The sequence below is a fragment of the Henckelia pumila genome, chromosome 4 (assembly GCF_033568475.1).
Source record: "Henckelia pumila isolate YLH828 chromosome 4, ASM3356847v2, whole genome shotgun sequence".
NCBI lineage: Eukaryota > Viridiplantae > Streptophyta > Magnoliopsida > Lamiales > Gesneriaceae > Henckelia > Henckelia pumila.
In genome coordinates, this window is record NC_133123.1 from 78703337 (window position 1) to 78768886 (window position 65550).

At 36.2% G+C, this 65550-nt stretch overlaps 1 protein-coding gene across 3 annotated transcripts; it reads right to left on the reverse strand.

The window, feature by feature from the left end:
• Positions 1–22304: 22304 nt before the first annotated feature.
• On the reverse strand, positions 22305–44392 carry LOC140860237 (protein ANTI-SILENCING 1-like). Of its 3 annotated transcripts, none has more exons than XM_073263149.1 (14): positions 44242–44392; positions 43370–43750; positions 35742–35910; positions 34610–35617; positions 34446–34507; positions 25435–25461; positions 24767–24859; positions 24147–24225; positions 23807–23897; positions 23308–23416; positions 23050–23166; positions 22853–22932; positions 22671–22752; positions 22305–22525 (listed from the first exon to the last, which is right to left on the reverse strand). In XM_073263149.1, the coding sequence occupies exons 2-12, from the start codon at positions 43718–43720 to the stop codon at positions 22882–22884; spliced, it is 2157 nt and encodes a 718-aa protein (XP_073119250.1). In that variant the 5' UTR covers positions 43721–43750; positions 44242–44392; the 3' UTR covers positions 22305–22525; positions 22671–22752; positions 22853–22881. The 3 variants fall into 3 exon arrangements, with proteins under 3 accessions (XP_073119250.1, XP_073119247.1, XP_073119249.1); XM_073263146.1 differs by having other exon boundaries at positions 22305–22530; XM_073263148.1 differs by having other exon boundaries at positions 22305–22581.
• Between the last annotated feature and the right edge of the window lie 21158 nt (positions 44393–65550).

A 65550-nucleotide genomic window follows, 5' to 3' on the forward strand; every position in this document is an offset into this window, starting at 1 on the left:
TTCTAGGTATGAACTGGATGACAGTTAGAAGAGTTTCGGTTGACTTTCAGAAGAGGACAGTATCACTGAATTCTAAGAACGGATACCCAATTATTTTTTTTATGCAGTTCAGAGCAACAGTACCCTGCACGCCATCTCTCGTGTACGTGCGAGGAAGTTATTACTTAGAAGTTGAAAGGGGTTTCTTTACTAATTCTACTGAGAACGTAGAAATTGTATGCGACTTTTCAGACGACTTTCAGGAGAATGTTGTCAGAATTCCCCAGTTCGAGAGGTTGAGTTCAGCATGGAGTTTCTGCCAGGCACTGTACCATTTCTAAGACACCGTAGCGACTTGCTCCTACTGAGATGAAAGAGCCGAGGGAGCAGATTCAGGAGCTATTGGAGAAGAGCTTCATTCTCCCTAGTTTTTTTTTTCCTTGAGGAACGCCAGTGTTATTTATGAAGAAGAAGGATGTCAGCATGAGACTATGTATTGACTACCGGGAGCTTAACTGGGTTACAGTTAAGAACAAGTATCCACTGCCGAGGATAGAGGAATTATTTGATCAGTTGCAGGGAGCCTCGGTATTCTCCAAGATCGATCTATGATCTGGATACCGTCAGTTGAAGATCAGAGATTCTGACGTGTCCAAAACTGTTTTCCGGACACGTGATGGGCATTATGAGTTTTTGGTGATGCCATATCTAGACAAGTTCATCATTGTGTTTATTGATGAGATCTTGATCTACTCTAGGAGCATGGAGGAGCATAGACAGCACTTGCAGACAACTTTGCACATCCTGATGGAGCATCCACTGTATGCGAATTTCAGCAAGTGTGAATTTTGGCTCGAGCAGGTGGCATTTCTTGGGCATATTGTTTCTAAGGACGGAATAACAGTGGATCCACCTAAGGTTGAGATAGTTGTCAGAGATTCGCAGTTTCTTGGGTCTAGCAGGATACTACAGGAAGTTTATTAAGGGATTTTCATCTATTGCAGTACCCTTGATATCCTTGACCAAGAAGAATGTGAAGTTTGTGTAGAGTTCTGATTGCCAGAGGAGTTTTGATCAGCTTAAGGAGGCACTCGCTTCTGCGTAAGTGTAGGATCCAGTAGCACACGAGGAGTTAGTGGTGTACACAGATGCGTCTAAGATGGGCTTAGGCGCCGTACTTATGCAGTGTGACATAGTGATAGCTTATGCGTCGAGATAGCTAAAGATACACGGGCAGAATTATCCGACGCATGATCTGGAACTAAGCATTCGTTCATATCACATATGCTATTAGGCGAGTATGCATTGTACCTGAGGTTTCTAATACATGTTATAATGTTACCATACCTTCTGGAGAGGTTCTCTCTACCACATGTGTAAGGCCCGGGATTAATTAAAATTAATCCGAATTTATTTAATTTTAATCCGAGTATATTTAATTTGGGAATATTTAGAGTTTTGATTTAAATTCTAATATTCTTAAATTATTTAGGATTGAAATTGAATTAAAATAAGGGCCGAGGACTAAATTGCAATTATTGAAGAGTTGAGGGACTAAAGTGAAATTTTATTGAAAGTTATCAGATTTTATTAGCTTACTCAGCTTATGCAATGTGTAAGCATGATTTTGTTCAGAAAACTTTCGAAACCAAGAGCAGAGTTTCGTTCTTCTTCAATTCCTTTGAAAGTTTGATTTTCGATTTGCCGTAACTTTTGAACCGGTTGTCCGATTTCAATTCCGAAAAGTGTTCTGGAATTCTTACGACAAGGGCTTAGATTTGGTGTAAGATTTTATATCTTTTAGCATGGTTTGAATTTCGAAAATTGACAGATATCAGATATTGAGTTTTCGGTTATGTTTTGAGTTGTGTATTGCGTCTAGTTTCGACACCGGATCAAAGTTGAATGCTTGAAGGGATTGATTATGATTTGTAGCATGTATCTTGACAAGTATAGCTGCTGATATGTTGTTGTATGGCTGAGTTTTATAAGATATATGCTGATATATGAGTTGAGTTACAAGTTTCGAAGTCGGGGATTACGTCGGTTACCGATTTGGAATCGCTACGTCGTTTAATCGAGTTTTGGAACTGTTTTGATAGCCGAATTCTGAGTTGAAGTTGTTATTGAGATGTTATCAATGTTATAGTATTTTTATTGTTCAGTTTCAGTCAAGTTTGGAAGGCCAACAACACAAGACGCCGACTTTGAACGAACGAAGAAAGAGTTGAGGTTTGAAATGCGATTGATTGATGAATTCTTGATGGTTTTGACTCTTTTCTGAAATGATATATTGGTATGAAGTTTGATATATGTATTTTGATTGTATCTCGCAGATTTGAAGAGTTCATAATCGAATTAAACGAAGGTATAATGAAGACATCGTGAAGTAGGGACTTTGAAACTCAAAAACGATTATCTTTGAGTTGGCCCGCAAAAATCACATACTTGTTTATGTTTTGATTTGATTGTGGTGTTGTCGATTCATCTCAGGTAGTGGATCTTTAAATTTGAGTTGATATGATGTTATATTGAATTGATTCTATGCCAAGGTTGCTGTTAACCTTATTTGCGAGTCGGTTACGAACTCGTTAGATGGATATCCATGTCAAGATCATTTATGAATCTTGATGGCTTCGAAGTTATGTGAATTAATTCGTATTTAAAGCGTTTGAGTACTCTATTTGTTGAGTCGAGTTTGAAATAGAGTTAATATGATTTATTTAACGCTTTCGATATGTTGGTTATACTGAGAATTATATCTCACCGGAGTTTATCCGGCTGTTGTCTTGTTTTGTATGTGTGCATGACAACAGAGAGGGCAGGAGCTGATCATCGACGTCATTGACAGCTGGGAGAGAGTCTAGCACGTGAGGGCTTGGGTTGTAGATGAGGTCTTGAACTTTAGAAGCATGAAACTTTGGTTTAGTTGGTTTTGGAATACATGTATCAAACTTGAGATAGTTTGTGTCGTTGTCGTTTATCGTTTCTTTAGTGACTTGTACGATGTAATAAATACATGTATAGATACTTGAGACCTTGTTTATATTAATATGCATGATTTGGATCTTTTATATCATGTTTTAGACTTGAGTTTGATGAATTGGAAGGAGTTGAAGGGATCAAATTTGCGGACAAAGAACAGGGCAATTTTCTGCTCCAGGAGGCGCCCCCGCGGTAATTTTTGATGGCTCGCGCGCAGCCTGGAGATTAGCCTACTGTTTTGGAAAAAAACAGGGGCGCCCCCGCGGTAGTTTTTGGCGGCGGGGACGCACCCCTTTTTGAAAAAAAAAAAATTTTTTTTTTTTTAGATCCTTTCTTTCCTTATTAGTTTAATGATGCTTATTCATTAAATGTCCTTAAGATTTGAGATTAGCAACCCGAGGCCCCACAACAGTTGGTATCAGAGAGTTAAGTTTCTCGGACTAAGAATAGATGAGTGGGGATGAGTGGGGTAGATCGAGTCTTTTACTCTGATTTAAGTATTCTTGAAGCATATTTCTTATTTGACTTGATTTACAACTTTAAGAATTGCATGCTATCCGTTATCTGATATTATTGGAAGCATGTAATAATACGACTGAATCAGATTCGATCTTTTGAGAAGGCATTGAGGAACTGAAACAGAAATGTGTTATGATATGATGAACTGTACACTAATCTGTTTGATTATCAGATATGCCTCCCCGACCAGCACCGAGAGTTAGGCAGACATTGGCTACGAATCAGCCTGAACAGACAAATGCTGCACAGGTCCCAGTGACAGTGTCTGAACATGGACAGGGTAGTACGTCTACTGATGAGTTCAGTGATGCTAATCCAATGGAGAAACTTTTGAAACGATTCCAGTCATTCAAACCACCGAAGTTGCAAGGAACAGAGAATGCTATAGAGTGTGAGAACTGGGTGGAAGATATTGAGCAGTTATTTGAGTCCATTGATTATACAGATGATCGTCGTGTGAGACTGATAATTCATCAACTGCATGGCCTTGCCAAGAGTTGGTGGATAGCGACGAAGAGAGCACTGGAAAACCAAGGTACTGTTATTACCTGGTCTGTATTTCGAACTGCTTTCTATCAGCGTTTCTTTCCTGTGTCTTATCGCAAGGACAAAGGAGCAGAATTTGCAAGTTTGCAGCAGGGACAGTTGAATATTGAAGAATATGTCGCTAAATTCTAGCTTGTTGAAGTTTGCACCACATATCGCTGTTAGTGACAAAGCTCAAGCCGATCAATTTATCAATGGCTTGAATCCTGATGTGTTTACCCTTGTGAATTTGGGAAGACCGAATACCTTTGCTGATACTCTGAATCGAGCAAAGGGTGCAGAAGCAGGAATACTGAAACAACGAGGAGCACAGTTTGTGCCACAGCCAGTGAGACAACCACAGGGACAGCCACAGATTCCACAGCCGCCTCGATTTGAAGCTGGAGGTAGTAGCAGTGGAAAGAAAAATTTCTTCAAGGGTAAGAGCAAACAGTTCAAGAGATCAGGTGGTGGTAGCTCTTCTAGTTCTAGTGGATCCCGACAGTCTAGAGCTGGACAGAAGTCTGATGTATATTGCACCAAATGTGGAGGTCGCCATACCGATGAACAATGTTGAGGGGTATTTGGCAGCTGCCACATTTGCAACAAGATGGGACACTTTGCGAGAGTGTGTCCACAACGAGGATCTGAGGGTGCATAGGGTACTGGAGCATCGAGACCGGTGGGTCAAGCTACATCTTCTGTTCACTCTTTTCAACCGAAGCCTGCAGCACCAAGTAGAGGAGGAGGCCAGACGGTGAATCAACCTCCAAGGCAACAAGCAAGGGTGTTTGCATTGACTGAGGAGCAAGCTCAAGCGGCACCAGATGATGTGATTGCAGGTAACTGTTCTCTTTATGGTTATCCTGCTTATGTCTTATTTCATACTGGTGCGTCGCATACTTTTATATCTAAGCAGTTTGTTGCATTGCATTCATTACCTGTTGAGCCCTTAGCTACTGTTGTATCTATTTCATCACCTCTGGGTCGAGGTATTGTATCAGTGACGTCTGTACGAAATTGTATATTACAGTGTGAGGGGCATGAGATTGAGCTTGATTGTATTGTACTCGGTTTGTCTGATTTTGATTGCATAATCGGTATTGATATGCTAACCAAGTACAGAGCTACAGTAGACTGTTTTCAGAATATTGTGAAGTTCAGACCTGATATGACTGATGAATGGAAATTTTATGGTAAGGGATCACGAGCTAGAATTCCTTTGATATCTGTTCTTTCTATGACTGACTTGTTACAGAAAGGGGCAGAAGGATTCCTTATTTATGCAGTCGATATATTGAAGACTAGTCCGAAATTGACTGATATACCGGTGGTGAGTGAGTTTGCAGATGTATTCCCTGATGAGATTCCAGGATTGCCACCATACAGAGAGGTAGATTTCAGTATTGAATTGATGCCAGGTACACAACCGATATCAAAAACACCGTACCGAATGGCACCAATTGAATTGAAAGAACTGAAAGACCAACTCGAAGATTTGTTGGCCAAGGGTTATATCAGACCGAGCGTCTCTCCTTGGGGTGCTCCGGTATTGTTTGCTAGAAAGAAGGACGGATCAATGAGACTATGTATTGACTACAGGCAATTGAACAAAGCAACGGTAAAGAATCGCTATCCTTTACCTCGTATCGATAATTTATTTGATCAATTGCAGGGATCGTCAGTATATTCGAAGATTGATTTGCGATCCGGATATCATCAACTGAGGGTTAGAGACGAATATATTCCTAAGACTGCATTTAGAACCAGGTATGGCCATTATGAATTCATAGTCATGCCTTTTGGTCTAACGAATGCACCAGCAGTTTTTATGGGATTGATGAATAGGGTATTTCAAAGATATCTAGATGATTTCGTGATCATATTTATCGATGATATCTTGATTTATTCTAAGAATATGTGTGAACATGCTGATCATCTCCGAATTGTATTGAGAACATTACGGGAAGAAAAATTATATGCCAAGTTATCCAAATGTGAGTTTTGGTTGCAACGAGTCGTGTTTCTTGGCCATATAATTTCAGGAGATGGTATATCAGTGGATCCAAGCAAACTAGAAGCTGTGATCAGTTGGCAAAGACCGACGTCTGTGCCAGAAATTCGAAGTTTTATGGGCTTAGCTGGTTATTATCGTCGATTCATTCGAGATTTTTCATCTATAGCGAAGCCTATTACACAGCTTACACAGAAGAATGCACCATTTGTTTGGTATGAGGCATGTGAAAGGAGTTTTGTTGAACTGAAGAAGAGATTGACTACTGCGCCAGTGTTGACAATCCCTACAGGTACTGGTGATTTTGTTGTTTATTATGATGCTTCTCACCAGGGTTTGGGATGTATTTTAATGCAGAAAGGACATGTTGTTGCTTATGCTTCTCGACAACTGAAACCACATGAGGTTAGGTATCCGATTCATGATCTTGAATTGGCTGCTATCGTTTTTGCATTGAAGATCTGGAGACATTATTTATACGGCGAGAAGTTTGAAATCTTTTCTGATCGTAAAAGTCTGAAGTATTTATTTTCACAGTCTGAATTGAATATGAGACAACGACGATGGCTTGATTTATTGAAGGATTTTGATTGTGAAATCAAATACTATCCGGGAAAATCTAACGCAGCAGCAGATGCTCTGAGTAGAAAAGTATGTGCTCTATCTTTATCTACTGTCGGTGTATCTACTTTGATTGAGAATTGTTGTGTTTCTGGATATGTATTTGAGACAGATAGAAGGCCTATGAGAGTTTATGCAATCAGTGCTGAGCCAGAGTTGTTGATTCGTATCAAAGAAGCACAGAAAGCTGATCAGAATGTACAGAAATCGATTGAAATGATCAGATCAGGACATCAGCCTGAGTACAAGCTTAGTGACGATAATATCTTGTATGTGAATAACCGAATAGTTGTTCCCAATATTGCAGACTTGAGACAGAATATTATGAAAGAAGCCCATTGTAGTCGCTTTAGTGTTCACCCTGGAGGCAGAAAGATGTACAACGACTTGAAGAGTCAGTACTGGTGGAAACAAATGAAGTCTGATGTGACTGAATTTGTATCCAAATGTTTGAATTGCCAACAGGTGAAGGCTGAAAGAAAGAAACTGGGTGGCTTATTACAGAGTTTATCAATTCCTGAATGGAATTGGGATCACATTTTCATGGACTTTGTAACGAAGTTGCCACGATCATCTCGAGGATGCGATGTTGTTTGGGTGATCATTGACAGATTGACGAAATCTGCGTGCTTTATTCCTTATCGAATGACTTATCGTCATGATCAAATGGCGGATCTTTATATTCGAGAAGTGGTAAGACTTCATGGTATGCCAAAGTCGATTGTATCTGACCGAGATCCGAGGTTTACTTCGCACTTTTGGCATAGCCTACAGGAAGCTCTAGGTACGCGTTTACATTTGAGTACTACTTACCATCCTCAAACCAATGGTCAATCTGAACGAACAATTCAGACGCTTGAGGATATGCTTAGAGCTGTAGTACTTGATTTTGGTGTTACATGGCAAAATTCTATACCACTCATGGAATTTTCTTATAACAACAGTTATCAGACGAGTATAGAGATGGCACCATTCGAAGCGTTATATGGAAAGAAGTGTCGATCACCTTTGTATTGGGATGATGTTTCTGAGGTACCTGAGTTAGGGCCAGATATGATCAGACAGATGACTGAAAAGGTGAAACTGATACAGCAGAGAATGAGAACAGCACAGCACAGACAGACCAGATATGCGAATGTACGACGACGGCCGTTATCTTTTGATCAGGGAGATAGAGTGTTTCTGAAGATTTCACCGTTCAGAGGCACCGTTCGATTTGGTAAACGAGGGAAATTATCTCCGAGGTATATTGGGCCGTATGAGATTCTCGAGAAGATAGGCAATCTAGCTTATCGACTCGCTCTTCCTATGTCTTTATCTGGAATACATGATGTCTTTCATGTATCGATGTTGAGGAAGTACATATCTGATGCATCTCATGTGATTCACTCCGATGAAGCTAAATTGGATGACACTCTTAGTTATTTCGAGAAACCTATTCAGATTCTTGATAGAAAGACGAAGCAACTCCGAATGAAGACCATTCCATTGGTGAAGATTCAATGGAGTAGACACGGAGTTGAAGAAGCGACTTGGGAAGTCGAAGAAGATATGAAGCAACGATTTCCTTATCTATTCCACTGATGTGAGTTCTTATTCAGTTTTCAGTTATTCTTTATTCTTATGAGCATGCGGACTGCATATCTATACTGTTTATGAATTCGAGGACGAACTCATGTCTTAGTGGGGGAGAAATGTAAGGCCCGGGATTAATTAAGATTAATCCGAATTTATTTAATTTTAATCCGAGTATATTTAATTTGGGAATATTTATAGTTTTGATTTAAATTCTAATATTCTTAAATTATTTAGGATTGAAATTGAATTAAAATAAGGGTCGAGGACTAAATTGCAATTATTGAAGAGTTGAGGGACTAAAGTGCAATTTTATTGAAAGTTATCAGATTTTATTAGCTTACTCAGCTTATGCAACGTGTAAGCATGATTTTGTTCAGAAAACTTTCGAAACCAAGAGCAGAGTTTCGTTCTTCTTCAATTCCTTTGAAAGTTTGATTTTTGATTTGCCGTAACTTTTGAACTGGTTGTCCGATTTCAATTCCGAAAAGTGTTCTGGAATCCTTACGACAAGGGCTTCGATTTGGTGTAATATTTTATATCTTTTAGCATGGTTTGTATTTCGAAAATTGACAGATATCAGATATTGAGTTTTCGGTTATGTTTTGAGTTGTGTATTGCGTCTAGTTTCGACACCGGATCAAAGTTGAATGCTTGAAGGGATTGATTATGATTTGTAGCATGTATCTTGACAAGTATAGCTGCTGATATGTTGTTGTATGGCTGAGTTTTATAAGATATATGCTGATATATGAGTTGAGTTACAAGTTTCGAAGTCGGGGATTACGTCGGTTACCGATTTGGAATCGCTACGTCGTTTAATCGAGTTTTGGAACTGTTTTGATAGCGAATTCTGAGTTGAAGTTGTTATTGAGATGTTATCAATGTTATAGTATTTTTATTGTTCAGTTTCAGTCAAGTTTGGAAGGCCAACAACACGAGACGCCGACTTTGAACGAACGAAGAAAGAGTTGAGGTTTGAAATGCGATTGATTGATGAATTCTTGATGGTTTTGACTCGTTTCTGAAATGATAGATTGGTATGAAGTTTGATATATGTATTTTGATTATATCTCGCAGATTTGAAGAGTTCAGAATCGAATTAAACGAAGGTATAATGACGACATCGCGAAGTAGGGACTTTGAAACTCAAAAACGATTATCTTTGAGTTGGCCCGCAAAAATCACATACTTGTTTATGTTTTGATTTGATTGTGGTGTTGTCGATCCATATCAGGTAGTGGATCTTTAAATTTGAGTTGATATGATGTTATATTGAATTGATTCTATGCCAAGGTTGCTGTTAACCTTATTTGCGAGTCGGTTACGAACTCGTTAGATGGATATCCATGTCAAGATCATTTATGAATCTTGATGGCTTCGAAGTTATGTGAATCAATTCGTATTTAAAGCGTTTGAGTACTCTATTTGTTGAGTTGAGTTTGAAATAGAGTTAATATGATTTATTTAACGCTTTCGATATGTTGGTTATACTGAGAATTATATCTCACCGGAGTTTATCCGGTTGTTGTCTTGTTTTGTATGTGTGCATGACAACAAAGAGGGCAGGAGCTGATCATCGACGTCATTGACAGCTGGGAGAGAGTCTAGCACGTGAGGGCTCGGGTTGTAGATGAGGTCTTGAACTTTAGAAGCATGAAACTTTGGTTTAGTTGGTTTTGGAATACATGTATCAAACTTGAGATAGTTTGTGTCGTTGTCGTTTATCGTTTCTTTAGTGACTTGTACGATGTAATAAATACATGTATAGATACTTGAGACCTTGTTTATATTAATATGCATGATTTGGATCTTTTATATCATGTTTTAGACTTGAGTTTGATGAATTGGAAGGAGTTGAAGGGATCAAATTTGCGGACAAAGAACAGGGAAATTTTCTGCTCCAGGAGGCGCCCCTGCGGTAATTTTTGACGGCTCGCGCGCAGCCTGGAGATTAGCCTACTGTTTTGGAAAAAAACAGGGGCGCCCCCGCGGTAGTTTTTGGCGGCGGGGGCGCACCCCTTTTTGAAAAAAAAAAAAAAAATTTTTTTTTTTTAGATCCTTTCTTTCCTTATTAGTTTAATGATGCTTATTCATTAAATGCCCTTAAGATTTGAGATTAGCAACCCGAGGCCCCACAACATGTGTGCGCAGTGGAGTGTAGTTAGAGATACAAGAGCAAACAATGAGAGTTGATATAGTTGTACTGTCGGAGTCAGGATTTTGATTATTTATCATATGAGGACTATAATTTTTACTAAGTGGCAGAGCCAAGTACGAGTTCTAATGCCATATGAAGAATCCAGTCGTAGTAAATAACAAGTATTTAATGACTAGAATCGATGTTTATGTGATTATTTGTAGGAGTTTCAAGGATTGACAAGGTCGATTTGCTATTTGGATGTCATCTGGTGCAAGTCACGGAGAAAGATGTTGTTAAGCTTGCATTTTGAACACATTATAAACATAATTTAGCTGGTATTATCATAATACTCGAACATCAAATCGAACAATATGAGGATGTTACATGGGTAAAATCAGAGTAAACTATCGGAAACACTGAATTCATACCAGGATCTATAACATATTACATGACAAGAACTAAGAATTTGACTGAACTTAGAAAAAATTCTATCATTATGACAACCCAATATAAGGGAAGAACAATGAGTACAAGCAAATCCAAGAATAGAGAAAAAAAAGTTGGGGTGGATATTCACTGGCAAATAGGAGGTACATGAGAAGAATTATCAAGATGGTTATGATGCAAAACATCAAAAATGCCATCTTCTTCTTCGAGATCTTGAGAAAATAACTGAGCATAGGAAGAGTGAGCCAAATGGTCATATTTATATGGCGAAATGAGGAGACAACCAGCCGTTTGGGTACCGTCTTCTTTGACTTTTGGCTTTTGAATCATGTGTCTGAAGATATTGAGGATTTTGCTGACCCGAATTAGATCTTAAAGCGGATTTTCAGCCGACTCGGAAAGTTATGTTTTGATCAGATTTAAGTTCGATATTAGAATCAGAAGATTTATGCTGACCGACGACGAAGAGACCTCGAGTTGCCTTTGTTGACCACGTCTCTGTGAGGAATTCACCTATGAAAGAAGTGATGCGTTTTTGTAGGAGCGACAAGCTCATTCCGAAGTTTATTGGTCCTTCCAAAATTCTGGAGAGGATTGGTACGTTATTCTACCGCATAGCACTACTACTTGTGCATTGTATTCCACGTATCGATGTTGTGGAAGTATATCTCAGATCCATCTCACATACTAGACTAAGAACCTCTGCATTTGACACCAGACTTATCGTTCGAGGAACGACCAGTGCAAATCTTAGCACGTGAGGAGTGGAAGTTTAGGACGCGAGTTCTTCTCATGGTCAAGGTTCGATGGCTGAATCATTCAGAAGTGGCTACTTAGGAGGCCGATGCTGATATGCGAACATGTTATCCAGAGACTTTCAGTTTGCATTTCAATTTCGAGGACGAAATTCCATTTAAGGGGGGGAGAATTGTAATGCCCCGAAAATTTATTAACGAATTAATTGGCAATTAAAATAATTATTGAGTGGATAAAATAATTATTATTATCAAATGAGTTATAGAATGTATTCATAAAATGCACTTGACAATTAGTCAATGAGTTTGACTATTTTTGGATATCTGGAATATTGGCATTCGGAAATAATTATTGAGATATTAAAATAAAAATAATTATTTATGCCAGATAATTTAATTTAGAAAATTATTTGACAAATTTGACTGGTCATAGTCTAAGTTTGACTCAATAATTAATTTGAGAAATTATGAGTCCAACTGACTGGTCAAAGTCAATAATTTCAGAAATTTAAATTTATAAATGTTGGGTGTATACCGAAAAAAAAAATCATATTAGAGACTAATTTTACCAGTTGAGTATCAAATAAATTGATCCGGGTCAGGAAATTATCGAGTTGCTATAAATAGCAAAACACACACTGAAACACCATGAAGAAAACACAGATTCGGATTTTTCCCCATTTTCAAGGGATTTTCTCGACTTGTACTGTAGCAGGTTGCAAAGATCGCATCGCTGGCATTTCATCGGTTCTCTGATCGAAGATCCGATCGGTCACTTTGTAGAAAACATCAAGACGAAACTATTGGTGTAAAGAAATCGATGATCGGACGGTTGGATCGTTGAGAAATCGAGTTAGAACAGACGGATTCTGCATAGAATTCGGTTTCACTGTAGCAGTACACGTTTTTTATTTTTCCGGCCATTCCCCGAAGCTCCGATCAACGATCCGAACGGTCATATTGTAGAAAATATCAAGACTAATCTATTGGTATAAATAAATCAAAAATCCAACGGTTGGATCGCCGAAAAATTGACAAAGAATAGACGAGTTCGGTGAAGGTACTATTCATCGTCTTCTACGCCGAGATTTTCACGATTCGAGCTTGTTTTTGTTAGTTTTTGAATTTCTAAATGATAGTAGGTGATGTGTAGAACATTTCCCGAGCTTATTATAGAATTTTTGGTGAAGAAATCGAGCTAATTGGAGCTGTTAAAGTTCGCCGGAACCAGACTGAAATTTTAAGATCCCGGCCGCGTCGGAGCTCCGTTCCGGTCGTGGCTTAGATGGTTGGAATCGTCTCGTCGAACTCTATAAATCTGGAAAATTTCATAATTTTTGGACAAAGTTTCACCGTCGCCGCCGTCTTCTCCGGCGAGCCACCGGATTTTGACATGTTAACCATTTTTTATCATCTCGACGTGATAGATCCAAATATCCAAGTTTCGAGTCGAGATTCAAAGCCGTGAAGCGGTGAGAACGCAATAAAGTTTACGAAATTTCTTTGGTCAAAGTTTGACCAGAGTTGACTAAGATTGACTTTTGACCATTATATGATTTTTCGCAGATCGAAAGCTAATTGAGGATATTAAGAGGCATAAATCAGCAGTTAGGGATTTGAGCTTTCCAGAATTGAAAGGTTATGAGATTCCCGAGTCATGATCTACGAAGCCGGTTAAGTTTTCGTGCATTAGAAACGCAAAGGCATGTTTCTATCTATTCTTGCTCACCATTTAAATCATATGTACAAGGTTTTATGCATTAAAAGTATGTTGGAGTGCATTGTATGTGGTTTAGAACAAACTCATGAAAGCATGCATATGACTCAAGTTATGATGTATGTCATGTACTCGTTCAAGCCTGCTGATCCATGGGTTGGAGTTTGAGTTAGGGTCCTTATGGTCGGGTTATTTTATTTTTGAGTTCGAATAATTTAATTAGTTGTTTAAATGGCTAATTATTGGATCATGTACTTGGTTAGCTTTAATGCATAATTAGGCTAAGTTATGATTCGGGCCAGATTAAAAGTTTATGGGCTAGATTAAGTTATTAATGAGCTAGCTTAAGTTGATGAATCAATTTTTAAATTTATAAGTCAGTCTAAATTGATAACGGGCCATTCTAGCAATTTATGGGCTTAACTTAAGGGGGTCAGCAGCTCGAACAAGTCTATGGAAATAAATGGTCCGTAAATATATATTTAATTCATGCATGTATTTTTTTAGATATATTTATATATATATATATATAAGTATGAATTTTATGAAAAATAATTAAATATATATTTACGGGCAATTTTTCATGAAATAAAGAAATAATGATAAATTTTAAGTACATGCATACATGAAATATTTTTATGATGTGTTTATGATTGAGAATTGAGCATGAAAAATATTTTTATGGAAATTGAAGTGATGTGGCGGCACAGAGGTGGTTTACCACCGGCACAGAGGTAGTTCTACTACCGGCATAGAGGTGATTTTACCACTGGCACAGAGGTAGTTTACTACCGGCATAGAGGTGATTATTCACCGCCACATACGTTGGTTCTTTTAGACTGATCAGTCGGCACAGTTATTAGTCACATTCATGGATATGACCATACTCAGTTTTTATGATTATGACATGCTCAATTATGCTATGTATGATTAGTTATGATGTATGTATGACTGATGATGACATATTTTCTTATCATGCATTATTTTAAGATCATGCACGTATATGATATATTCACGATATTTTATACGATATGTGTTTGCATGTGGTTTCATATTTGTTATTACTGGATAGAGCATGCTGAGCATCTAGGCTCACTAGATTTAGATGGTGCAGGTATTATGGGTATGATGATGATGAGGAGGTCCCTACTGGCAATGAAGGCGTATGAGTATCCAGTGCAGCTAGTACACCCGTGACCGATGCTCGGTTTATGTTCAGTGGTTTTTTTGAGATTTAAAGCAGTTATTTCCGCACATGTTTTAATATTTTCTCTTTTCACAGTTTATTGGTTTTGAAATGTTTTGTGTATGCATAAGTTTTGCGTATGCATGGATTTATGAGAGTATATTATTTAAGTTTTTATGTTACGAATTTTGCATGCAAGGATTTTAAAAAAAAAAAATTTAGTAGTAGTATCGGATCTTTTCACCTTCATAGGTGGAATAATATTGGGACTAAAAGTGATAGCCGATTTCTGAATATTCACCACTTGGCCAAATGCTCTTTCGTAACAGTTCAGGAGAAAAATGATAAGAGTAAATCTGCAGTTGGTGAGGGTTTCTCTCTAGTTTGTTATGAAAGTACTCTAAGTTACCTAATTTTATACCTTGTAAAGATCACATCCTGTTTTCACATGCATATTCAAAATATATAACAAAATTTCACAATTCTCAAATGTTATTTTATATTTCTACTTGGACCAAAAAATACGCACTAAAAAACACAATAAAATATGATTTCTTAATTTGAAGGCATTTAACTGAACAAGCAAATCCATTAAAATAGGTAAGCCAAAAATCACGTTTTATTAGTAATTGCAAATATTCTCTAAATTTCAAGAAATATTTACACAATAATTTTACTTTTTTTAAAAAAACATGCCATTGATATTGAATAATATGTTTAGGTGGAAGATTCAATCTTAAGCTTATGTATAATTTAGAGCCATTAAAATGGGCTAGCTAGCGGAGAAAAAATCATCTGTGACAATTGTTGTAACATTCTCTGTTACATTGATAGTTAATTCCACTTGTAAAGTTTCTATTGGTGTGATAGATTTTTAAACAAATAAATCATCACACGTATCAATCAATGATTGGTGTAACATAGAATGTTACACCATTTTGTCACAGAAGATTTTTTTCCTAGCAAGAGAGCCAACAGAATTTCTCAACCAACTCACTTTTTGGATAGTGGACGGACCAATCCAACAAACCTAATTATTTTTTGGTTATATTAGGTGAGGGAGGGGATTGGCTTACAACCCGCAACATTTGGTCGGGCCGAGAAATTGTGGTGCAAGTCTACCGACGAGCTCAACCCATTTTAATCCCGAATATCTACCGTAGGAACTTGTGTGAGCATCAGTTAATGAGAATTCATCTATTAGATGTACAAGATGTTACATCACCCGATATTCACGTAGGTGTTCGTGATGAATATATGTACATATGTACATGTACATAAAACTTTTGTAAGTTCCCTAGCTGCAGTATTTCTACCAATATAAATTTAACGTATTTGGAGTACATTTCTTTATTAGCCTTAATTACCATTCAACTTCTTCTTTCCCTTCCAATACGAGATTTGTTTTATATAGTTATCGCTGACTATCTCCAACAAATAAAATTTTTTTGGATAAATAAACTTGGGTTTATATCTAATATAGTAATCGTTACTAGAGCCCAAAAATTAAGTTCATATTCTAAAATAATATTCAGGTAGTTGCTAAGAATATCATATTCTAGAGTATTCGAAATTCTAAGAAATATCCAGAGTACTAATAATTGAGAGTTTGTTATAAGATCATTTAGAGAATTCTAGACAACATATATATGTCATTAGATTAAATAAGTGTTCGGTTGATCGTAACCATTGGTTAGAAATGTAGAATAGTATAAAAGGGCTCTCCATCTCTCAATTTGTATTAAGCCAAAATTCAAGAAATTAAAATATTGATCGATCCAAATATACAACATATCATAATCATCATTATTATCATGGGCTTCGGGATTGGTTCGGAGATGGAGATAACATCCTCATACTCGTCCCCAATTTGATTCAAATAAGAAAAGTACCACCCTTATCGACATTTGAATTAATTCAAACAACCAAAAATAGAAGAAAAAAAAAGAATTCCTTAATCATAACTTGTGTACCAGGTCTGGATATACTATATAGACTAGGAGGAATTGGAGCTAGAGCCAACCCCGACCATCAAAGCTCGGTAAACCCTGAACGTCACGTGCATGTCAAGGGCGACAACGAGCACCATTTAAATTAATATTCATGCGATCTGTCTGAGTTGAGATTTCCAGGCATTTCTTGAGTATTATATGATTGGTAATTGCTTGATTGAGGTACGTGGATATCAGTTATTTTCACGATGTCTGACAAGGGTCCTATGTATAATTTATCTGCTCTATGTTGATTTATGTGAAATTATATCCTGACTCGCACATTATCAGTTGATAATTGATGTGAAAAATAAAATAAAATATGTATTTTGTCCACAAACATTTTTATTTTAGTTAGACACGTTAATACCACTAATTATATCATATGGAGTTTTTTTTAATTGAGATCCAATTATATTTTTTGTTGATATCCGTTATATATTTGAATGATATTGTGTCCTGAAGATTATAGGACTTGGTCCTCAAGGAGTTGGGGACGGGGAATCCCCGATAAGAAAAAAACGAAGATAATGATGTGTTTTAGATTCACGGATAGGGATGAGGAAGACATCTCACCCCGTCGTCGCCAACAATCTGGCGTCTTTACTTCGTTGTGAGTCATTTCGAGTACGAAGTATAGTTTGGAGGGAGTGTCACCGACACTTTATTGATGACACAAGCAAGCAATGTGAACGAGTGGATAATGCAAAACCTTCATGAAGACTGTCCAATTGAGATCGCGGTTGAGAGGTAGTGTGAGTGACGATCTAGACCTAATTTAGATTTCTTCGGATTTCAATTGTCTGATATATCATGAATTTGGTGTCACTGGCATGTTTCTGCAATCTTCGCTGAAGTTATTTAAACATTTTGATCCCAACAGACCCATATTAGGGATGTCTGTGGACGGAATCATGGACTTTCTCTCCTCAATGTTTGGTGTATCCCTGAATCCATTTGTTGTGGACGTCCGGACTCTTGCAAATCCATTTTATGAATCGCATGCCTATAATTGGTCTATCCATCATTTCAGCTGGATTATCCCATGATTTAACTACAGAGTTCCTTGCTAGATGGGTCTGTTGGGATCAAAATGTTCAAATAACTCCAGCAAAGATCGCGAAAACGCACCACTAACACCAATTTGATATATCAGACAACTGAAATCCGAAGAAATTTAAATTAGGTCTAGATCGTCACTCACACTACCTCCCAACCGCGACCTCAATTGGACGGTCTTCATGAAGGTTTTCCATTATCCACTCGTTGACATTACTTGCTTGTGTCATCAATAAGGCGTTGATGACACTCCTTCCAAACTAGACTTCGTACTCGAAATGAATCACAGCAGAGTAAAGGTGCTAGATTGTTGTCGATCCCTATCCCATAATCTAAAACACATCGTCATCTCCGTTTTTTTCTTATCGGAGATTCCCCGTCCCCATCTTTGTGAGGATCAAGTCCTAAAATCTTCAGGACACAATATCATTCAAATATACAACGGATATCAATCGAAATATAATTGGATCTCAATGACAAAAAGACTCCATATGATATATTTAGTGGTATTAATGTGTCTAACTAAAATAAAAATACGTGTGGACAAAAGAAATATTTTATTTTATTTTGCACTTCAATTACTAACTAATAATAAGCGAGTCAGCATATAATATCACATAAATCAACACAGAATAGATAAATCATACATATTACATAGGTCCATCAGATGTCTCTGTCAGACATCGTGAAAATAACCTATATTTAGGTACCTCAACCAAACAATTACCAATCATATAATACTCGAGAAATGCTTGAAAGTCTCAACTCGGACAGATCACATGAATATTAATTTAAATGGTCTTATAATTATATAAAAAAATCTAATAACCATTTAAATTTAACTAAATCTCCAACTTCAACTATATATTTAGGGACTGTAAATTCCCAAAATCTCGATATTAAATTAAAATACCTTTTTCCCCCTAATTTCATTTCTATGTTAAGTATTCGGATGATATTACCTTTTTCCCCCTAATTTCATTGACACTCGAACACGGAATGGATTATCAATATAGAAATTCAATCTATACAATTTGAACGTGCATCTTCTAATTAACCCATGAATTCATTCACTTCTAGTTACAGTATCAGAGAAATTAAACATTTTACAATACTTTTAAATTGGCTGGAACTTATAAATTTTTGTTATTAAATGTTAGAACTTATATATTAAGTCATGCAACTTCATTACTGAATGTTAGAACCCCTCATTTAATTTCTCTTGATGCACGACGGCTTCCCATTCCTGTCTTAGCCTTCATCTCGTAAGAATCTCGCTAGTATTTGAGGACATTTTCTGTTAGAGTGTAAAGGCTTGTTCGAGGCAGCCAACCTCCAGAAAATAGCAGAGAAGTTGAGATGAGTAGAATTAGAGAGAAAAGAGAAGATATGATAGAGACTCGAGAGAGGGAGAAGAAGTTACGTTCATATTCATATGTCAAATGGGTTACAGGGTATGATGTATTTATACATTTTCTCTACCCATTTTACTAACTACTAAACTAACTACTAACTCCATCTAACTTCCACACATACATCTAGTTATATTTGGTTTCTCATCTTGTATGACAATTTCTCTTCTTTTATGTCGTCCTCTCCATGTCCTCTCCATTTCTTATCGTATCATTACCCACCCCGTCAAGAAACACCTTGTCCTCAAGGTGGAATTCGGAGGAAGCGCGCCAAAAGTTGCAAGTGCACCCCAATAAGTTTCTTCCACCGGCAACCCGTACCGCTGGACCAATATTTGAGCAGTCTACCTCTCTCCCTTGGTTGATTTGAAATTGTAGCCGCTGACAAGGAGAGTATTAGAGCATGTTGTTGACCTTTAAATTCAGCAGTATCATCTAGAACAAGACAATCGTGTCTCAATAAGAGTACGACACAACCAAACTTTGGAAATGCACTAGGAATATCACGGTTGTTGAACTGGTTGAGTGCTTCCTGAGTAGTGTCATCCGCATCGTCGACAACCATTTCAGCAGCCACAAGTGTCTCCATATTTGCAGAACTCTGTGCAACAAGATGAGAAAAAAGTGCAGGCAACAAAAAAAAAAGAGATAACATGCTTGAATTTTTCGGCGCTTCGTCGTCCCCTTTGATGGTTCACTAGTATCTTTGACACGAGTTACATGCTTTTCCTCTTGGCTGGTGTTTACTCGCCCGATAATCTTCACACTACATTGTCCAAAGTTCATTTCATATGGGAGCACGACATCTCTGGGATTCACGTGATTGTGTCCCTTGTTGCCCTCGATCTTGGTCATCAAAATTCTGGATGAGGCTACCCAATTTGGCTTTTCAACAATATGCACGCTCTTGTTGGATTCTATCTCAATAACCTTGTCATTCTGAATTATTTCCATCACCTCCCTAGACAAGAAACCTTGTCTCGCATCACCATTAAAATTTTCTTGTTTACTAATAGGACTCCCAACTGTAGGCTCATGCTCACTAATATTCCTTTGAAACAATTGATCGAATACTTGGGGATGGTCGAATATTCTTATCGACAGGAGATTATTTTCTTTGCCAATTGAATCCTCATTCTCCTTCTCTTCCCAACCATAGCTAAGATATCCTTGGACTTTTGCTGATATACTCGTCTCCACATTTTTGTCATCTTCAGAATTGTTGCTTAAATTTTCAACAGAAACCTCAAACTCACATACACCAAATCGGTTTTCCAATGCAAGCAAGAATTCCTTCCAATTGGTAATTAACTGGGTTCGATTCATCAAATTATACCAATCCAAAGCAACACCGTACAAATAAAAATAAGCAATCTCTAAGCGCCGTGAATCTGCAATCTTATAAAAATCGAAATACCTTTGAATAGATGAAATCCAAGTAAGTGAATTCGCCCCCGAGAATCGTGGTGCCGTCAACCACATCGATTTGGGTTGATTTGAAGAAACTAAAGAACAGTGATTCCACGGTGGTTGTGAATTAGGGTGAGCGAGTGAAGAAGATTGATGTCCATTCTTCGCTGCCACATTTGGATTATTAGCGATGCATGCTTCAACATTGGCATCCAATTTCTGCCGCCGATCGAATGTGATTTATGTCACCGAATCACTGATACTCTCAATTCCCTTACTCTGTTTTTCAATCAAAATCACTGATACTCTCAATTCCCTTACTCCTATTTCTTCGCGATAGTTGTGATTTCATACACCAATCAAGTTTTTCATCTCAATTATAGACAACGGGCCATCGAGGTTGAATAATGTACTGTCGTTATTGTTTGGATAAGCAATGTGTCGGGCCTCGGGGTTCCATTTCAAAATATCATGTTATTGTCTTTTGACTCGTTATTCTTTCTGTCTTGTTTTAAATTAATTGTTTTCATTTATTAAATCTGCATCAACTTGATTTTCAAGATCTTGTTTTAAATAGTGCAAATTGCATATAACCCTTTTTGTGGAATCTAAAAGTAACTCATAACACCATGAAGAAAAAAAAAACTCTTAAACCTATATTCTTTTTCTTTTTTTAAAAAAATTATTTCAAATACTCTGAACTTCATAATATTCGACATGGATGACAACGAGACGGGTTTGGCTAAACCCATGACCTGTCCCGCGAGCTCGGCGGGTCCAATCCGGGTTACACCCAACCCGCCAGAAATTATGTGATTTTAAATTTATTAAATAAAAAATTTAAAAGTTTAAAAATTATCTAAAATCATTAAATTTAATTTTAAATTTATATTGTTAATATTTAGGACCAAAAAAATTATCACAAATTAAAATTTATCAAGTTGTATTTAACTGATAATTATTAACCAAAAAATAATTATAATTATATATTTTTATATTAAACATATCATAATAAAATAAATTCATTTCAATTAAAAAATATTATTAACTCAAATTATGGATAAAATATTAATTATTTAGTATAAAAATATAATTATATACACATGCCCTAGACCCACTTATGAAACCGCTTAGGCCCCGTTTGGATTTGGTAGACATTTTTTAAAAAAATCACTTTTTTAAGCTATAATTTTTGGCTTTTGAAAAAGCTCTAATTTTGACTTTAAAAAGTGCTTATTTAAGCACTTTTCTGATCAGCCAAACACTTTATTAAATGAAAAGCATTTAAAAAGTGCTTTTTTGGCCTGGCTTTTGAAACCAAACGGGGCCTTAGTCGGGTCTAAACCCGACCCTTGTCATCCCTAAAATTTTGTGATGTATTGGGTTTTGACACTTCTCAAGATGTGTAATTTACATTTTGTGTGAATGATTGTATGAAAATTTTCATTAAACCATACGAGAAATGTTTTTACAATTAAAATATAATAGTTTCTGCACATGACATAATAAAATAATCCAATAAATACATTCAATATACTACAAATCGAATTAAAAAAAAAGGAGTAATATGATTTATATTGATTAAATTCAAATTATATACATAAAATATGATGAAAAATTATTTTGTATATAATAAAAGAGTTAATATCATATTAATATTTTTACAAGTGTACGAGCATTTTTTTAAAAAACATGATGAGTTAAATACCTAATAATTTTTCGCAAGAGATCATCAGCTCTTTTGGGATTTCACAAAAAGAGTATATACAATCTACTCGACTTGAGAACTTGATATTATTGATTGACTGATTGATTTATGTTGTGAGGTTAAATTTCTCATTTGAGATCTTTTTTTATTTATTAATCGCAAGCGTATCTAATATACGAGTCAGTCATATCGTATGCAACGCAGATGACAAATTGAGTACTTGTTTAATCTGTGGTAGTGTGGGCAATGTGTAAATGATGGACAGACAGGAAAACTTTGCAAACCTTTAGATATTATAGAACGAGTTGACAATTACACAGAATCTACCAATGTCTTTTCAGGATGCACAAAACAGTCTTCTGCAACTCTCTAAACTACCAGTAAAGGCAATACCCTATCCGCGTTGCTAGACAAAAGGCAGAGCCACAAAATCTGGCCTTCTTCCCGTATGCACAGGAGATTAGCTACTGCTTCCTCGCCTGAACTAAGAAGAAATAAAACACAAACATCTTCACTTTAGCTACACCTTTCTCACCTGAATCACGAAGAAATAAAACACAAACATCTGCGGTTTATATAAGAGCAAAGAAAGAGATGAAACGAGAGAAATCTAGTGACCCTTACAGTCGTTCTGGATGAATACAAAGAAGAAACTTCTTCGTTGAGTATGTTGTGTTTGCACAAGAACACTAAAGTTTTCTGCACCCTGTACCTCAAGAGAAAAGGAGCGTGTCAAGATCCAAGAATCGAGAGAGAATATTATTTTCAGACCAGGATTTAGGAACTTGAAAGGTGGAATTACTAACCGAAACAAAAACTACTTCGAAGCTGATACTCATTTCAACTTGAGATCACTTGTCAATTTTTCAAAATTGACATTTTGTTGCTGATAAAAACACAACAATAAACAGAGATTTTCAAAAGGTAATGTAGAAAGCATTCGCTAGATTCATCAGGATTGTTATTCGCTAGATTCAGCAGGATTGACTCAACTGCCACGCACCTCATAAAGCTTTGTCCACCATCTATCAGCTTTTGATTGAAGTAAGCACCAGGACATAGCCATCTCGTATTCAATTGTGTTAGTCTGGGAGTAATGAGAAGTAGATACAGCTTCTTTCTGGGCAGTGCAAAAAGGGACATAGGGAAAACTTGAATTTCAGAGTTGTCTAAGAGCACCATGCCAGGCACAAGCCACACAACAATGATGTACAAAACTTATTTCACATATTGTTGACACGAATAAGGGGAAAGAGAGTACCATATCCCTCTGCATTTGACGTCTAACTTTGTCAATAGCAAAATGACCAACAAATGTTGTCTGCTTTTCAGAAAAGTTGGGCAGAATGGCAATGCTACCTATCAGCGGCCTGTAGAAAGAATAGTCTCACATCTCAAGTATGCAATTTCTAGTGACAAAAAAATCTAAACATTTTTTCCATCCTTGAAACCAACATATTGTGCTTGTTATATAGTCGTTTAAACCTCAGGAATAACTAGGACCAAATAATCAGAAACAAATTTCATCTGAGCTTTCTATGGACCCAACTGTACTCGCCGTCATAAAATAACAGCTAGGAGAAAAATGCAATTCATTATCGTCAACTCTGCAGAAAATTTCACAAAAATGTGCAGTATCGACTAAACTAATTGGTTATGCACTTCCAAAACAAACAGTTATGACATTTAACATTTCTATGCAACTTCATGAACCCAATAACAGCATGCTTCCTTAAGAGAAGATTAAAATTTCAACATACCTGTTGTTTGGTAGCATTAAGCAACGGTCATCAAGTTCTTTGACAATTCTTTCCGCAGTTTCCCTTGTTTTAAAGATAGAAAAAGCTTGACCTGAAAATGATTAAGATTTCAATAGAAAGACAAAACAAACCTAACATGATCATTCTTGAGACATATATATATATACATATATATATATATATATATATGAGATGACACCAAAAAAGACAGTCAACCAAAAGAAAAAAGAAGGGAACCAGTCAGAGAATGAGCGTCACCTTGTAACAATTAATGAATAAGAACTCAGAAATAACAAAACTCTACTTACTGAAGTCGTCCAATTCTAATTTACCTACATACCATAGTGTGGATCAGAAATAGCAATATGCTGCACCATTCTTGCTGCACAAGTTTCCTCAAATGCATGAAAAATAATATCCTGAAGTAACACAATTCAGTACTTACATCAGAGACTACTTAAGAATGAAAATACAAAAGCAGATAAAGAAGCAGAAAAATCCCTTGTAATGGCACTCAAGTCACCTGTTATCTAAGTCTCTGACATTCAAGAGTCAAAAGAGCCCCACACACCCCACCCTCCCCCCAAAAAACAAAAAGATATCAGGAACCCTTTTTCGTTGGAGGTGTTGACTTTGGTACTACTCTTATTCTACACCATCCAGGAACTACTCGTAGGAGAGCACAGATTGGTGTCAGTTAGGAGTTCAATTGATGACAGACATTCCGGTAACAACCCAAGTAGTATGCAGTGTGAGGGTATGCTTATTTCGTTCGCAAAAGGCATCGGTAGTTGAAATTCAAACTCCATAAATGAGAGCAGATAATGAGAGGATATTTTACCGATCCAAAAAAATGGAAAACAACCAAGAAGAAAAACGGCCTAACAATAGACGCCAGCAAGCAAGAAAACACGGGGTTGGAAAATATATAGATTCATTAAAATAGTTTAATGATCTAACCTCCACTTCCCCTGAAGTAAATTCTGGATCCAAATTCTGGAGCAAAACTAGTGTCCCTTCAGCATAAGAAGCCTTCATTCTCTGCTCCCAAGGCTGGAAGCAACAAGAAGAATTGACTGAAGTGAATGGCGGACATCGAACACAATCATAAAACTAAAGAAGTATCTTGACAGCAAGTGAATTGCAACAAATAATTCATACAAATATCTCAAGGGATTTGAAATTTAAAACCATTGCTTAATTCATCGTAAAGACAAGGAAGAGAAACCCTGATATTCCATTTTTGCAGTTTTTATTTTTTTAAAAAAACACGCTGATTTTTGTTGCTTTTTTGTAGAGATTAGACATTGCAGATCAATACTGAGGCACATAAGATTTAACTGGGAAAACAATTTAAGAGATTGCTAACATAAAATCAGATATGAGACTAAATAAATCCCACAACTAAAAGTCAAAAACTAATCACCATAGAACTGAAAATCCAAACATTATGAAAACTTTAAAAATAACTCGATAGACGTAAAACCACAGGTACAGTTCCAAATATGTCCGCCGAGCAAGCAAAAATCAAGAATAAAACATTCAATTGAAAATCAGTAGAATATTTATATGAATCATTGTAGCAAAACACAAAAAATGAAAATCAAGGCACATGTCATAGAACTCACCAATTCTTTAAACCACTTGCTCTTTTCCTGCAAAAGCCAAACCATTTAGCATTAGAGGAGAAACTTAACAAAACAAAATTGCAACTGCAAGATCTACTGCAAAAGCTTTTACATGAATGTCTCATCAGTTCTGACCACAAACAAAATAAAATGTATGAATCACATATCAATACACACTCACGAATTGCTAAAAACATAAAGCTTATCCTCACATTATTATTATTATTAAATGCATAAAGAAGTAGGTGAAAATAACTATCTTCTACACATCTTTATTGATTATTGTAGTGTTGTTAAGTTTAAGCTGGAAGCTTGAGTCTGCTGTTAAGACCGAGGAGTGAGGATACTCATTGAAAGACGTAAAAAAACCAATAGGTAAGCAGAGAATATCTGGTACATTATCCTACCAGATCCACAACGCACCGAAGATACCCATCCAACATTCGACCACAGGTCAACTTTAGGAAAAACAATTAGAAATTTAAAATAATTGAAGGAAAGGGATATAAGCCATGCCCAATAGACAGTAACGATAGTAAAGCTATTCCACGAACATACAAAATCAACATTTTATAGAAATTTTGGTAGATGCTTTCAGGAAATCAAAATAATCAGAACCAAAAGTAATGCATTTTGATTTTTGCCCAATAGACATCAATAACACTAAAACATTGGACATAACGGAACAATATTTGTATTTCACTGTGAACAAAATTAAAATTGTACACAAATATGAAACATTGCAGTCAAAAAAAATATTTATTAAAAACAGAAATATAGATATTTTGTCAATATTTTCATTTTCATTGGGTTATTTACTTCCTTAGTCAAGAAAGTTACGCTGTATCTAAGCTCAATAAGCCCAAAAACAACAGGCCCAACAACTCAATGAGACTACAAATTCAGTTTTTTCAATAGCCCCGAAATTCCAGCCACAAATTCGCGACATCCTTACGGAAAAGTTCATGCTTTGTAAATCCTGATGGAAAACAAATATTGTGCTAGGGATGACTTTTTTAGCAAGGAACAATTAGACCGGCTGTATAGGTTTAGGGATGCAAACGAGCCGAGCCATGCCGAGCTTTTGAATGTTCAAGCTCGGTTCATTTATAACCGAGCCGAGCCCGAGCTTATTTAACGAATATATTCATGGCTCACGAGCTTATTCGAGCTTTTATCGAGTCTAATCGAGCTTAATATATTTAAACTATAAATTTAAATATTCATTAAATTAGTTAAAAACTAAATTATATATTTGAAAAAAATATAATATTATTATTATTAAAATTTGTCATTTTATTCTAATAAATTAATTTTTATATATTTTTCAATATTTTTCATAAGTAAAGTGTAAATTTATAAATTAAATATCAATACTATTATTTTTTCGTCTAAGAGATGACTTACGAGCTTGTTAACGAGCCTGTTCACGAGCTAACGAGCCGAATATTGTAAAGCTCGAGCTTGGTTCGTTTGTCTTAACGAGCCTCATTAAACGAGCTCGAACGAGCTTTTAACGAGCCGAGACCCGAACAGCTCGCGAACTGTTCGGCTCATTTATATCCCTATATAGGTTGTTCTGATCCCAAATATTCTCACATGCTAGTTCTTTTCGTCTTCCTTATCCCAAAACGTTAATTCTTAACATCTTTAATGTTTCCACAATTTCCTCATGTCCTTGGATCATTGATTTGGGGCCAACTGATCATAAGACATAATCATCTAGATTGTTCTTGACTTATCAAAAAATCAAAATAGCTGATGATTTTCTCTCAGGCATTGCTGGAAAAGGGTTAATGGCAATCTGGCACCCGTTAATCCTTCATAATGTTCTTCACATTCCAAATCTCGTGTAATTTTCTATAAGTTGTTAAATTGACTCATGATTTAAAGTGTCCGCTAAATTTTGTACAAGTTCTCGTGAATTTCAAGATCTAGATTCATAGATGATTGGCAATGCTGGGTAGGATGGTGGTTTCTACTACTGTGAGGAAGACAATGAATTAAGTGGGCAAGCACGAGAATTTAATATTAGATCATAACATAGTTCTAGTAATATTGACACTATGATTAGGACTAGGTCATCCTAGTTTTCTATACTAGAAATATTTTGTCCACGACATTGTTTAAAAACAAAAAATCCAGTTGATTTTCAACCAAACATCTGTCAATTTGTTAAATATTATCATAGTAATGTAAGACGACAATTTTAACACTACTACTCTCCAGGAAGAATTGGTCCATACCGATTGTTGATGATCACACAAGTCTAAATTGGGTTTATCTTAAGTAGAATATATTTTAAAAACTTGTAGAGCATGGTTAAAACTCAATTTCAATAAACAATCCTAGTGCTTAGAAGTGATCATGGAAATGAATCTTTAATAAATTTTTTATTTCAATCAAAAAGTATAATGCATCATAGCTCTTGTATCAATACCACTCAACAAAATGGGGTGGCATATTACGAAAATTGCATCGAAAAATTGGAAAGATACAAAAAAAAACAAGCATTTAAACCGTGGTGTTTATTAAGAATCATGCATAAAACCCATTGCCAATGGGGTATATATATTTGATTTTTAAAAACACAAGTGTAAAAGAATATTAGTTTTACTTCGAAGGCTTTATTGTTTTTTGGACTTTCACAATGACCCATAGACACCTGAAATTTGTATCTTTGTAAAGCTATCCTCACTGCTACATATTTAATTAACGAATGCCATCTAAAGTTCTGAATTTTAAAACACGCTAACAGTTTTTAAAGAAACCTTTCTTAAACACTCAATTAGCTTCAGATTTATCGCACATTGTTTTTTAGTGTTTTCCTTGGCTATTCCCAACACAAAAAGGTACAAATGTATTTACATGGAAGTCACATTTTCCGAAGCGCAAGTTTTTTTTAGCACTCATTTTCAAGGGGAGGAGAATGAATTGAAAAACTCGTATAGTTTGGAGATTGATACATTAGTAATGACCCATGATTTAGTCGAGTCTATGCATGAACAAGACTTCACAGTGATCATAATGCCATGCTTCCACATGATTGGGGTTTTTATCTGAAAACATACCAAAATACCAAATTTTTTCAGCTCTAGGCAATATATCTGAGTCTGCTTGACTAAATTCTTCGATACCTTTTGATCTTCTCATTGCTCTCTGAAAAGGAGCAAGATCCACTAAGATTCTATCTATACGGATGAAGAAACAATTGTCATACACAATAACATAGTCTCAGAATGCCTTTATTGATGGAAGACAAATTCTTGATTGTTGTCTCATTGAGAATGAGATAGTTGAAGATGGGAGGTGGAAAAAATAGAATGGGTGGGTTTTCAAGGTTGATGATTTGAAAAGGCTTATGATAATGTGGATTGGAATTTTCTGATTTTGTTCTAATGAAGAAGGGGTTTGGTGAGAGATGAAGAGATGGATTAAAGGATGTGTTTCGAATGTGTCATTCTCGGTTATTATTAATGGGAAGCCAAGGGGTAAATTTCGAGGACAAAAAGGGCTAAGACATGGGGATCCGTTGTCACCATTTTTGTTTAATTTGGTGGTAGATGTGTTGGGGAGATTGATTGATAAGGGTCATAAGGCTAAGACCATGGATCTCATACAAGGTTTCGAGGTAGGTGGAGATATTTCATATTTAGTTTGCAGATGATACACTATTTTTTGTCAAAAGAAAGGGCCATTTACGGGTTTTGGTAGTGGAGATATTTCATATTTAATTTGACGATGATACACAATTTTTTGTCAAAAGAAAGGGCCACTTACGGGTTTTGGTAGACGTTAGATCGTTTTGTAACATGTGCGGTTTAAGAATCAATTTGGAGAAGAGTGCTTTGTTGGGTATCAACTGCGAAAGGTTATGAGGAATTTCCTTTGGGATGGGGCGGATGGTGACAAACATTGTCATTTGGTCGCTTGGGAGCAGGTGTGCAAGCCCAAAGATTAAGGGGGGTTGGGAATTTTGAACATTTGCTTGAGGAATAAAGGCATTGCTGGGGAAATAGTGGTGGAGGTTTTATGTCAAGGACGAACCGTTGTGGAAAAGGATCATAGCGAGTAAATACGTTACAAGATAATGGATGGGATGCTGGTTTAGCAAGGAATGTTACTTTCAGGCGTCCCAAGGAAATCTATTTTCCCATAAGGCGTCCAAGGAAATTTATTTCCCATAATTAATAAAGTATTGTTTCTTATTAAAAAAAAAAGTTTTCTTGCTCTTGCCCTGTGTTTTCTCTCCATGTTTGTTCTTTTATTTTTCTTTTTTGTTTATTCTTTTCTTTTATTCTTTAAAATAAAACTCATTCCCCCCACCCCACCACACCGCCCTTTTTTTTGTTTATTCTTTTCTTTTATTCTTTAAAAAAAAGGGCGGTGTGGTGGGGTGGGGGGAATGAGTTTTATAAATCATCATGTGCCAACTCACTGACAACCTTCCATTAGCTCATTTGTGGCGGACAATACAACTCTTGTCAAAGAATTTAGAATGTTCTCCAGCGACAAGGCCGCTTGGTTTATTAAATATACTCGGGACACTCGTTTTACGGCCATCATCATTGTTCCCCTTGAGCTTAGCCTTCAACGCCGGAAGATCGATCTTTTGAAGTGGTTTTTACAATTGGTTCTAACTTCTAAATTTTCGTAAGGGGAAAAACATTAAATCAATTGCTAAGGTTCGACTGACAAAAGGAGAAACAGGCTACATCGATGCATGGGATTATGACCTAGGCTTAGTTTGAGTGTCGGGATTTGGAAAGAAAGTAAATTTAAAAACTTTGATTGCTGGGAGATTTTAGTGGATGGGACAGGAAGAAGTACAAATTTTCTTTTCTCTTCTCTTCCAAAACTTCCAAGCTAAGATTCAATGATTATCTCTTGAAAGGAAAAGTAGTGGACGGGAAAGGAAGAAGTACAAATTTTCTTCTCTCTTCTCTTCCAATCCAACTTCCAAGCTAAGATTCAATGATTATCTCCTGGAAGGAAAAGTACAATCTGGGATGCTTTGACATATTCTAAGGTTCATGAGACTAATTTATTATTAGATAAAATCAAGATGATAAAATCAAAAATGCAGAGGGTTTACGAAATTTCTTGTAGGTCTAAACCCTAAGTTTGATCAAGCAAGGGGGTTCAATTTGGGCAAAACTGAAATACCATCTCTCGATGAAACAATTTCATTGACTAGGGCTGAAGAATGTTGCCGAGTGATCATGCTTAACTCTCAATCAGTGGAAAAATCTGCTCTCATAACCACAGCTATCTAAAGAGGAGTACTAACTTAGAACCATAAAACTCGGAGAAATGAAAAATAGTAAACTGAGATGAACTAAGTTTTGCTCATCGCCAAACCAAATTGCACCATCAATCAGTGCTGGAAACTACACAGGAAACCCTTAAAATGCAGTGAGTGGGGAAACAATAGGAAACAACAGTGAAAACAAGAATGGGCTCAGATTACTTCACAAGCAAGTCTAGATTAGAAACAAGGACATAGAAGATTCAATAATGAAAACATAAAGAAGTTGAGTATAAAGTGTTTGTGGCTTGATTGATTTAAGACTCAGAAGCCACAATCCATCAAGTCAATCCCATAAAACAAATTTCAGGACCATTGTTTGGCGACAAAGATTGGACTTGCTGAAAAGATGGATGGACTGTACAACCTCAAAACATCATGTCATCTGACTCTAAACAAATCCAATTTGCCCACTCATTCATTCATTCATCTAACACAGATACCATCTAGTTACACCATTGCGTCTTGGTTATCCGTCTTTGCAGTTTTAAAATCCATGTTCCACAGGTTGTATTTCCAAATTTCATACAATGATTCAAATCAAGTACAAAATAAGGAGATTCGGGTATGTTAATGCTCGCGAGAACTTGAATTACGCCTTCTCTTCCTACTTTCAAAAAGTAATCGCTCACGAGTCGTCTTGCATTAATCATCTGCAACAAAATGGAGTAGCAGAAAGGAAAAATCATCTTTTAGATACGGCAAGGGCTCTCTTATTTCAACATAATGTACAGCCATCAAATGTGTATTCATTGGATACTCATCTACTCGAAGAGGGTACAAATGCTTTCGTACGGCAACAAGGAGGCTATATGCCCTAGCTGAAGTCACATTTGTGGAAGGAAAACCATATTATACCAAATCTTATCTTTGGTCTGAGAAATTTTACGAGGAAGAGATAATGTTAATTAAACTTGAGTGATGTTTAGTGATCAACTTGGTCGTTGACGTGACAACAAATTAAATTTACATTTATACTCTTATTTAGCAAAACTATTGCAAACATTAACAAGAAAGAGATGAAGTGATAACCCTAATGGAGGGAAAAACTTTCTCCCACTAATCTAGGAGGAAAATCATTGTAAGTTTCAAAAATCGTTTTTCCAAAAGCCAAAAATTGTACAACACACACGTTGCGTGCGCTGATCACTACTCACAAGTAACCAATAGAATTTTTCTCGTGTCTTAGAATCAATAAGCTCGATGGAGGTCCTACCTCAGTTCTATCTTGCCTAGTGCCAAAACCAATCTCACTCCCATAATATATTGAGGCATTGTTTGGTACAAGGGATTAGGTAGGTTTGTGTGTGATTTTTGATTTAATCCATTGTTTGGTAGGATTTTTATTAAAACAAACTAATCTAACCTAGAAAGGATAAAGTTGTGTTAGAGTAGGTTAACTAAACCCTCCTCCTACCCTAGTATTACTTATCCTTGTTTTTATCTTACACATAAATTCCATAATTACTCTTTCCCTCCAACTTAAAAATCACCCATCCAATAAAATATAAATGGTATTTTTGGCAAAAAATTTTAAACCATTGTTTAATCTTATTCCTAAAAATCAAACCAAACACAATACTATTTTCGACACAAATTACCAATTCTTATTTATCATGTCTTTTACCATTCATTTAATAATCATTCAATAATCCTATCAATTGAACCAAACACTGTGTGAGGGTATACCTTATCCATTCATATCCAAGCGATGATTGGGGAAAACTGGATCCAAGAGCCATCAAAAGTGTGTTCATTGGATACTCACTTACTCGAAGAGTCTACAAATGCTTCATCCAACAACAAATAAGCAATATGTCCTAGCTATGTCACATTTGTGGAAGAAAAACCGCATTATATCAAACCTAATCTTTGGGGTGAGATATCTTATGAGAAAGATGAGGATTTTGTGTGTGTCTACCATCACCTTATATAATGTCTCCTCAAACGATCTTTGCATATGTGTCTATTCCATCCAACTCTCCCAAGTCTCTCGAGAAGAATAATCAGTTTTAAATCACTTGACCCATTTCCAGATCCAAAGCAAGACCAAACTACCTACCTATTCAACTTTGGAAAGGAGATAACGGTGTCCAAACCTAATTCACCTCAACCCCCAATCTCTTGTAGTTAAAATTCCCAAGAGAATGCTCTATTAAATACAGAGCTCCATATAATGATATGGTAGAATTTAAGTCTAAGAAGAAAATTATATAATACAATGATATATAATGCAATAATTATTTGTAAAGAAAAATAAAACAAAATTTATTTGTATGTAAGCGAAACTAGATATTCATTATCTTGCATCACGCCGTAGATTTACGATCTCTACGTTGAAGGCACACAAAAAAGAAACCTTGAGCCATTACGGCGCACCAAGACTTGGGCTTTTGTGGTTAACGTATGTGCTTCTAAAGGACTACGATTACCTTTTGTCAAGGGACAAAGACAAGTTAGACGAACCATGAGAGTCTGGGCACACCTTGTGGGCTTTAATAACATGATGTTGATGCTTCTTCACTTCACATTCGTACTAATAACTCATTTGGTTAGAAAAGTCAAGGGCTCAAATGCAATTAAAAAAAGAAAGGAAAAAAAGCACTTTTTTTAAAAATTGTAACCTTTGTTTACAAAAGCAGTTTAAAAAAAACACATAAAAAGTACATTGTTAGAAGCTAAAATTTCTAGCTTTTGGGTTTTCGCTTCTAATTGTATTTTAAAATAAAAATTAAAACATTTTTAACATTTATCCAAACGCCAAAATGGCTTCTGCTTTTCCAATAAAAGCATTTAAAAAGTTGAACTTATGTAAGCATTATTTTTTAACTTCCCAACTGGCTCTGAACTCCACTTGTGGTTGCACTTCACCACACCAAGGTAGTGTTTGGGAAAGTTTTTAAGGAGCTTCTCAGCATTTACTTGACAAATTTTTGAAAATTTTGTCAAGGAAAAACTGAGAAATGCTTGCTAGAAGCTCTACCCAAACACTACCCAAACCAAGCATGCAAATTGCTTTTGATGGTTACAAAAGTTGCGCCCTCTATAGAGGTAAGAATGCGGCGGATAAAAAAATGACACGAGCAATTTATTAGATAGAACCAAATAAAGATTTGACAACATTTTTGAGTTAAAATATAAAAGTATTCAAAAAGGTTAATATCATTGTGTTTCATTCGAACATGGCAAAGACCAATCATGCTTAAATGTGGATGGAAAACAATTGAGAAGTCAATATCGTGGAAAATGGTGATCAATGAAGTGTCATGTTTTTTGGATATTAAGTGCATATTGGAAAATTGAATTTGGCATCCTAACTACCACAAATGTCTTCTAACATGTATGACAAGGGTTTTCTTCGAAAAGGTGCACTTTTTTTGTGCCTCCAAACCAATTATGGCATTACAAATAGCGTCCGCTTCCACCTAGGCAAGTAGGCAACCATCTTTGTTATGTCATTCATCCAAAATCAAAGTTCCAATTGTGGACCAAAAGTCTAAACTTTGCCAAAACAAAATCTCAAACATCTACGGACTTATTTAATTTAACATAAAAACCATTGATTTGGCTATTAGAGGTCATGATGTGGATTGGGATAAGAACAATCTATCTTCTATTATTTCAATTGTAACTCCATGCGAAGATAAAGTATAGGGTATTAAAAAAAGTTCAAAAAACATACGAATGCTCAAGCTCAACTTACGGCAACTGGTCTTCTAGTTGCTTCAAATACTTGGCCATCAAGTTTCCCATCTTTGCCTTTATCTGATGCAATTCACAATAATGACAATTTAGACGAGTTGCCATAAGGAAACTTGTTCATAGTTTGCCATTGATCATCTTTAGAAGAGTTGAAGTCAAGCTTACCGAAGGTATTAGAAAGTCTCGGTTTATTTTTATCCTCCTTCGTAATCGCACGAGTATTCGATTTCTTCATTTCACTTGAAGATTGCTTAATTTCACTTGTCGACCTTTTAATTTCATTAGAAGAAATTTTGATGGATTTTGGAGTGCTTTTATCCTCATTAATTTCCGGTGAATCATTCGATTTTGCTATCCTCAAAGACCTTTCTACCGAAGGACACAAATCTTTTGAAACCATTGAATCCTTCGTGCTTTTGACATAACTCTTCTCATGATATACATCGTGTCCGACACTCGATTTTTTGTTGGATGAATACACATGTGCCTTTGATAGCTTGTTCAGCTTCTCAATCGAACCTTTAAGTGATTTTCCAGCCAGTTTTGAATCCTCCTTTCCTGCCCCAACAATGTTGTCATCGAGTTCAACTTTTGTTTGAGTATTAGAAGAAATAACCCCCGTCGCTGGAGAAATTGCATCATTCCTAGGAACAGTAGAATTCTGCACACCATTTGTGCATTGGTCCTTAGCTAATGTGACTGTGTCATCAATTTTCACCCTCTTTGAAGGCTTTTCATCAATATCACCTGATTTTGCCGCAGATTTCATTCCCTCTTCAAACTGAACCTGAGTGATGAGCGATTTCACATCCTTAACCTTATCAAAAATTTTGCACCCAACATTTTTGGAACCCAAAACCTTTAGCTTCTCATCAGTCCCCATTGCCTCTTCATCTTTACTAGAAATTACATTAGCATCCAAATAAGATCCTCCAGATGCTGCTTCTTTAGTAGATGACGCACCTTTTGTCTCCCCTTGTGAAATTTCCCTTTTAGTCTGCAGTTGTTTCAAATCTGTAGCCTCTTTTTTTTCCACTGCATGTTTAGAATTTTCTTCAGCCGTCAGATTTTTCAATCGTTCAGGCGTGTTTTTACCTGCAAGCATCGGTATTTCTCCACTTACAGTAGCTTCAATAGTCTTGAAGCTCTCTTTTCTGTTAAATACAAACTCAACTGTAACAACAATGACAGGACAAAGGCGTAAGTGGTTTGAATTTTGAAAGACACATGAAAAATTACAACCAATAAGAAAAGCATCTACAGTTTCGAACACAAAATCAACATTATAGAAAACAACCTTGAATTCCACCAACAGTATCATTTATCTGGTCTGATATTGTCAAGCTTTTAACATCAAAAGTTCGGTAGAAGACATAATTGGCCATTTGAAGCTCTTCTTCAGTAGGTTGTCGATTTCTCCTGTCCATTGAAATGCAGATAACGTTGCATTTACCAGCAATTGCTTCCTGTTTTTATTAATGGTCACATGGCAGCTCCCCAAGTCAATTTGCAATTGAGTAAATTGGTGACAATATCACAAAAGCAAAAACTGTGGTTACACGAGGCTTTCACTCACAAGGACCTGACTATCTAGATCACACAATTACAAGGAAAGACTTTTTTCAATCAAATAAGATGTGAACATTGGACTCAACCAATCACATCTATACCATAATTCGTCAAGGAAACCGCATCGAAATTCAGGAGTAAAATTTGAAGGGTGAAAGGGTAGAGAGAAAAGAGCTCTAACTGCTAAAAGCTCCTCACAATACTGTGCACAAATTTGTCATTTTTCCATTTGGAGGATCCATGAATACCTCAATGTACATTATGCCCCCTCTTGACAAGAATCCACCTCAAAAACCATCAACCCCAGCGACAACGCAAATAATATTATCTAAGGTTGTGTTTGGTTCCAATGATTTCATCTGGATTGTTTTGTCATCTTTTCTTATCACACTTCATTTACCATATGCAACATCCTTGATAAAAGTTGGCCCCCATTAAAACACGGTTTTTATTTGATTATGAATCCTTTCGATTTGGAGTGATTTTCAGTCTCAATTTAGATAGTTTCTCTTACAAGAATGTCTAATAACAAATCTGCCCTCCTGGTTACATCTTGCAGATCATTTTACTTCATAAATATAATATACTAGAACTATTAACATCTAATCATTTATCCTGAAGTTAATCTATCAACCCAAATAAATTATTATTTATTCATCGCCGCTCTCTATCCTATCAAATCATTTGAATTATTCCAGTTAAATGTATCCATATATAATCTTATCCCACCAAGTAAACACAACCTTAATACTCAACTTCTAATCATATCTAATTAGTTTTTGAATAATTTTTTCAATATCAATAAAAATATTTCAATGCATCCGACCTCGTGAAAAACCCAAAACCAAATAAAAAAGAGACCAGATAGATTGATACCAAGGGTAGATTACTGATTCCGTCTTCAGAATCTACAGTATACATCGTTTTTTATTGTTCCTAACAGATATCCTTTTAACCAATTTAACAAAGAACACAACTTAGAGACACCCACTTAGATGCCAAATATGAACATTATATGGTCAATGGCTTAAGCTAATGAAAAACTGCATGGAATTTCTTTCATATCTTTGTGCCCTATGTGCAACCCAATCATAGTGGTCAAGGACGCTCCCTGGCCATGTGTAGGCGCTCGGGGCTGGAAGGAGCAGACAATGCCCACGATACCCTCCTGGACACAGCCCTTCCGAAATGCGCTCCTACGCATGTGCCTTTCATGAGTGCAAGTCGTGCCAAAAGGTCGCCTTTAAACATGAAAAAACGACCATAACCTGCTTTGTTTCTACTGTAAAATACCCCAAAGCCCAACCCAGGTGCTGTTTTTGTTCAAATTAAAAAAAAAAAAAACAAGGCCCAATCCAAAATCACCCTAAAAACTGTTCTCTAAATTCCAGCCTCCTCCATCAGCCTCCTCTACGGTCGCCACTCTTCCTTCTCTTCTGTTCAAATTCTTTGTCGAGAGACTGATTTCTTTGTGATTAGTTGGATCTCCTCCATCGTCAATTCAAGAGTCAAAACATAGTTCTTTGCACATAGGTCAAAAACCTTACAAATTTACAATCAGATTGCACGATAATAAAATCTCAATTCCATAGTTGTCAAAAGCGACCGAGGCGCTCGCTTAAGCGCAAGGCGACTCCAGGCGCAAGGCTAGCGCTTCAGGGTACTCCGAGGCGCAGCAGGTCCGTGAAGCGAGCGCTTCAGTGCGCCTCGCTTTGAGGCGAAAAGCGCTCGCTTGCGCGCTTCATGGAAGCCGCACAGATTTTTCATTTTTTTTTTTTTATTTGCAGGCTTAATCGCATCTTGAAGGTGCAATTTTAAGTTTGCAAGGCCCAAACGTTTAAAAGCCCAATAAACTCTTCTCAAAACTCACGACACTCACTGCCTCTCACTCACCCTGCGGCTCTGTTCACTGCCTCTCACCCTGCGGCTCTGGTTCTGCCTCGCCGCCCCACGGCCCCTGCCAGTGTTTACTTACCACACCCCTTCTCTTTGCTGCCCAAATAGATAAAACCCTAATTTTATGAATTTCTGTCAATTGTATTCAAGTGTGCGTTTTTATTAAATCAATAATTTGTGATTGTTATTTATTTTTTTAGTTGTTAGAATCATGTCACAATCAAACACAACAGTTCCATCATCGAATCGAAAGGATATTGCTTGGAATTATGCAACTTTGGATTATGAAGATGATGACTATTTTGATATTTGATGTTTATCTGTCAAATTTGCAAAGATTCTTTACCTTGTTTTTATTATTTTGATAATATTTTGTTTATTGCGCTTTTTGTCCGTAAAGCGTGCGCTTCGCTTTACGCTTTGCGCTTTAAGCCCCAACACACTTGAGCGCTTTTTTGCGCCTCACGCTTTTGACAACTATGCTCAATTCCAAAATCTCTACAAATCCACTATATACTATTTCATATCGTCAATAACAATGTCAACTTCTGAAAACTCAGTTCTTTAGAATCATGCAGCATGGAGTTATGGGACAATAATTGATCCTAATAATATCAATATTGTGAAATGCAATTTCTATGGAAAAAATTAACAAATGGAAATTTATTTACACATGCAGCATCTTGTTGCAGGCCAAAGAAATGCAGAAGTTTATTCTTAATGACTAGAACATGTCAAAGAATAAATTAAGGTTTTATGGCAAAGAATAAAGAAATGACGAACCAAACGAATCCCGCGCCTCATTGTGATCAAGTTGCCAAACAACAAGAGTATCGGATGTTGTAGAAGATATCCCAAAAAAAGAAAATGACCTATATCAATTTCACCTACTTATGATCATGGTTTTCTACCTAATTTAAAACAAGATAGCCAACACAAACCGGCCTGATAAATTTATAATTCATACAGGATGTTAATGAAATTAAGAAGCAATAAAGGAAAACAGAAACAAAGTGATTTAACGAAAATAACGTGAAAACCAAGATGTATGAGGTGCGAAAATTTATTTGAAGAATGTAAGACGCAGATGCTCCATTGGGTGAAATGGATTATGATAGCATTGGGACCACTAATTGAAGCTATTGGGCAAGGCAATTTAGTTCTGGAATGGATCCTCTAACTTTCCATGAAGTTAGGATAACTCCATTGAAAAAGAGTTAAAGCATCCAAAACTAATTTCTAAGGAGCGTACAAGATCGAGCAATCTAGTGGCTGCTAGGTGGACAGATTAAAAAAAGACTTTGGTCGATGTTCGGTAAATGGTCCAAGAGAAAACGTGTTTACAGATTCTTGATAGGTCAAGCATGAAAGAAAATGTTTGAGTTGCTTAACAAATATGAGCAACATATTGGGAAAAGGAACTTGGTCGAAGTTACAGAGTTACAGCATAACATTGTGGATGGTACGCTTTCACTATCAGTATATATACATTATTGTTACTCATTTACTGTGAGAAAACCCAAGAGCCGCTTGGAATTGTAACTTAAATTATTTTTAAAACTATAATGAATACCACAGCTTTTACAAGCAAGATATCCGTACTTGTTCTAGTCTCCACGTGCTGCTCATCACTTAGATTTGATATTTGAAGACTGTTTGAAATTTGTATATTTGAAGACTATCTGAAATTTGTCGCTTGAAGAAGATATATCAAAGGGCTATGTTTGTTAATTGACACACGTGTAATAGACCACACGTCTTGAGCATGATGATGAAATGCATTGGATGGAGAGAGTAGGAAAAACTCATTTGGCAATCGGATTTCTGACATTAAAGTGGTTTCAAAAGCAAAGGCAAGTTTGAGAAAGATGTTTACTTCCAAGAAGTGAACCACTAGATGATTCGCAAAGGAGGCACGAGATGTACTAGCAATGGAGTTTATATTGACGCCTACAATTTTATTCATGCTGTTAAAGTAGGCGACTAGTGGGTAACAAGTGCTTTGATTGGTCAATGAAGAAAAAAGCCTCAAATGGCTATATCTGCGAGGTAATGGATATAAGTAAAAAAACAAAAACAAAAATCATTGTTGCTTGATTCAAAAAGAAAGAGAGGAACAAATAAAAGATTATCTATACAACTCCATCCGACCACTGCATATAGTTTGTGAATTATTAGATCCAAAATCCTTATATTCCAACTCTAGCATATCAAGAATGTTGTTAAGGTGATGAACAGCAAGATGAAGACAGAGATCAACTACTGATGTATAGAATATAGCTAAAAAACTTTTGAAATGCCCACGGGTATCAAACAAAGTACTACAGAATCACCGTATAATCAATATTTTACTTGGGATGAGTAGAAACTTAACCAATCCAACCCACATCGAACCGATGGTTTGAAATATTAAATAAATTTATTCATAATATAGAATAGAATTCTAATTATAGTGATTTTTATCAATTTTGTGCATCATCATTCTAAATAAAGATTAGGTTGGAACAAAAAAAAATTGAATAATTTGGTTTTCAAGTCTGACAGAGCTTTTAGTCATTGATACAATATGTGTGACACCATTGATCACATTCCATTAGATAACATAGACAATAGCAACGAATAGTTGATGGGAGCATTTGATAATAACGCCAATGCAGAAAATGACTTATTTTTTTTGACGAAAATTTGACCTTGAGAGAAATTTCACGAACTTCTAAGGTAGGCAAAACATCCTTATGATTTTAGATCTTCATATTCGTGTACTTCAAAAAGTCTAAGAGCAACTACAACAAAGGCAACTATGAAAATATCTATTACATGCCATCTTATTGATGAGGGGGAGGATGGAATCAACATCCTTTGTGAACTCTATGTCTATCGCCATGTAATTGCAGTAAAATTTAGTTTACACACACAAACACACATATTTTGATAAATCATGCATGGTGCATCTAATCTCAATACGTATGTGCCTCACCTTTGCATCTTCCACCTTAAACAACTACGGGCCAACATTTAATTTACTCCCGCAATTGATATACCTTGCCTTGTTATCTTCCTTCAAAAAACCATTTGTTTCTTAAATTCGACAATTCCCAAATATGTGCTAATATTACTATCTTCCATAATTTTTTCTCCTCTTCCCCCATATAATTGATTTCCCACAATTTTGTTATTTTTTCTCCTGCTACACATTGAAATCCAAATTCCATCAAAATCCAGTACCATATTGTCGTGGTCAACCTGAGTGATTACAGAAATGGACTTCGACCTAACTCAACCCCAAAAGCTAGCTCAAGGAGAAGGGTTGTCCAAGACCATATATTGAACTCTATCCAAATAACATGGGACAAATTTCAACACACTCCTCTCTCGCCCAAGAATGAACATCTGGAGCGTAGAATTATTAGCGGGCAATTATGGGCAGTTCAACACATACGATGGGTTTGAACTCTGATACCACGTTGAGAAATAGACTTAGGATCTAACTCAACCCCAAAAACTAGCTCAAGGGAGAGGGTTGTCCAAGACCATATATATTGATCTCCCAGAAACTCTATCCAACAGCTATGTGTTGAAATATGTCTCATATCAGTCGGTTAAAATTCCCGGGAGTTCAATATATAGTTTTGGACAACCCTTCCCCATTGTGCTAGCTTTTGGGATTGACTTAGGTTCAAGTTCATTTCTTAACATGATATCAGAGGTCAGACCCACCGTTATGTGTTGGACTGCCCATAATTGGGCCACCCGTCCCATAGTTGGGTCACCCGTTAATGTCCCCACGCTCCAGTCATTTCAATCCTAGGCGTGAGAAGAGTGTGTTGGTTTGTTAATTATGTCTCACATCGGTTGGATAAGTATCCTAAGAGTATAAAATTTAGACTTGGGCAACTCTCTCCCTTGAGCTAGCTTTTGGGGTTGAGATAGGTCCAAGTTCAATTTTTAACAGATAACAAGGGATTTTTTATGGGATGGCGCTAACGGAGATCTACATTATCATTAGTGTTGTAAATGGCATTAGATGGTGACAAAGTGGTCGGTAACCACCTACAACCTAGGCGGTAAAATTTTTTTATTCAATAATTATGTAGAGTCATGCAATATATGAATAAATTAAATGTGAGCATAAATAGATATTGATAGAGCATAAATAATTAAGGTTTTTAAAAATTTGTTAACTTTTGGCTGTCTTACCCACCCTAGCTCACCATTGAACATCTACTAAATTGCCCAAGGCAAAGATGGTGCAGTTGATGACAGCCTCCAGCCTAGGCGGCCAACTCGTCCGCCATTTGAACCTTAATTGTCACTTGGTTGCGTGGGAACAAAATTGTAAACCAAAAAAAATAGGGGGTCTACGTATTGGGAACATTTGCGTGAGGAATAAGGATCTTTTGGGGAAATGATGGTGTAGATTTTCTTGTAAGAGATAGCTGTTATGGAAGAAGATTATAGTCCGCAAATATGGGTTATTGGGATGAAGACTTAGCAAGAAATGTTATAATCAGAAGCCCATGGAAGTTTATTTTTTAAATCTATCTGGCGTTTCCGCAGTCAGTGAGCACAGTGGTAAAAGAGGGTAAAAAAATCAAGTTTTGGAAGGATAAGGGATGAGGAAATTCTTCTTTTAAGGATCTTTATCCATCTTTATTTCAGATTTCTTTGGGTCATAACAAATCTATTTCTCATTTTATTCGGTCGAACACTTCCTCCATTTCTTCTTTTATTTCTTCGGGCTAGCATTTTCGGCGGGATTTGAAGGATGAGGAAGTGAACGAGTCGAACTTTTTGTTAAGGTCCTTAAAGAGGGTCACGTTGGTTGAAGAGGTTACAGATACTAGAATATGGTGTAAAAATGATTTTCCTTCATTGTCTTGTACATCCACCTAAAACTACCACATTTAGACTCTAGTCTACTTATTCCAACCATATAAATGTAAAAGGTGTGCACCTAGGTGACCTTACAAGAGGCGTGTGAAACCATAAATGTAAAAGTGTGCACCTAGGTGACCTTGCAAGAACCCACGCACACGCCTCTTACAAAGTGCAAAGCTTGCTTCCACACTCCATTTTGATGACACGGTGGTTTCAAATCAGAACTAAATGATATTGTATTTTGACTGCCAAAGCATATACGCATGTTTATAGTTCTATTTTGCATTCGAGCTTTGTTATTAGTTTTGTACTTGGTTTTGCAAGTCACCATTGGTTAAGATAACTAAATAAGTCTACATAAATGTACTCATTACAATTGGAAAATAAAAAGAACAATCCCATGATCCATTTACTCAAATTCTTTCACTATGAGACTGGATCATATCACACGAACATGAACAGAATAAGAAATACATATATACAAGGAAAATATTGATTGAAATATAACAATAACAGAATTGTTTGACCAAATCAATAATTTAGTATAGATTTCAGACAAAAACAAAGTTCGTATGAAATTACCAGAGGATTGAGATTCGCAAGACCGCTGCCATCACCAGAGGCCAGAAAAAGTTCGTTCTCTAGCGTCAGTGTATCTCCTAGATGATTAGAAATTTCCCAGGGTCGGAAAAACCAATGAACCTTCACCTTTTTTGATGCATCAGGCTGTTCCCAAATTTTTACAAGCTTTCCAATATAGGGGGGCTCACCTTGCTTGTTCATGTACACGGAGTCATATAAATGGTATTGCACACCATCATAAACAAATGATTCATAAAACTGGACATTTTTATTTTTGCCCCCCATCCCTTTCTTTTTTAACCACCTAAACTCGGGCTCCTCGCTATTCTCCTCTGTGAGACCAGAAGACATGTTTTCACACAATTAACAAGACTTGTGAACCTGAAAAGTCACAAAAGAAACAGTAAGACTTTGGGCTCAGAGATTTTCTCCTGGAAAGGAATCCAATATTTGACCACAAATTTGCAGCTAAACATATTTAATCACATCATAAGATGATATTATCTTCTGTTTCATAATAGCCAACAACACTAGTGAGAACAGAAATCAAAATACTTAAGCATGCGATAAAAAATAATACTCTTCAAAATTTTGAATGTAGGTTTAAATATATACGAGTGCAAAATGGAATTAAGTGCTGAGAATAATGCACGCGAAACTTGTTGGATAAACAGTAATTTGAGCGGCAACGAAATAAACCCTAAAACTGAATAACTTAAGCTTTTTAAAGTTCACATTCAGCTCCAACATAGATTGGAACAATCAAAGAGTGCATTAGCCGAAATTCTCCATAAAAATGCAAAACCACGAAAAATATATCTCTGTGTGATAATCTTTAATAGTAGAAAAACAAAAGGGCGATTGCTACGAACCTCTAACAAGCACGCGACGACATTGATTGATTGGAGTTTGGACAGCTCCTGCAAACCCGTTCGGGAATTCCCATTTTCATTTATTTGGGACGTGAAATTTGAAGGTTTTCGTATTTTCCTTTCTAGATTAGGGTTGAGGAGATGTTAGTGTGCTGCGAGTGATGTGGACGTGGCGGCTATAATCAATGGGCCTGACATGAATCCATTGATTTTAATTAATCATGGTTAAACGTCATTAGTAGTGTCTGCGGACGGCATGTATTAAACCCTAGGGTTTATGTTTTTATTTTATTTTTATTTTATGTACTAAATATTAGATTATATTTGATAGAAGATTAGGTTTTTATTTTTATTAGTATTTCATCCGTGAGTGATGTGGACGTGGCGGCTATAATCAATGGGCCTGACATGAATCCATTGATTTTAATTAATCATGGGTTAAACGTCATCAGTAGTGTCTGCGGACGGCATGTATTAAACCCTAGGGTTTATGTTTTTATTTTATTTTTATTTTATGTACTAAATATTAGATTATATTTGATAGAAGATTAGGTTTTTATTTTTATTAGTATTTCACCCGTGCGATGCACGGATAGTATTGTGTATATAACGATTAAAAATTACATAGTATGAAAATTTGAGTTTTTAATTAAATAGTAAATACAAAATCTAATTTAACACTCACTAAAATAAATTTTAAAAATAAAGTGAAAAAGTATTATTACAAATTTTGAAAATATCCTTAAACACAACATTTGTAGTCGAGTTTATTTCATTGTCGTTTTCATTACATATTAAAATTTTAAGACATTTTCGATTTGTAATCCTAGATACATCGACATACAGTTGACCATGACAGAAAACATGTTTTCTAAAATAAAAAAAACCCCACATGTGATAATGATTGTCTTTGATTTTTGTTAATTGTTATTGCATATGAAACAATTAAGAAAAATTCTCTTCGTTGGAACTTGAAAGGAAGCCTTGAATCAAATGGAGTTAATGACATTCTTGGAATAAGCACTTTATGACCCGCATTACATCCGTTAAGAATTTTTTCTTCCAAAACATGGTTTTCGAGATTCGTGATAATCAATCTAGTATCATTGTATAATCCAAGAGAATTATCTATATTCCGCAATAACATAACATGAGTGTCAATCATCAAATTTAGCTAGTGGTTCAAAACTCCGGAGCATCTATTTCCATTTAAGAATTTTGGAATGTGCAAATCGTACAACATATCAACATTTTTCTATGAATGACACGCCGAACCATAATTTAAATACAATCTTCCATCCCAATTGTTCAGTGATATCATGTATACATTTATGAACTGAACAAAATCAAAGTCGGTGCCAATATAGTTCTCTGGTGGAAGTATGACGTATCACTTATCGTGCTACCAAACAACATATATGTACTCTCGACGATTGTTGTGATAGGGTCCTTGATTAAGCAACAATTCATCTGAAATATCAATCATCGTGCAACCGTCATTTGGTTCTTTAATTTTTATGTCTCCTGTATTTGCAATCCAATCCAAATATCTTCTAATTTTCATCGCCTTTCTCATCAGAGACCAAATTACAAAGACGCATATTCTTAGTCAATCTCAAAACTGTGCAATGTCTCCACATATACGACGAATTAATAGTGACATGAACAATGTCTTGCCTACCGCCTTTCGGAATAACATGAAAAATCTGTCGAAAATCTCGCCAAATACAACTATTTTGCCTCCAAAAAGGAAGTGAAAGCTTGAAGTATTTTCAAATCTTATTATGTCGTGTATGCTTCTGTTTAATAATTCAAAACAAAACTTGTGCATCATTGGAGCTTCATCTCATTTGATAAGTTTGGATTTCACGATAAGCTCCGCGATAGGACTCCCTTGTTTGATATTGCATGTTGAATTTTCGTTAGGATTGAAGGAAATTTCTCAACGAGGGGATGAACATTTCCACCAGGCAGAAAAAAAGATGTAATATCATTGGATGTCACGTTTAACACAATCTCTCCATTCGATCTCAAGCCTACCGATAGAGTCTTTCATATGAATGTTTTTTCAGTACCTCCATAACCCTATACAAAGAATACTCCACTCTGGTTTCAATTAATTGCAGTCATTATCGTGTCATATACTTGAGGTTGGTCACTGTTTAAATTTGTTTGGAGAAGATAAATTCTTGTAAGCAAACTCTTCTATTAGAAAAAAATGTCTTCTATTATTTTTAACAACAATTCTGTTTTACACACATATATCTCTGTGTGTGTGAAGACAAAAAAAATATCTGAAATTAAAAAGTAGTGATAAAATATGATCAAATTTCAAATTTTACACGAAAAATTGTACAGTATCATATATAACATTTATGGAAATTTTCACATATATGTCAAATTTCAAATTTCAACTGAAAATTAATAAATTATTATATATATAATTTATTAAAATTTTCACATATATATGGACGCGAAAAATTTAACTAAAATTTAAAATATTGATAACTTCCGATTAAATTTCACATTTTGAACGAATAAGTGGTATGATGTCATATATAAAAATATGAAAACTTTAACGCGCACACACACACACAGATATATATATATATATATTAAATGTAGAGTGAAATTAAAAACTAATGATAACATTGTATCAAATTTAAAATTTTGAACCAAAAATTAGAATATTATTCAAATATATATTTTATAAAAATGTTCGATATGTATGCAAACAAAAAATTTACTTGAAATTAAAAATTAATGATAATATACAATATAATTTTGAATTGAAAATTGGTATATTATCTATCATACATAAAATTTATGGAAATTTGAAAAAACAAAAATAATTAAAAAGTATAACAAAATTAAAATGTAGTTATAACGCCAAATCAAATTTAAATTTTGAATAAAAAATTGGTATGTTATCATGTATAACATTTAGGAAAAGTTTCACGCATATACATATATGTGAAATTATGTATATATATACACAAAAATTAACTTAAATTAAAAAATAATGATAATATCTTATCAAATTTCATATTGTGAACAAAAAAAATATATTATCATCTATATCTATATATATATATATATATAAAAGCAGAGTTTTTACTAAATATATCAGTTTCCCGCCAAAACATACTTACTATAAATGAAAATTATGGATGAAATTTTGTTAAAACTATAGATAATGTTTTCGGTTTAAATAATAATAATAATATGATAATTAGGGTTATAGATAATGTATTCGGTTCAAATAATACTAATAATATTTTTGGTTAAATTTGTAAAAAAAAAATTATACTTATTACTTTTATCAATGTTTGTTTTTTAATTTCAATTGATTTATTGTGTCCATATACAAATTAATCTTACCAAAAATATCGTAAATAATTTAAATATCGTGTATATATATGTCAAATTAATCATAAAAAATTTACGACACAACCTAAAACATTTATATATACTTACATATAGTTTTCATAAATGATATATATATATATATATATATATATATATATATATATATATATATATATATATAGAATTTTGATATGGTGAGCACCTATCATGCGCACTTATGTGTGCATCTGCTGATGTGGCGTTCACCTATTGAATGTTTCAATATTTTAGGTTTCAAAATTTTTTTTATATCATGATATTTTGTTCAAAATTTATCTGATGTTTCAAAATTTTAAAATTTTTGATTCAAAATTTAAAATTTTTTAATGTACCAATGTACGGTTCAAAATTTGAAATTTGATCGTATTATCGCCGTTTTTTATTTCAGTTAAATTTTATATTCATATATATAAGTGAAAATTTTCATAAATGTTATATATGATAATATACCAATTTTTTGTTCAAATTTGAAATTTGATTGGATGTTTGTATGTTATCAATACTTTATAATTTCAATTAATTTTTGGTCAAATATGTAAAAAAAAAATTGTAAATTTTATATATAATAATGTACCAATTTTTGGTTTAAATATTGAAATTTCAAAGTATGCTATTAATAATTTATAATTTCTGCTAATTTTTTTTGTAACCATGTATATGTGTAAATTTCAATTAATTTCAGTTAAATTTTTTTGCCCCTATATATGTTAAAATTTGCATAAATGCTATAAATGATAATTAGGTTTTGCTTAAGATAATCGATGTTATGGCTGGAACCACCTGAAAAATATAGGATGCATTAAAATATATACAATGATGTATCATTTTATTCAATTTATGTTATTATTTTGAGTGTTGTGTTACTTTTATATTTTAGTTATCACTAATATTTATCATATTAAATATATAAAAAAATTTATATAATATTACGTTTTTTTTAATTTTTAAAAGAGTATCGTTGTGAATGTTTGATATATTCATTGTTAGTAAATCAATTTTATATGTATATTAATTATAAACTTGATATAAATTTTTTATGATATATATTCTAAAAAATAATAATAATTTTTCATTTATTAAAATATTAATACTCCGTGCAAAGCACGGGGTGAAATACTAGTGTATAGAGTATTAGAGTTTTTAAAAATTTCCCCATATATACCAAATTTCAATTTTTTTACCAAAAATTGATATTATCATATATAGTATTTATGAAAATTTTTACATATATATGAATAAAAATTAAAATTAGTGATAAGATTCGATCAAATTTCAAATCTTAAACCAAAAACTATGACATTAGTCGTGTATAACTGAAACGACCCTAACTCTCTAAATATAAATAAATATGCGGAAAAATTTTTTTTTTACACTTACTAAGTAAAAATATGTACATACATGCCCATACATATATGCACAGAATAAATAGATTAAAAAATAAATAACTTAAACAAAAATGCAACCTTTAATAAATTAAATATCTGAGTCAAACATTTAATAAAATACTGACATAAGCAAAATAAATAAAATTTGCATGCACTAAAAATATTTAAATAAAATGAGTAATAATATCCACCACTGAAAATAAATAAAATGTATGACATGATAAAAATATTCAAAACATGACGTAGACTCAGACAACGGTCACGAGGTTACTGCATGTCCGCTCATAGGTCCTCGCCGCCGGTGGGTACTACATCTTCCTCTACGTACTCACCTGCACCATATCAGTGTAGTGAGCCTAGAGGCCCAATATGCTAACATAACAAGGGTTTAAAATAATTTAAATCAATTTAATACTAATACATAACATATACATGAATGAGCATGCTTAAAAATATCATGAACATAACATAAACTTAAATTAAACTTGAATATCATAATAATACATAAACATTGTTGAACAAAGTATTTTCTAACATCGAAAGGTTGTATCCATAGTGTAACCATACATACATTAAATACTGATCAGCGTGGTAAACCAATGTACGTGGCGGTGACGAATCACCTCTTAAATTGGCAGTAAACTGCCCTTCAATAGTTCACATATGGGGACGAATCCCCCTTAAATTGTCACACTACTTCAACTTCCAACATAAAATTATTTTCTTTTGCTCAACCTTAAACATTAAATCATGCATAAAAATTATTTCATGAATGCATGTACTTAAATAAAATGTGTGTCCTTCATATATATTTAATTTAATTTCTTACTAACATATAAATATTAAAAATAACTTCCATGCATAAAAATAATTAAATATATATTCAGGACACATGCAATTTCTCATGGGTTGTACTGAACTGCTGGCCCTAACACTCAAGCCCAATTTCTTAAATTCTGGCCCATTAACACTGAGACTGGCCCATTAACACATTTCTAAGCCCAATAAAAATTTCCTGGCCCAATAACACTCTATTCTGGCCCAATGGGCCCAAAAGCCCAAAGACTGGCCCAATAATTTCCATGGGCTCTAAAGCCCATAAAAATTAGTGGACTAACTTAAATTAATTATTTAAGCCCACTAAGAAAATTTAATATAGCCCATTAATTTAATTAAACTAATTAGCCCAATTAAACACTTAGACTTATTAATTAACTTAAAAATAAAATACCCGAGCCCAACTAACTTGACCCGGACCCGGACCCAACTAACATAACCCAAGACCCACTGACTTGACCCGGACCACCAACCCGACCCGGACCCATCACTGAAACCCTAAACCCGTCGCCCCTCCTCTATTCCTCTCGGCCGCGAGCAGCAGCCACTCCATGGCTGCTGCCGGCCTGCTCCGGCCGCCCAGACGTAGCCCACGTCTGGGCGGTCCTAACCTGACCAAGGCCCCGACCCCATGCAGCCCCACGCATAGAGGCCGAACCCCCTTCCATCGAACCCTAACCTGAGCACACATAAGGCCGATCTTGCACCAGCCCTTTCCTGGGCTCGTTTGGCTCGAACCACTCGAGCCACTCGAGTCCAAACCACCCTCACACAGCCTAGGAACCCCTGGCCAGCAGCTGGATGCACCCATGGCTAAAAAAACGTGAGCATGATTCAACCCATCCAAGAACAAGGCGCATAACAACAAAACCAATCGATTTTTCTGAAAATTTCTTGAATAATTCTGATAATCACACACACACGCATAAACACTGATATGGCATCAAAAAAATCGAAAGGAAACATGCCTAGCACCGAAGATTGAAGAGAAGTAGGCGTAGATGACGATTCCGGGACGACGGGGCGACGATGACACAACTTGGAAGCTTCAAAATCGTGGCTATGGAGTCCTTAGAGATGCTAGCCGATGAAGAAGATGAAGAACAAGGAGGTGGCGGCTGAATGCTTTGGGTCGTGGGGTTTGGGGGTAGAATTAGGGTGTTTTTAATTAAAATAAAGTTTTGGAATAATTAAAAATATTAATAAGGATTTTAATTATGAAATATATAACTTAAAAGCTCTAAATAATAATTAAAATCTGATAACTTTAATAAAATCCCGAAATATATAATTAAGGAAATTTTAAAGATAATAAAAAGTCATTATTTTGGCTTATCTATATCTATATATATATAATAACTGAGTTTTTGCCATTTTTGGCAAAATCCCGCCAAAATCATATTGCCAAAAACGGAAATAGTATTATGTTAATTAATTACATATAATTAAGTGAAAAATAAATTTTTAAATAATGCATAGATGATATATACACGTATATATAAATATAGATTGATATATAGATAAAATAATGTTGCTAAATTACCATATATTTATAAATCTAAATTCCATGATTTCATGTATTCCATATATGATTATTGATTTCCAAAGAAGTTAAAAATGAATTCCATGATTTCGTATATTCCATATATGATTATTGATTTCCAAAAAAATTAAAAATCATTTTTTTAGATTAAAAAAATCTCGCTTAATACTTTCATATATTTATATACATGCACAATATTTCATTTTCAAATTGACAATTACACATCTAAAATTTAAGAAATCAATCCTGATTTGTATTTCCGAATGAAGTTTGGATATTTAAAGCTATTTTTTATATATAGCATATGTTTATACGACATATTCATATTTTTTCACTATTTAATTAGGGTCCGTTGATTTCATTAAATTTTTTTAAAAATAAGTGTTTTTTTAAGTTGTGTTGAATCCGATATTTTGGTGATAACAAACAACAACTCATTGTATAGGAATGTGCTGCCAACCATTGTATTTCAGGAATCTACTACAACTTCTACCGGAAGCTTGTCAACCGCCTTTGCTCTCGACCGGCTGAAGTCACAAGCCTATCGACTGGCTATCAAAACCAGCCGAGGATAAATCTATCTACCGGAAGCTTGTCAACCGCCTTTGTCTCTCGACCGGTTGAAGTCACAAGCTTATCGACTGGTTATCAAAACCAGCAGAGGATAAATCTATCTACCGGAAGCTTGTCAACCGCCTTTGTCTCTCGACCGGTTGAAGTCACAAGCTTATCGACTGGTTATTCAAACCAGCAGAGGACAAATATCTCTACAGGTAGAATGCCAACTGCCTATCAGGATATCTCAAGACAAGTACCTGTGACAAGACGTTCTTTGCAAGATCTTTTATTAAAAGCAGAACCGGCGTGTCAGAAGATATGTTGACTCCTGCAATCGAGACAACAGGTTGCACCAAAATGGCAAAAACACAGAATGACTACAGATAAAGCATTCGACCGTTTATTCCAGTTTTGGACCCTGGAAGTTGTCTGCAGTGTACGATCTTCATGCAGAATCATCAATGCATTTATGAGCATTAAATGTGCATTCAATGCAGCATCAGAACGTTCAAAATAAAGACGTTGATGATTGACCTATATAAAGGGAAGATTGCTCAAGAAGTAAAGACAACAAAGAGAGACAAGCAATTCAGAAAAATCTCAATCAACTCAATCACTTGAATAATATCAGAAGTCCTCATCTGATATACTTGAGAACACTTACAAGATCATTCATTTGCTGCTCAAATAAACCCTCGCCTACAGTTCACATATCTGATCGTCAAGGATCATCCTAGGGTTTTCAAGCCTCTCGACCGCTCTGCAGTTTGAGAAGCTCAACTCAACTATACTCATTGTTGAAGAGAATTGAAGCTACTCTGAAAGCTTCCACCAGTCTGATAAGAACTGAGAATCTTATCTGTGTAAATCTAGGAGTTTCGGATTAGGCATTGGATAAGTCCTAAGTCTGAAGTGGGTGTATTACAAGACGTTGTAATAACCAAAGTCTTCTAGTGAATTCCTTCCTAAGGGGAGACGTAGAAGGATTAAGCCTTCGAACTTTCATAAATCGTGCCTTAGTCTTTACTGCTATTTATCTTACATTCTGCTCATACATTGCATTATAAACTTTGCATCACTAAAACCTCTGAACTATTTCCGCACTATTTAAGTTGTTCAAACCGTTTTAGAAGTTGAGAAAACAGATTAAGTGAACTAAACCTCACTTGATCATTTTGAAGAAGAAGAAGAAAAGTTTCAGAGTGTATTCACCCCCCCTACCCTCTGAACCGATCCCAACAAGTGGTATCAGAGCGGGTTCCTCTCTCAACTGCTGATCTGAAGTTTTAAAATCATGACTTCTTTCAACAGAATTCCTATGTTTTCTAAAGAAGAGTATGATGATTGGAAAATTCGCATGCAGGCACATCTTGCAGCACAGGATGATGACATGCTATATGTCATAACAGACGGTCCTATCAAAATTATGAAGGTCAACCCAGCTCTAGCCGATGGTGCAGGACAAATGATTGAGAAACCAAGAGCTGAGTGGACCACTGAGGACAAAAAGAAGGCCAATCTTGACAATGTGGCCCGGACATCCTATACAAAACACTGGATAAGAATATGTTCAGCAAAATCAAGTCATGTTCCACAGCAAAGGAGATTTGGGAGAAGCTCACTCAGCTATGTGAAGGGAATGACCAGACAAAGGAAAACAAGCTCACTTTGGCCATTCAAAAATATGACAACGCCAAAATGAAGCCAGGGGAAACCATGGCTGAATTTGATGAACGGTTCAGTAGTATCATCTGTGATCTTATTGCTTTAGGTAAAACTTATACTAACCGTGAAATTGCTGTGAAGGTTATGAGAGCTTTACCCAAAGAATGGGAGATCAAGACAGTGGCCATGAGAGAGTCAAAAGACTTAAGCAAGGTTGAACTGCATGATCTCTTTGCAGATCTCAAAGCCTACGAGTTCGAGCTCAACATGAGAACAGAAGATGAACCATCTACTTCTCAACCAACCAAGGCCTTAACCTCAACCGTGATATGTCCACCGGTCGAGGAAGCTCCAAAGAGATCAGCTGAGCAAATCAGCAATGAAGCCATGACACTCTTTGTCAAGAAATTTGGTAGATTTATGAGTAAAAACAATTCTAAATTTAAAAATTATCATAAATCGGACCATACAAAGGATGGTCCTACTTGTTTTAACTGTGGCAAGTCAGGCCACTTCATTGCAGACTGCACCAAGCCTAAGAACAATGATCAGAAGCAATTCTTCGAAAGAAGAAGGGGTAAGGAGGATAAAAGGACGTTTAGAAAAGGAAGAGACCAAAGGGTTCTAGTAGCAGACGAAAGCAAAAGCAAGTGGGCTGAGTCTGACTCTGACAACTCCAATACCGGAAGCTCTTCAGATGACAGCGATGATGAAAAAGTGGAATGCCTTATGGCCGACATCGAAGAAGAAGCTGAGGAGGTATTTGACTTTGGCTCACCTGAATTTACTCACAGTGATTTAGTTACTGCTTTACACGAAATGGCTAATGAATACAAAGCATTATCCAAGGAGTTCGAGGAAGTAAAGGCAGAAAGAGCTGACCTAAAAGATAAGTCGAGAAAATCAAGCTGCATGCAGCAAAAAGAGCTTGATGGTCTTAAGGTCAAGCTAAGTCTGCTGGCTACTGAGAACGACACCTTGAAAAGAGTATTCCAAGCTACCTTGATTGAGAATAAAAAACTACTTGAAACCATTAAGGCTTGGAATAAATCTTCTGTAACCATTGACAAGATTCAAGAAATCCAAAGACCGGTACATGATAAAACCGGTCTAGGGTTTGGAACAAATGAACAGTCTATGGAATCCTGTATTCAGTCAAGCCTGGACAAAGGCAATCTTAACAAAATAAGATTTGTCAGGTCCAGCACGATATATGAACACGATAAGTGCAGCTTTGACAAAAATCAGAAAGTATCTAACGAACGAAGCTCTAAGCATAGAGGGCTGGGATATGTGGATCCCCAGACCTCTAATCAAAGAGGAACTTGGATCAAACCAAAACCTAATGAAAGAAGAAAGGGAAACCAATCTAATTTCAAAAGGCCATGGAATGAGTCTAACTACTCTAAGAAAAGATGGTCAAAGGAGAAGCCTTACCAGTGCTTTAATTGCAGGCCAGTTCAAAAGAGGTACAGGCTAACTGATGAAAATCAAAAAGGCAAGCAGCACACAGCAACCTCACAAGCACACACATTTACTGCCTATCGACCGCACAGATTTCTGGACACACACACGGGCAAACCTGTAAGGGTGTTCCAGGTATGGGTCCCGAAAGGGCTAATCCGACCTGGACCCTACTAGATATGGGTACCAAAGTTCTTCACTCTTTGCAGGTACTAAAAGTCCAAACGGGCGAGAAAACCACTTCTATCAAGGACACTACCTGGTATTTAGATAGCGGTTGCTCACGACACATGACAGGGAATCCAGAACTTCTAACAGAAGTGGTGTTGTGCAAAGGACCAAAGATCAGCTTTGGAGACAACTCCAAAGGTAAAACCGTGGGTAAGGGTAAGATTATCCATGGTAACATCATTATTAAAGATGTGTTACTTGTTGACAAACTATGCTATAATTTGATAAGTATTAGTCAATTATGTGACAATGATCATTCGGTCGAGTTTCACAAACACACTTGCCTCATAAAAAATGACAAAGGTGAGACTCTTATGACCGGTGTACGAGACCTAAACACCTACAAGGTAAACTGGTCTTGCTCACATATTTCTTCACCTACTTGTCTTACTGCTCATCATGATAAACATTGGTTGTGGCATAAGCGGTTAAATCATCTAAATTTTAAGTCCATTTTTAACTTGAGGAAGCATGATTTGGTTTCTGGTCTGCCCGAAGGAGATTTTATAAAAGACAAAGTTTGTCCTGCTTGTCAACTAGGAAAGCAGGTGAGAGCAACCTTTAAAAATAAAGGGTGTATGTCTTCTTCCAAATGTTTAGACTTACTTCACATGGACCTATTTGGTCCTATACCAGTAAGAAGCATAGGGGGAATGAGATATGCTCTTGTTGTTATTGATGACTTTTCTCGATTTACTTGGGTCATCTTTCTCTCTTCAAAAGATCAAACTGCACCTCACCTGATTAAGCTTTTTAAACGCTTGCAAAATGAACAATCTACTGTGATAGATAGAATCAGGAGTGATAGAGGGACTGAATTTTTAAACACCACTCTTATGACTTATCTAGATGATCAGGGAATCAAGCATGAGTTGTCAGCTGCTAGATCCCCACAGCAAAATGGGGTGGCTGAAAGAAGGAACCGTACTTTAAAAGAAGCAGCTAGAACTATGATTGCTGATTCAAATGTTTCTCAAAGGCTTTGGGCAGAAGCAGTTAACACAGCTTGCTATACTCAAAACAGATCTATGATTAATAAACGATTTAACAAAACTCCATATGAGATCTGGAATGACACAAAACCTGATATTTCATACTTCAAAATTTTTGGGTGCAAATGCTTTATCCACAACAATGGCAAAAACCATTTGACAGCCTTCGATGCCAAAGCAGACGAAGGAACTTTTATTGGTTACTCAGCCGTTAGCAGAGCTTATCGAGTGTTCAATCAAAGATCACTAACGGTCGAGGAAACCATTCATGTTGTTTTTGATGAATCTACTCTTTGTACAGAACAAACTCAAGGGAGCATAAATGATCTGAGTCATAGACTGGAAAACACAAATCTACAGGAAGAGAGTGACAGTGATCTATATCCTCCAAAGAAGGATGATCCAGTTCCCTCTACCGGGTGTGATCAAACAAGGCCAGAAATGGATCCACCGGTTGATAACAATCCTCCAGCCAATGATGATCCAGTAAACGAGGACGTTCGTCAACCAATTGATGACAACCCTTTAGGGAATTATTTTAGGTGGAACAAAGATCATCCACCTGGGTTGGTCATAGGTGACCCTTCTGCTCCTCGAAAAACACGTGGTCAAATGATTAATGAATTCTTGCATGCAGCTTTCATATCTCAGGTAGAGCCCAAAAAGATAGATGAAGCTCTATCAGATGCCAGCTGGATTGAAGCTATGCAAGAAGAGTTGAATCAATTCACCCGCAACAATGTTTGGCATCTAGTTCCTCGACCGGAAAATCAAAATGTGATTGGAACTAGATGGGTGTTTCGTAACAAGCTCGATGAACATGGCACTGTTGTGCGTAACAAAGCTCGACTTGTTGCCCAAGGATTCAGACAAGAAGAAGGCATAGACTTTGAGGAATCCTTCGCGCCAGTTGCAAGACTAGAAGCAATCCGCATCTTTCTTGCCTATGCAGCTTTCAATGACTTTAAAGTTTATCAAATGGATGTCAAGTCTGCATTCCTCAATGGTCTACTTCAAGAAGAGGTGTACGTTGAACAACCACCAGGTTTTGTCAATCCTACTCATCCTCAATATATCTATAAACTTGACAAAGCCCTCTATGGATTAAAACAAGCACCGCGTGCATGGTACGATACATTACTAAAATTTTTACTAGAACATGATTTCCAAATTGGAACGGTCGATAAGACCTTGTTTAAATTTGTAAAAGGTGATCATGTGTTACTAGTACAAATCTATGTTGATGACATTATATTTGGGTCAACTAACCCCAAGTTGTGCTCAAAGTTCTCTAAGATGATGCAGGAGAAATTTGAAATGAGCATGATGGGCGAGCTAAATTTCTTTCTTGGATTGCAAGTAAAGCAACTTGAAACTGGAATATTTATCAATCAATCCAAATATGCCAAGGAATTGGTAAAGAAGTTTGGAATGGAACAGTGCTCAACTGTATCTACCCCCATGAGTACATCAATTAAGCTTGATAAAGATGAAGGGGGAATCCCGGTCGAGGTAACCATGTATCGAGGCCTTATTGGTTCACTGCTCTATTTGACTGCCAGTCGACCGGATATCATGTATTCAGTTTGTTTATGTGCTAGATTTCAAGCTGCACCTAAGCAATCTCATTTCATTGCTACCAAACGAATACTTAAATATATTAAAGGAACTACTAATGTGGGTCTTTGGTATCCCAAAGAATCAAATCTCAATCTTATTGGCTATTCAGATGCAGATTATGCAGGTTGTAGAATTGATCGCAAAAGTACAAGTGACACATGTCAATTCCTTGGAGATAGACTAATTTCGTGGTCAAGTAAGAAGCAGACATCAATTGCTACCTCGACCGCCGAAGCAGAATACCTTGCTGCTGGCAGCTGTTGTGCTCAAATACTCTGGATTCAACAGCAGCTTAATGATTATGGGATTCGGTTGAGTGAAGCTCCAATCTACTGTGACAATACAAGTGCCATAGCCATCACTCACAATCCAGTGATGCACTCTAGGACAAAGCACATTGATGTCAGGCATCACTTTATCCGAGATCATGTCTTAAAGAAGGAAATCAGGCTGGAATACATCTCTACCGATCAGCAAGCAGCAGACATATTCACCAAGCCTCTACCGGACGCTAAGTTTTCATATTTTCGAAATATTCTTGGCTTAGTAGATTTAAGTTAGTATGCATGTGTTTAGGGGGAATGATTGTCAATATGACATTAATAGATTAGCTGTTACGTTGCCATAAATATTGGCATATCATCCGCCTTTAACTAGTCTCTGACAGGCTTCGTACTAGCAGCTTGGTGCTTTGAACCAAATGACATTAATTGGGCGCCGTGATTATGCTCTTCAAAACTTTTTGAATTTCAAAAATACTTTTCATGACATCACCCTATGGCCCATAGGTTCCTATATATACTTCTTTACACTCGTATATCAATCTTTCACCTTTGCTAAAAGCTTTCATATTGTATTAAACGCATCATCGAATTACTCTCTAGATTTTGCTTACTCTCTGCTCGAGTTCTTATCTACAGCTATCATGTCGATCCAGAAGACTTGCCTCGCAATCAACTTTGATTCCGTTGTTAAGGCAAACAACGCAGGAATATCTGAGGTCTTCACCATGCTTGAAGCCTCTGGACTGAAGAAATTTCTGGAATGCAGCGCCATCTGCGATTTGCCTGTTTTGAAGGAGTTCTTCGCAACCGCTCAAATCGAGCATGGGACTATCAAATGCTTGATCAAGACAGAGGTCTACTCCTTCAATCAGAAGTTCTTCGCCAGCACATTTGATCTGCCCTCCAGGGTTTGACAAAATGCACGGATCTTCCAGATGGTAACTGCTCTTATTGGTTGAAGGAGTTCTCAACTACTGATGCTCCGATCAAACTGCCGGCCCAGAAGACATCTCTCAAAGCTCCATTCAGGCTACTGACTAATATCGTGGCCAAGAATCTTCTGGCCAAGGCTGGATCTTACGACAAGGTGACGCTGGAGAAATTTCAATACATGGCTTGTATTGCCTCCAAGATCAACATAAACTGGTCAGACATTCTGTTCAATATTCTATGTGAAATGATCAGGGGCAAAGGGCAATCCGAGGGATTTGCTTTGCAAATCTGCCACATCTTGGGCGTCCTTGGAGTGGACTTTTCCAAGACTGAGCCTCTGCATCCCACCAAATGGCTCAACAAGTCTACGATTCTCAAATTCCTGAACAAGAAAGAGACTGCGGTCGACACCTTGCCCTCAACCGCAAAGGTTATTGCTATCCCTCAACCGCTTTCAACGGTTCCGATCGTGGCCAAACCAGTCCATACCAAAAAGTCTGCCAAGCGTCAACTGATCATCGAATCTGACTTTGAAGATGAATCACGTGAGAATGTTCCACTGATTCAAGCTTTCAGCAAGTCATCCCCTTCGGTCTCCAAAGCAGCTGTGTCATCCACGCCTGCAGGCGAGAAGAAGAGGCAGCACAAGAAGCTAAAGTCTCTTTCTGGACTTGCTCCTACCCTGCCAACGGTCGAGACTACTACCGTTGTTGCTTCTACTGCTCCTCGTCCTACAAAGGGTGTGATAATCCGGGAAGGTGCCTCATCAGCTCCTGAGGTCACTCTAGCTGATCCCAAAGACAAAGGGAAAGGTGTGATGATCTACACACCCAAGGCTCAACCAGCAGCTACGATAGAACTCAATATGATCATCTCTCACGTGCTCCGTACTGTCAAGCGTCATCTACAACGTTTTGACAGATGGCATCACTCCCGCACTCACTTGACACTCGCTCAAATATTTCCTAAATGGAAATCTCTAAACGTCATTGAGCAGAAGATGCTTCTATTTGCTGATACTGAAGACATCGTGGAGGCTCTGGGAAGAAGACATCTCATAGACTTGAAGCTTCGAGGAAGCCTGCTATCTCTGCTAATTAATGAGCGTGTCAAGAATTTCAAATCCAAGAGTCCTACCGCTGCCGATGACTTTGTGATTTTGACTGGACTACAGGATAGTCTACGTCAAATCACTCAACTACTTCAGCACTTCCAAGCTCTCAACAATGTCAAAACACCAGCTTCAGCAGCCTGTTTACAAGCTTATGTGCTGGAAGCACAAGTGATGATGAAAACCTTTCTCACTCAAGATCAGGGTGAAGAAGACGTCTATGCTCTCCCTTCTTCAGATGGGATTCTGACCGATCTCATCACTGCTGACCTCTTTAAATCATCTGCTCTAAGATCGAATGTGGCAGCATCTGCATCGGTCGACCCCTCCTCAACCGCAGTCCAAGCAGTTACTCAACCGGAAGCAGTTGTGATTGCTCACTCCTCTCCAGTGACGACCGCTCACACTTCTCCCGGTCATTCACAAGATGTTTTAGAAGTGATTGCACAAGAGATACCTGTCACCTCTGTGACAGAGGCTCCTTGCAGTAGTGAAGCAACAGTGCCCCCAACGGAGATATCAAACACTATTGTATCACCTGCATCTCCAGAACAGCAAGTGACTGATGCTGTTCCAGCACTTCAACCGTCTCCATCTACTGAAAAGTTTATGGAAGATCTCATTATGGATGAACCAAGTGCTGATCCTGGTACTCCACCAACCATTTTGGCTGCAGTCGAAACTATTACATCTCCAACTGTACCATTATTGGAAGGTCCATCGGGTAGCTCTCCAGCCAGTTCACCCGCACCACATCATCGTGAGTCTAGCCCGGTCTCACCAAGAAATGACCCAGAAGGGCAAATGCTTCAGACTGATGATTCTTTAATTGAAGCCATGGCCGCAGCTCTAGATCATACCTTGATAAATCGGCTTCATGAGCTCATGCAAACGGTTAGGTCCTTCTCTCAAGACATAACAAACTCATCCTTATCGGTCGATAATTCACGCCAGACGATGATTCGGCATTTCGAGACCGTGTCTCGAGACCTTGCTCGTCTGTCCACAGAGATCACTAATCATCATCGCACTCAAATCAACACGCTCTCTACCGTCTCCGAACAAGTTATCCGATCCGAAAACCGCCTTCATAAGCAGTTGAATGATCGGATGGACACTATGCAAGCCACTCTACTTGCTCAAATCGATGCAAAAATAGACACTATGCAAGCCTGCCTTGGCACTCAACTCACTGAGGTCATCCTTCGACTCAACCAAGGTGATGCCAAAAAGGGGGAAGAAGAGCAACGTAGAGCAGCAGAGGCAAGAAGACGTGAAGAAGAGTCCAGAAGAAAAGAAGAAGCCGACAGAAGAAGAAGAGAAGGCGATAGGTCAGGAGGAGCCAGTTGGTTCAAAAGATGAACAACTTATCTCTTCTTTACTTATCGCAGCCGCATCTTATTTTTTTTCTGTAGGTGTAATAAAAATGCTTATTGTACTTAATGAAATTCATTCTCTCAATGAAGTTTATTTTAATGCTTTCATATTGTTCTTGGAGCACTTAAGTTTTGTCATCACCAAAAAGGGGGAAATTGTTGAATCCGATATTTTGGTGATAACAAACAACAACTCATTGTATAGGAATGTGCTGCCAACCATTGTATTTCAGGAATCTACTACAACTTCTACCGGAAGCTTGTCAACCGCCTTTGCTCTCGACCGGCTGAAGTCACAAGCCTATCGACTGGCTATCAAAACCAGCCGAGGATAAATCTATCTACCGGAAGCTTGTCAACCGCCTTTGTCTCTCGACCGGTTGAAGTCACAAGCTTATCGACTGGTTATCAAAACCAGCAGAGGATAAATCTATCTACCGGAAGCTTGTCAACCGCCTTTGTCTCTCGACCGGTTGAAGTCACAAGCTTATCGACTGGTTATTCAAACCAGCAGAGGACAAATATCTCTACAGGTAGAATGCCAACTGCCTATCAGGATATCTCAAGACAAGTACCTGTGACAAGACGTTCTTTGCAAGATCTTTTATTAAAAGCAGAACCGGCGTGTCAGAAGATATGTTGACTCCTACAATCGAGACAACAGGTTGCACCAAAATGGCAAAAACACAGAATGACTACAGATAAAGCATTCGACCGTTTATTCCAGTTTTGGACCCTGGAAGTTGTCTGCAGTGTACGATCTTCATGCAGAATCATCAATGCATTTATGAGCATTAAATGTGCATTCAATGCAGCATCAGAACGTTCAAAATAAAGACGTTGATGATTGACCTATATAAAGGGAAGATTGCTCAAGAAGTAAAGACAACAAAGAGAGACAAGCAATTCAGAAAAAATCTCAATCAACTCAATCACTTGAATAATATCAGAAGTCCTCATCTGATATACTTGAGAACACTTACAAGATCATTCATTTGCTGCTCAAATAAACCCTCGCCTACAGTTCACATATCTGATCGTCAAGGATCATCCTAGGGTTTTCAAGCCTCTCGACCGCTCTGCAGTTTGAGAAGCTCAACTCAACTATACTCATTGTTGAAGAGAATTGAAGCTACTCTGAAAGCTTCCACCAGTCTGATAAGAACTGAGAATCTTATCTGTGTAAATCTAGGAGTTTCGGATTAGGCATTGGATAAGTCCTAAGTCTGAAGTGGGTGTATTACAAGACGTTGTAATAACCAAAGTCTTCTAGTGAATTCCTTCCTAAGTGGAAGAAGGGGAGACGTAGAAGGATTAAGCCTTCGAACTTCCATAAATCGTGCCTTAGTCTTTACTGCTATTTATCTTACATTCTGCTCATACATTGCATTATAAACTTTGCATCACTAAAACCTCTGAACTATTTCCGCACTATTTAAGTTGTTCAAACCGTTTTAGAAGTTGAGAAAACAGATTAAGTGAACTAAACCTCACTTGATCATTTTGAAGAAGAAGAAGAAAAGTTTCAGAGTGTATTCACCCCCCCTCTACCCTCTGAACCGATCCCAACAGACACTTAAACAATAATTATTTATCACAAGATAGCCATAATGATGGAAAATATCACAAGTTTTGGATTTAATCCCATAATATTTGATTTCTTAATATAGAACATATTAATTAAAGGAGTAATTCTACAGGTACAACGAAATATGTACAACAAATCTTACAACACAAAAAATTCAATACAATAATTTAATTTATCAAAATCTCACGATACATTAAATGCAAAATCTCGCGATAAAATAGCAAAATCTCACGATATTATTGTTGTAAATATCGCTGTACACGATATTTGTTGTACCTTTAGCATTTTCCTAATTAAAGATTCAAAACATCTATAATAAAATTAATTTATTAATTTAATTTAAAAATCTACATAAATTCTTTAGTTTCAATCAAATACATGCAAATATGACACCTTCTAGAACAGATTAAAAAACATATATTAGAAAATTCATGCAATAATTACAATAGAGTATGATCAATCTTATCAAAATTTCGAATATATATTTTTTCTTAATATACAGTATCAACTAAAGATTCAAAACAATATCAATCAACATAATTTCCTTAATTTAATTTAAATTTCAACTTTTATATTCGATTTATTATGAGATATTTCATATTAGATTAAAAACATGCAGATTAAAAATTGATACGAATATTGTAATAATTTATTACATGTCAATCAACTTGGCCAATCAACTTTTCGAATATTTCCGTAGTTAAATTTTCAAAATTAAAACCATTCGAAAAAGAAAAATTACATAAGCAAGGGATTCAATCCCATAAATGTAAACATCTACGTTAAATTCATTCTTTCACATAACCAACTTAATAATACACAAAAATTAAAATACCGTACACTGAAAGCAATAATTATTATTAAAAAAATTTAAAACTTTATGTTGAATCCGATATTTTGGTGATAACAAACAACAACTCATTGTATAGGAATGTGCTGCCAACCATTGTATTTCAGGAATCTACTACAACTTCTACCGGAAGCTTGTCAACCGCCTTTGCTCTCGACCGGCTGAAGTCACAAGCCTATCGACTGGCTATCAAAACCAGCAGAGGATAAATCTATCTACCGGAAGCTTGTCAACCGCCTTTGTCTCTCGACCGGTTGAAGTCACAAGCTTATCGACTGGTTATTCAAACCAGCAGAGGACAAATATCTCTACAGGTAGAATGCCAACTGCTTATCAGGATATCTCAAGACAAGTACCTGTGACAAGATGTTCTTTGCAAGATCTTTTATTAAAAGCAGAACCGGCGTGTCAGAAGATATGTTGACTCCTGCAATCGAGACAACAGGTTGCACCAAAATGACAAAAACACAGAATGACTACAGATAAAGCATTCGACCGTTTATTCCAGTTTTGGACCCTGGAAGTTGTCTGCAGTGTACGATCTTCATGTAGAATCATCAATGCATTTATGAGCATTAAATGTGCATTCAATGCAGCATCAGAACGTTCAAAATAAAGACGTTGATGATTGACCTATATAAAGGGAAGATTGCTCAAGAAGTGTGACAACAACAAAAAAGAAAAAGGGTAGACAACAAAGAGAGACAAGCAATTCAGAAAAATCTCAATCAACTCAATCACTTGAATAATATCAGAAGTCCTCATCTGATATACTTGAGCACACTTACAAGATCATTCATTTGCTGCTCAAATAAACCCTCGCCTACAGTTCACATATCTGATCGTCAAGGATCATCCTAGGGTTTTCAAGCCTCTCGACCGCTCTGCAGTTTGAGAAGCTCAACTCAACTATACTCATTGTTGAAGAGAATTGAAGCTACTCTGAAAGCTTCCACCAGTCTGATAAGAACTGAGAATCTTATCTGTGTAAATCTAGGAGTTTCGGATTAGGCATTGGATAAGTCCTAAGTCTGAAGTGGGTGTATTACAAGACGTTGTAATAACCAAAGTCTTCTAGTGAATTCCTTCCTAAGTGGAAGAAGGGGAGACGTAGAAGGATTAAGCCTTCGAACTTCCATAAATCGTGCCTTAGTCTTTACTGCTATTTATCTTACATTCTGCTCATACATTGCATTATAAACTTTGCATCACTAAAACCTCTGAACTATTTCCGCACTATTTAAGTTGTTCAAACCGTTTTAGAAGTTGAGAAAACAGATTAAGTGAACTAAACCTCACTTGATCATTTTGAAGAAGAAGAAGAAAAGTTTCAGAGTGTATTCACCCCCCCCTCTACCCTCTGAACCGATCCCAACAAGTGGTATCAAAGCGGGTTCCTTTCTCAACTGCTGATCTGAAGTTTTAAAATCATGACTTCTTTCAACAGAATTCCATGTTTTCTAA

Excerpts from the sequence above, each read along its gene's own strand:
- LOC140860237 (XM_073263149.1), bottom strand. The coding sequence starts at position 43,720 with ATGTCTTCTGGTCTCACAGAGGAGAATAGCGAGGAGCCCGAGTTTAGG. Across the intron at positions 24,860-25,434 it reads GCAAGTGGTTTAAAGAATTG|CCTTGGGAGCAGAGAATGAA; the intron begins GTGAGTTCTATG and ends TGTTGCTTCCAG. Across the intron at positions 23,898-24,146 it reads TATTTCTGATCCACACTATG|GTCAAGCTTTTTCTATCTTT; the intron begins GTATGTAGGTAA and ends AATCATTTTCAG.